The 61184-nt window shown below is 45.3% G+C and overlaps 1 protein-coding gene across 1 annotated transcript; it reads right to left on the reverse strand.

The window, feature by feature from the left end:
• Positions 1–4280: 4280 nt before the first annotated feature.
• On the reverse strand, positions 4281–56720 carry LOC144111896 (nose resistant to fluoxetine protein 6-like). Its single transcript, XM_077644924.1, has 15 exons — positions 56284–56720; positions 48239–48450; positions 46085–46196; positions 45786–45870; positions 45605–45696; positions 44566–44745; positions 43261–43354; positions 36546–36632; positions 27127–27298; positions 26481–26563; positions 24915–25037; positions 22316–22436; positions 20951–21140; positions 7014–7156; positions 4281–4910 (listed from the first exon to the last, which is right to left on the reverse strand). Exons 1-15 carry the CDS (start codon positions 56570–56572, stop codon positions 4614–4616), a joined length of 2280 nt encoding a protein of 759 aa, XP_077501050.1. The 5' UTR covers positions 56573–56720; the 3' UTR covers positions 4281–4613.
• Positions 56721–61184: the final 4464 nt, after the last annotated feature.

Genomic DNA, 61184 nt, shown 5'->3' on the forward strand with positions numbered 1-61184 from the left:
TATTCTGTAAACTGTCTTGCGAGTATCTTTACGCATGCGGTGTCTCACAAAATTCAGTGTTATTTAATCATTTCTCTTTTTGCCCTGTGACGGCCATATTTAGGCTCATCATGACATCATGCATCTCTTTGCAGGTTTGACGTATAGGGAGGTCATTGTACAAGAACTGGAGGAGGAATTTGTTTGAATGCAGTGCAACGGTCCTCCTGCAAGAGGAAAGCAATGATTAGTCCCGATATCACTAATCAGTTCACTGAAGTACAGATTCATTAGCATGAATGCCTTAGCCGTGCCACAACAGCTTGCCAAGCTTCGTACGTTGTCGAACCTGAATTTTCAAAAGCTGGATACCAGTGCTTGAAAGCTGGAAAGCCGGTCTGAAAGCTTTATTGACCCATGTGGCGCGATGAACGTCAAGACAGCGTTGGGCGCTCCATCACCCGAACGCTAACGTCATGTCAGCTGGAAAGGCGGGCCAACTTTAGAAAAGAAAGCGCTTTCCCGAAATGCCAATGTGGGACCGATCCTGATGCCAGTTCTTGCCATCGTTATGCCGTCTGCGATCCAACGTGGGTGTTGAGCTTGGGCGTGCGTGCACGGGAAGCGTCCGGTAATCTGGTTTATTCCTATACGGTAGTACGTCTCCGCTATGCTAAAAATGTTTAGCTCACGGCGACGGCTACGCTAAAATAGAACTTAACCTGGGGCAGCTAGTGCTGGAAAAAAAGGACGGCGCCCTTTTTGCACGTAGAAATAATATTAGGTCCAGCTATGCAAATTAGGATGCAGTTTCGTTCCACGCCGATTTGTTCCGAACGAACATCAAATAGACTGCTGAGAAGATTACAGTTTCATCCTGGACAATCCTACGAGCACTCATACACGTAAAAAGGGGCCGCGTTTATGTTCCAGAATATTCCATGCCTCAGCTATCGGGTGCCAGTTTTGGATGCTTCTGGTGCTGCTAAGTTTTCACTTTACCTGATGCGTATCACATGAGTCAGCTTGTTATTGACTTCCGAGTAGTTGCACATTATCCACATGCTATCTTTATGGCGGGGATTCCTGGGCTCCAGCATACGCTCTGATCACCAGATAGCCAGTGCGCCAAGGCTTGTTTTAACGTGATAGCATTACGGCACGTTCACCAGAAAATTCGGTGCCGGCGTTCTCGACGTCGCTGTTGTGAGCGAAAAAAATCACGGACATGGCCCTGGCAAATGGGGCACATAGGTCACATGACCTTGCGGCATCATCACAATCAGCCCAGCGTGGCAGGGGGCAGTTAAATTATTGGTCGCACGGGAAGAGCGACCGGGGCCGAACGAGGCCCACCGCTGGGAGCACCTACCATCGCAGGGCAGTGGGGCATTCCTTAACCATTGCACCACTGCGCCAGGAGTGGTATGAGGACTCCCATATATCTAAAAATGTAAAGTATAGAACGACCTTCCACATTTGTGGAAATGATTCCATTACGCTGTCGCATCATACCCTTCAGGCGATGCTTAGGTGTCCGTTCCAATTTTTCTTTTTTCTTACAGCTTTAGCATCCATTCTGTGCGGACTGTACTACACTTCTGCGCTACACCGGCACACGTGTAACAAGATTCAGAAAACTTAACTTCTTTCAGAACGTATCGCGATGTACTAGCATGTTTCTGATAGGGTAGTGCCCATGCATAGCGAAATGAAGTCGCAGTCTTGTGTGGGATACAGTTTGTCAGTACGACCCCTCGGTCATTCGAGGGAGGTTTGCTCGATTTTCAAGTGCAAGTACTTCTCTTGGGCACACTTTCGAAGATCTAGTGTAACTTGTGAAATGGACGTTCATATTTTACACAACGCGATTCATCTCCGGCAAGTTAATTCAATAGCACCCGGGCATTCATGTGTGACTTTTTGGCACTAGTGCCACCATAATCGCTTACTGGCTTGCGATTTTGAGATTGGTGCGTGGAATGGTTGATGGAAATCAATAAAGTTTTTCTTTCTTGGTGACCCCGTGCGGGTCACCAACAAGAAAAAACCATGACAGTTCACCTAAACGCTGAACCGCGAGAAATTTCCTCCAGGTCGGTAATTATAAGTACATATACGTAACCTTAAATTAGCATCTCAGCCCGGCCAGTCATATTGAAACAATTCGCTCTGCCGCTTCCAAGAAACTTGGCTTTATCCACCACACAATAAAGCCTGTCCCACAGCCCATAGGGCTAATAGCTTATAACAGATATATAAGACCTAAACTTGAATACGCGAGTGTATCATGGGATTCATTTTTTTTTAAACGATGACCATTTCCTGGCGGTGGCACAAAAAAAAAGTCATCCGCTTCATTTTCAACAGTTATCAGAGGCATGCTTCAAAGTCCGATCTCATGACTGCAAACAATATTCCACCCTTGAAAAAGACAAGACCACTCGCCAGGCTGAAATTTCTTCTCTCACTTTATCCTCAACGGTTTAATTTCAGCCACCGGCGACAACCTGCGCCCACGTTTAACCCGACATACAAGGCACATTCATGATGACCACAGCCTTACGCCATACTTCGCGCGCACGAACTTCTTTAAAAACTCGCTCTTTGGTCGCATTATTGCTCAGTGGAACAGATTGCCAGCTCATATCTTTGCCGCGCGTGTTGTTGCCGATTTTGATGCGCGACTGTTTCCTCCCAACTGAGTTAGTGTCCTCTTGTTCTGTGCATTTTTTTGTTAATTGCATTTCTATTTTTTCTTGAAGATTCATTTTAAATGTTTGGTTATTGTAGCACTCGGCTGCTTTACAAAAACGTTTTTCGTGCCACTTGACTGTCGGCGCCTTGATTTTTTTATTCTGGGAAAGTGCGGTTTTTCGAGCGATTCCTGTTACCCCCTTTTGCCGGTATGCTCCTCGTCCGCATGTCAGATCCTTTGTGAAGATCGTTATTCGTTGTATTTTGACGTACTGGCAATTGTTATCTCCTTGGCTGTTCTTGTAACATTGTCCACTCTGCTTGTCCTCGGTCTTCAGTTATATTGCACAAAGAACAACAAAAAACGCTGACACTGCTGCAAGCATTCAAAAATATGTTTTTCTGCAGGTAGCTAACTGACGTTTATTTGCAAAATACAAGTGATGTTGAATAACCTTTGCCTCCTGAGGAATAACGTCGCTGATCAGAAATCGCTGATCACGCGTGGAAAACGGGAATTTATCAAGCGCGAAGCGTTTTCTTAATATCTGTATCTGTAATTGCCCGCATTATAACGCCGTGCGCGCTTAGGGATATGCTATTGGTTATCCACAGAAAGAGATACGGGATGAAATATGATAGATAATATATAATGAAGTATCTTTTCATTCGAATTTCACCTGGCTCTAATTCTTTTAGTACTTCTTTATTGCCCCGTGTCCGCGCGTTCTTCAAGCAGTAGGGGAAATGTTAAGAACTACATAGTATCAGACAGAAAGAACTCTATCATAGCAGTCTTATACTCATTACATGCCTTCCAAGTTCCTGCACTGCTTACGAATAAACTTAGGGCACAAGGTGCGCTTACCTGTCCTTAGAAAAGGGTGTGCGGAAAAAGGCGACCTAATTGTTATCACTTTCCACCGGTAACCATGATTAGAAAACTGCATTAAAATTTAAAGCAGTACATGGTAATAAAATTCTTGAGTGCAAATAAAAGCAAAAGGGTGCACCTTTAAAAGCTGGAGCTCCAGCAGCGGTGACTGTTCATTTCTTGTTTACTTCTTTATTGTGCAAGCAGCATTAAAATCACTGAATCTTGCCTGCCCGTAGGGCTAAATACAATAAAATTCTCTTTTAGATTGGTCATTCAGCTCTTCATCATCAATATCACTGACTTTAAATTCTCGATAAAGTGCACGCCGACCTCATCACGCTCCTCTTGCCCACCGGCTGTTTTGGAACACCAGACAGCAATTTTTTCCTTGTCGTTCGTTTATTTTTACACTGGAGAGCAACTGGCTCATGGGAGTTCGCCATCATCGGCAAACAACCGTGAGTTTTCTGTGCAGTTTGAAAGCAAGCGCGATTGTATCTAGGATGCTCACTGAAGGAGCCCTATACATAACGCTGCCTTATTAGATAGCGTTGCTTTATGTGCTCAATATAGGATTTCTTTAACCGCCACCTCCAGGTCATGAATGTCGCCAATAGTCTTGGCAGATTCAGGGTGTCCGGGCTTGTCGGTAGTTCAGGGTCGCTGAAAGAGCCCAGAAAAGGCAAAGGCGAAGAAGTAGCACAGGAAAACGCAAGTGGTTACTTCCAACAAGATTTATTTGAAAGCACGTCAGGTTCCTACACACGGGAAGCGCCCATAACAACAAAAAAACCCTTCTCGTGGCCTCTAGGAAAGTGTGAATGTGACCACAAAAAAACAAAGACTACTCCAGCGTGGCTGCTTCATTGTCTCGATAAAAAGCTTCCTCTAATGCAGTCCCCAGAAGCAATTATATCCTTAAGCCACAAAAGGGCGGGATTTGTGATCCCATCTTTTATAACGGACTTTCAACGGCACTAAGGACATAGCACTTGCATTACTTTTCTCGAGAAGCATAGCGGTCCTGAGTTTGTTCATTACGATCTGTGCAACTAGAGATTCAGAGATGACACGTTGTCAGGTTCCCCTTTTCGTAATGCCACCCATTAGACGTCTTCTTGTCGTCGCTGTTTTCTAGCGAGGCTACCTTTTCAGCTCGCCGAGTCGGGGCTACCCTCGGTAATTTGTGTTCAGCACCATCAGCATGTGGCAGCACACCAATAGCCTCCTTGCTCATCCTTCTACGTAGTGGCTCGAAGATGAGTTTCTCCAGCTTTCCCGTCGGTGCCTCGCAGATGATGAACAGCAGGTAGCTGAGCAGGAAGCTCCAGACAAGTATAGTGAAGAAGAAGGACATCTGTCAATAAACGGAAGCAAGGCACAAAATGAATCAGTGCTTGAAATAACGGGAATTATAATTTGTTTCGTAAACACCTTAAGCATGCAGATGAGCGAGCCAAACATTGAGTTTGAAAGGTGCATGTGAATATCTCTCTAAAGGTTTCAGGCGCAACACTAGTGAACTGGTATCACCAAATATGCTATGGAACAAAAAAGTTTAGTTTAGCTGTTCCCAGTGTGTGCCACTTGAATGCAAGCAAGAGATTGTTCAGATAGCTTTTTTATTGCTTTTTTGAACTTTTTCGTTTGCGTTGAGCTTTTCGCAAGCTTGCCTAGCTCTGCTGTGTTTTTGCAGTAGCCGACGCAGGGCGGCAAGCTCACACTTCGGGTTTTTCGCGTCATTCGCGATTTCGCAAAACATCCCGAGCTCGCGCTTCAAACTTTTGGCGTCTACTGCTTTCCCGCCGCAACCCGAGCCCCCACTTTGGGGTCTTGACGCACCGCGCAGTTGTATACTCGACATTCCCCTTTTGTTGCATTCGCTTGCGACGTTGTACAGACTACCCCAGCTCCCCTTTGGCTTGCCGACGTTCCCAAGCGTTGCTTTGCTTCATACATTGCACTACTCAGCTGCCACAGCGACAATCCGGCACCGTTTGTGACATCAGTGCCGCTCCGTCGCTTCTGGCGAGGCGCCCTCTACCCATCTACGCAACTGCGTCGCTCTCTGCTCTGGTGCTCCAAATCTCCGCCGCTGCATCGTTGACCGCTCCGGCGACTGACTGAGCCGCATACGCAGTCCTTTCCCTTTCCCCTTCTGTTCCTCCTTTCTTGCTACGATTGCGCTCTGCCCTTCACGGTCGTGTTATGGTGGCGACACTAGACGCGAATGCGCAAGATCGTTCTTGTAACAGCTAGCGCTGTAAAAAAGCTAGTGCGCGCTGCCAGAGTCACACTCGCGCAGCACTGACGCTGGTGGCTCGAAGGGAGCAGGAACGCTCTATGAGTTATACCCATTTATTAGACTTATACTAGAGAAGATACACTAACGGTTTCATGAACCTAACAAAAGCGGGCAGGTGAAATTGTGGTATATAAATTCCCCCATCGCGCTGAAGGAAGCGCTAGAGCGCCGAGTTCTGGGAGCTCGCCAAACTGGGTCGGGTTTACTAACCAGTCACACTTGAGCATGTCGGAGAGCTAGGTGGTATTTTACTGTGTCCAGTCGGGAAATCGGAATTATAGAGTGCAGTTAAGAGCAAGTTTATGAACGGAATACAGGATTATGAATGCAACATATTGCAATTTTTTTTATCTGCGTACAGTATTTGCATTCAGCGTATAACTGACGCGCACAGCCCATTGTGCCCATTGAAAAGTGCACCGTTAGATCTTAGACAACGCGCCCGGGGTGAAAGTGAATTAAATATATCCGCGAACATCACATTGCATGAACCCTTGAAGGTCGGTATGCGCCTGTTCAGCCTATATTTCAAGACATTCAAGACATCTACTGAGTACCACCTTCTAGTGCCCTTTAGATGCTGCTGTGCGCCACATATTACGCGCTTACAATTTACGATGAATAATAGAAATATCGTTTCAATTGGAATATTTTAAATGTTTATTGGTTAATAGATGCATCTCGTATGCAGCGTACAACGTCGGCAGTCTGAAAGCTTCCAGGCAGCTTTCCTTTCTCTTTTGCCTTCCTCTCACCTCATTTTGCTCTGCTCACGGCAGTGCTAGTGGTGGACATATCACCAGTCACAAGCCAGTGCACGTTCTCTCTGTTTAAACTAATACACTCTCTCATGTACAACATAATTCATTACTTCCTGCGGTCATACGAAATATTTATTAACGCGGCATAGTAGGTGAGTGCAGTAAATTTTTCTCGCCTCGTTAGTGTCAGTATTCTAATAGATCAATAAACCTGATTTAAAAGAACACAATATACAGTAGCATTATAAACGAAACTTGGTTCTCAAAAGTCATGCGCGCGTACTGGTGAAGAAATTCAAAAAAAACGAATTCACGTCTCGACCTAAAATGGGCTCAATTTTTCACATGTGCATATCTGTTAACAAAAATAAAATATTTAGGTCAGGTTACTTACCACAAAAAAGTGCGAGAAGAACAACCTCTCCCTGGAGATGTGCAACCAAAGCTGTACAAAGGGCACGTGGATGATGTACACGCCGAAGGCTAGCCTGCTCAGGGGCGTGAAGAAGCTCCACGACAGGAACGTGTTTAAGAAGCCTGCGTTCGCGGAAAGACAGGTGGAAATACAAAAATGATTTCGTTTAATATAGTAAATAAAACAGAATACACATATGTATGAGCAGAGATGGTAAGAGAAAAGAGCACAGTCGTGTTAATGCATTTTCGAAGCACTCGCTGCAGTTGAAAGGGATACACTAGCGTCGTAAATTACTGTCCTTTCTAGATATACGAGAAGATACAGGGGTTATGAAAACACACATGGTGCACTGTGGAAATTAGGCCTGTAGTAATGTTTTCGAAGGACCTAAAAAAGCCTTCCTTCCACTTTACAGTCGTGAACAGCCGCGCTTCTGAAAATACCTATTCTTTTCAGTCGTATTTAAGAAAAAAGAAAGCCACTCGTAGACTGCCATCAAACCCTGTTTGATTTCCAATAGACGTGTGTTATTCAATGTGAATGGGATTTCGGTTCCTCCGTTGTGGGGCCGGTTGGATAAAATATAAAGAAGTGGCCATTTTATTGCAACGAGTGCTGGCGTCATCCCTCGGTGCGAAGGTGAGACGGCCATCAAGATGTCCTCCGTGCTGCTCGCATGGTCTTCGCCCGCGTTTACGTTCTCAGCAATAGATGGTGACATTGCGCCTACCATTTAGAATTGACTAAACGAACAAGAAATGAGCACAACTACGATAATAAACAAAGACCAGCTCCTAATTCCATCGCTGTGCAAAATCAGAGCGAGAGGCTCAGTCGACAGACACGTTTACAGCTGTCTTCCAGAGTGAGAGTACGCACATTCTGTAAGTAGACGTGATTTTGCCTTGCCATTGATTACTTAAAAAAGATGTTAAGAATTATATGGCACAACTGGAGCGCTAAAGCGGTTTGTAATTGACCTCTAAGGCGCCCTAATTTTTCTCAGACTGCGACACCTGAAGCCCTTGTTAAAATCCACTTAATGACACCGCACATGTAACATCGACTACATTACCTATATAGATTTGCGCTCTCGGGCATGTTGTAACAAAGCACAGTTATTAGAAAGATGAGGATTTCGCCTCAGGATGTGAGTACCTTTTTAGAGTGTACTGCACGTTCATGTGGGCAAAAAAGGAAAAAGCAACTAGGCACCATTTCTGGTGACTACGCTGGGTAATTGTAGCTCATTCTCCTGGGGCCATATTCTGTACGCTGTCCATTCTTCATTGCCCATTTCACGTCCATTTGGTCCTCTGTGAATGGTCATTCAGATATACCCTCCGCTTTCAAGCGTCCATGGGGTGCGACCCGACCATTGAGCTGTTGGCGACTGGACACCACCATCGGCTGCGATTGGCTGCTGTATACAGCTATAGTGGTGAGGTGCATCGCAGCGCTCTGTCAACAGCAGGTGATTGGTCCTGACCTCCGGTTGCCATTGGCTGCGATAGGCGGCCAATGGTGACGTCCGGTCGCCCACATCCAATGGCTGTGTCGCATCCCACAGACGCTTAAAAAACGCGGGCATATCTGAATAACCAATGACCGAGGACCAAATGGACACGAAATTGACAACTGGAAATGCACAGCTTTAGAATACTGACTCTGCTCCTCAAAGAAGAAGGCAATTGGTGGCATTCACACCGTCTTAGTGTCGTGATGAATCGCATGAGGAGTTTGCTGTGAATTATGGTTATTTCCGAACATTTTATTATTTTCGCCGGTCTTGTCAATTTTTCATTCCATGCGGCGTGTCTAGTTTCTTGTCCATCTTGCCACTGAATGTATTGGCGCTGCGAACTAATTAAGGCTTCGACTGCTTCGGGCATCGACATGACGGGCAGCAGCGAGTATAAAAAGCTTTCTTCCTGATGCAAGGTTTCTCTCTTTAAAAGTGTCATAACGGCTGTGCATATCGTCCTTCCACCTTTCGGAAAAAAGTTAAAGAAGCATTTTACAGGCGTATGTAGCTTCCTGAACAGCAGGAGGGCAACGAAATCCGGTCCGGGCATGGCGACTTTTGTGCAGCATTGCTCAGCTTTGTGCAGGTTGTTGGGGACGAGGGGTCCTTGAGTGAGCTGACTCAGCGCCGCAGGTCCCTTTTCCGAATGACGTTGTCGGACTTGGTTATGAAGGAAACTGTACAGAGGGTTTATTTTACATATTTTACAAGATTTTGGAACCCATTAGAGGGTGATGGGAGAAGGTCGGAGGATCTGAGAAGATCTGAGGATGATCGAGGATTCGTTCCTCACTGCACTCGTCGTCCGGTTTAAAAAGGGTCCGGTCCCTAGGATTCCCCAGGTTCGAGGAGGTCTTCGCCAGGTTGGGCGTGGCCTAACTTGCGTTGTCGTACACACATACACCACTTCACATAGGGACACGCCTCCGTCACATGCCTCGCCGGAGAGAGAGGGTGCCGCTGGACAATCGGCCCCAGCAGAGAGAGCGTTGTCTTCGCGTCCGAACGACAGTTCTCACGCTGTCAAGTCGGACACGTCTTCCGGGAAGTCCGAATGGGCGAGACGCCGGCGAGCAGGCACAGTTGAAGGGGTGAGTCACCCCTGCTCGGTTCTGGCGGTCGCTAACTGCCTCCGTGCCGCACGGTCGATCTTCCGGGAACAATGTTGTTTACAAACGGCAGTGGAATCCTCCGTCTCGAATCCAATAAACCACGCGAGGACCGGCCGTGGGAACCAAGTTGCCTATCGCCGTGCAGTGACCCCGGTTGCAGGTGTCCGGACCGAATACGCAGCTGAATCAGACCACCGGCTGTCGCCAGAAACCTTACAGCTCCTCCGCGGCCCGAAAAATCTCGAATGTCCAGCGTTGACGACCGCTGGGCAGGAAGAGATGAGATGGCGTCCGTGTTGGTCCCCTGGATTGCAATATCATCGCCCCCAAGGCAGAACCCAAAGCACCACCAACAAAGGAAAGCGCAGGTGGGACGTTCCAAACGGCAAAGCACTGCCCCACCCGCAAGCGCTCGGACTTCGCCAAAGAATCACCAGGCTTCTTCCATTGACAACAACACACGTTTAAAAAATTGTGTTCACATTTGGGTTAATTTTGTGCCGATTGAGCGTGAAACATCCCCTTTTGAAACTGCCACAGCCGGATTACTCGGAACAAAGTAAAAAAAAAACTCACACAGGAGGAGATTCCTCTTAGTTCTCCCGCTTACATCAGTCTGCTCAAGCAATCAGCCTTTCCGTGCAGTTTCCCCTTCTTATAACGCACCGAGAAATTGTACTGTTGGAGAGCCAGACACCATCTGAGCAAGCAACCATTTTTGGGGGACATCTGTCGCAGCCACGTTAAAGGACAATGGTCAATCTCAAATACAAAGTTTGCTCCGTACAGGTAACACGACAACTTCTGTGCTTCCCAAACTAAACACGCGCACTCTTTTTCGGAAGTGCTGTACGCTTCCTCTCTACTGGTCAGTTTGCGGCTGATGTACAGAACAGGGTGTTCTTCATGGTCGTAGCCAACTTGGCTTAAGACAGCACCCAGCCCTCTATCACTGGAATCACACTGGACTATGAACTCTTTCCCATAGTCAGGGGTCTAATGAAGGGTCGGGACACGAGTGCTTCCTTCAGGCTTTTGAAGGCGTTTTCTTTTTGGTTATCCCAACTTTCGTTAGTAGGTGCTCCCTTTCGCAAGGCGTCAGTTAAGGGACTAGCCCGCTGTGAGTAGCTAGGAATATATCGCTGGTAGTGCCCAACTAATCCAAAAATGAGCGAATGTCCGTTTTCGTCCGTGGTTCCGGAAATGCTGCGATCGGGGCAATCTTTAATTCGGATGGGCTCCTAGTTCCCTGGCCTACAACGTGGCCCAAGTACGTCACCTGTGCGCAACCAAATCTACACTTTTCTGCCTTCAGTGTCAGTCCAGCCTGTCATAAACTGGAAAACAAGGTCCTTAGGTGTTCTACATGCTCTTGCCAGGTTTCCGAAAAAATTGCCACATCGTCTAAATAAGGGAGTGCAAAGCACTGCATGTCCTTCAGTACGATGTGCATGAGTTTCGAGAAGCTGTAGGGGGCATTCTTAAACCGAAAACTAAGCATTAAGGGTCGAAAGGTGCCCGCTGGGGAGATGAAAGTGGCATACCTGCTCGTCCTTTCTGAGAGTGGAACTTGCCAATATCCTCGTACGAGATCGAGGGTGGAAATGAATTTCGCGCCGCTCAACCTTTATATCCTTTCCTCTATGTTGGGAATCGGGTATAGCTGATCCCTGGTAATTGTATTCAGCTTTCTATAATCCACGCAGGGACGAGGATCTTTCCCTGGGGCCTCAACAAGAATTAGCGGTGAGGTATAGTCACTTTCTGCTGGCTCTACAACCACTAACTCCAACATGCACTGAATTTCCGCGTCCATTATTTCTTTTTGCCGCGGTGATACCCTGTAGGGTTTCGACCGTACCGGCTCATCAGAGGTGAGCTCGATTTCGTGTCTCAGGAGGTGTGTCTTTCCCGGGCGACTGCTAAACAGGTAAGCGAATTCGCTCAACAACTGCTTTAGCGTGTCGACCTGTGTCCCGCTTAGGAAATCTGCATTCACGGAGTGAGCCAGAATGTTCTCCACGTTGTCACTAGCGTCAGCACCTCCCTTCCAACCCTGACTCTCGCTGTCCAGCTCTTCTGGTTCATTTAGAGTCAGATTGACGATCCCGCTGCGTTCCACGAACGGCTTCATCAGATTACAATGATAGATTCTCACCTGCTTTCCCCTGCCTGGAAGCCTTAGCGCGTAATTCGTCTCCGAAAGTTTTTGGAACACTCCTACTGGACCATCCCAGTGAACTTCCAGCTTGTTTTTTTTTCGATGGCCGGAGGATCATCACGCGATCGCCCGCGGTGAAACCTCGAAGGCGCGCGTTTTTGTCATAATAGACCTTGGCGGCCTCCTGGGCAGGTTTCATATTTCGATTTACTAATTCCTTCGTGTTGTTAAGGCGGTCCAGTAGGTGAAGCACGTACTCAACCACTGTCTGGTTCTCTCCTGTCCTTTCCCACATTTCGCTCAGCATTCGGAGGGGAGAGCGGAGGGCTCTTCCATACACGAGTTCAGCTGGGGTAAACCCCGTAGCTTCATGGGGGACTGTTCGTAAAGCGAAAAGTGTGGCCGGTAGACAATCCTCCCAGTCTGCTTTATGCTCATAACAAAGAGCACGTAGCACCCGCTTCAGCACCGAATGCCATTTCTCTACACTGTTGGACTGCGGATGGTACACCGAGCTGTGTAACAATCTTATTCCTCATCTTTCTAGGAATGTGGTCGTCAAGGCGCTTGTAAAGACCGTCGCCTGATCGGCTTGGATTTCGGCCGGAAATCCTATTCTCGCGAACACTGACAAAAGGGCGTCGACTATTTCTGTGGAGCTCAAGTCCTTCAACGGAATTGCTTCGGGAAATTTTGTGGCGGGACATAGCATAGTAAGCAAGTACTTATAGCCTGATTTCGTTGTAGGCAAAGTGCCTACTGTGTCTATTACAAGCCGGCGAAAGGGTTCCGAGATCAATGGAACAATTTTCAGTGGAGCCTTCCATGTCTCTCCCGGCTTGCCCACGCGCTGGCACGCATCGCATGATTTTACGTAGCGTTCTTCATCTTTGAAACAACCCGGCCAATAATATTCCATTAATAGCCGCTTCTTTGTTTTATTGATTCCCAGATGTCCTGCCCAGCCATTTTCGTGGCAGAGACTCAGAATGTCCGATCTGTATTTTTCGGGCACGACCAGCTGATCAAATGCTTTGCCTTTTCTGTCCTGGTAGTGTCGGTATAGTAAGCCTCCCTTCTCATGCATCGTTATGTTGCGTCTCGCGATGCCCTCTTTAGCTGTAAGGTGCAGTCTTTCCAAAGTGGGATCCTGCTTCCGTTCTTTTATTAGGGACTCCCTGTTCACCTGCAGAAGGCGATCAAAACTGCGCGATGTTGGAGATAAAACGGATCCTTCAGCGTTTTCTGATTCCTCTACCGACTTAGTGGTTGAAGTCCCTCGTCGCTCATTTGCTCGGTCAGCTGTCTGGATTTCATTCCTCGTTGGTTTCCTTCCCTCCTCATTTGATTGCAACGATATGCTGGCTGGTGCGTCTCTGGCTACCTGAGGTTCGGGAATCTGACTTAGCTGAGATGCGAGCTGACGAGTTTTCGATCTTGTGAAAGCTTGTATCACCCCGCTTCCGAGTTTCTGGCCTCTCTCGCGTAGCAATTGGTCTGATCGATTTGAGAAGAGGTAAGGATATTGAAGTGGCACGGCCTTCGAAACTGCGGCCTCAGTGATTAGCTCTCCAAACGGTCCACAAATTCTCACTCTAGCTATGGGAAGGCATACACTGTGTTCTTCTACTGCCTGTTTTATCCACAAGACTTCTCCCGCAAAATCGTCCACTGACACGTAAGACGGGTGGACAACGTCCATCGTCGCGGCGCTATCTCGAAGCACCCTGCACGGTTTCGCGTTAACGTGCAGCTCGTGCAGGTATGGCTTAAGGAGCTCTATATTCTCGGCGTTATCCTCGACGCACGAGAACACCAAACGTTGCTTTGTACACTTGGCTGCAAAGTGCCCGACACCATTGCAGTTGTAGCAACGAAATGGCCTACTAGCCTCAAACTCTTTTTTCGCGGCTTTGTCAGCTCCCTGTCTCTTCGCCTGTTCTTCAAGCTTTTCTGGCGCTACCTTCGTTGCCTCCGATATCTCCGAACTTCTAGCACTTCGAGTCTTTCTGCAAGGCCCTTTTTTCGCATCGCGTTTCGAGCGTGTGACGCACCCTCTTCAGTGCTCAAGCTTCTGCGCGAAACGTACTCCTCTGCTAGCTCAGCTGCCCTTTCAACTGTGTCGACTTTTTTCCCTGTCTTGAACCCACAGTTTCACCACTTGGGGAATGCTTCGGTAAAATTGCTCAAGGCAAAAACACTCGATGATTTTGTCTCGGCTTTCACAAACCTCGGCTCCTTTTAGCCACTCTAGCAGATTCGTCTTTAGGCCATACGCGAAATCCGGATAGCCCTCGCTATCGTTTTTCATTGCGTTCCTGAATCGCTGTCGGAAAGCTTCGGCTGACAGCCGGTACCTTTTTAGCAGGCTGGCTTTGACGTTTTCGTAGTCAGCTGCGTCTTGTGTGCTAAGTCTCGCTATGACTTCAGCTACTTCACATGGCAAGAGTGCCAGAAGCCGTTGCGGCCATGTACTGCGAGCAAAGTTCTCCCTTTCGCAAGTTCTCTCAATGTTTCCCAGGTAAAATCCTATGTCCCTTCCACTTTCATAGGGCTGCATGAATCTGTTCATTCTATATGATTGTACATAGCTTACTCTTTCAGGAGACCCGGCTCTCGTACTGTCGCCTTTTTTCGATTTTCGCTTTCAAGCTGCAATCGCTTTATATTTCTTTCTTTTTCAGCTTCCCACTTTTGCCGTTCTTTCTCTTTTTCCCATTCCGCTTCCCTTTTTCTTTTTTCTTCCTGTACCAAATTCCACGTATCTACCAGCTGATCGTCATCTACGTGTTTTTTAATTGTCTTGCATATTTAAAGTTTTGTAATTTTTTCCTGTACTTCTATTGACAGTTCCTCGCATAACAACAGCAAGTCCGACTTTGACAATTTCATAAGGTCCATGACAACGCTTTCTCCGCTTTGGCAATGCTATCTTCAAAATGTCGTGAGATTACCCTTTCTCAATTGACATACACTTCCCAGTGATTCTAGATTATTCTCTCAACATCTGAAGCCTGGCGAATCCTATATCAAAATGCCGAAACGCTTACCGGTTGAGAAAGCACAATGTCGCACGGTCCATCCCAGCTGCTGCCAACCAGTTGTTGGGGACGAGGGGTCCTTGAGTGAGCTGACTCTTTCAGCGCCGCAGGTCCCTTCTCCGAATGACGTTGTCGGACTTGGTTATGAAGGAAACTGTACAGGTGGTTTATTTTACATATTTTACGAGATTTTGGAACCCATTGGAGGGTGATGGGGGAAGGTCTGAGGATCTGAGAAGATCTGAGGATGATCGAGGATTCCTTCCTCACGGCACTCGTCGTCCGGTTTAAAAAGGGTCTGGTCCCTAGGATTCCCCAGGTTCGAGGAGGTCTTCGCCAGGTTGGGCGTGGCCTAACTTGCGGTGTCGTACACACGCACACACCACTTCACATAGGGACACGCCCCCGTCACATGCCTCGCCGGAGAGAGAGGGTGCCGCTGGACAATCGCCCCCACCAGAGAGAGCGTTGTCTTCGCGTCCGAACGACAGTTCTCCCGCTGTCAAGTCGGACACGTCTTCCGGGAAGTCCGAATGGGCGAGGCGCCGGCCAGCAGGCACAGTTGAAGGGGTGAGTCACCCCTGCTCAGTTCTGGCGGTCGCTAACTGCCTCCGTGCCGCACGGTCGATCTACCGGGAACAATGTTGTTTACAAACGGCAGTGGAATCTTCCGTCTCGAATCCAATAAACCACGCGAGGACCGGCCGTGCGAACCAAGATGCCTATCGCCGTGCAGTGACCCTGGTTGCAGGTGTCCGGGCCGAATACGCAGCTGAATCAGACCACCGGCTGTCGCCAGAAATCTTACAAGGTTCGCATCCTTTCAACACATGCTCTAAGGCCCCACTGTGAGTTCAATTGTGCTCTTAATTTCTGTTAGTGTTCTGCACTGTGTGACGCTGTTCCAAGCCGCGAATTTATGAAAGGCACATTCGACTTCGGCACTTGTGTAATACAAGCTGAAGCGTACATAACCTCCTAAAAACATTGATGGCCTGCAAACTAACAAGCAATAGACCTTTTGGGTGCAAATTTCACAAAACTCTTTTATTGCATCGAAATTCTTATCTTGAGTACTTTAAGCCAACGTGAATTTCTCATATTTCGTTTTATCGAATGCGCAAGTTTTGAAATAACGATTATTAGAGGGGTTATTGGACGATTTTGTGAACACCGTAAAAAGCTTGCGGCGTGTTAAGGTGGTGTCATCGTGAAGATTACACGCAGCAAGAAATGCAGAAAGGCTCAAAAGTTGGCTCTACCCTTCCATAAATTTGTGTCCCTTCAGTTCTTATTGTTTAGTAATATAATAATAAAAGTATTATTAATTTTTATTGCCCTTCGAATTTTCATGTACACATTTTTTACCACACGTATGTATAGAGTGCTTGTGGGTGGGTAGGCAGGTCAGCGGGTATGTACCAGGCAAGCATGTATCATTTAAAGAAATCATCAGAACAAGAGTCAACTCGGGTATGAAGCAAGATTTTATTACATTTGTAACAAAAGCAAACAATCAACAGGAAACAAAGAAAAGGAGCAGGCAGTTTCCCAATAAAAAAGTCCAACAAGCATTCAGAAGAATCTAATTGGAGTAGATCCATGAAGCGGTGTCGGTCCACATCGAATGCATACTTTTAAAGATTGGTCCATTGTTAATGTCGCTTTCTTTTCATTCGTAGTCCCTTCTGCAGACTCCAGTCCTACTAAACCCTATTAACTCTGCCAGCTAAGTTCATACATACTTTTATTCCAGGCAGCCACTATCGGAGATTCTCAAGCAAGGAAATAAACATGACGTTTTAAGCAGTGGTCTTTTATATCTTGCCGGTTTGTAATCTTTAAGGAAAAAAGGAAGAAAAAACGGACCGTGGTGAATTGACAAGCAAATATTCGACGTATCTCGACACACGCAGCAGATGTCAAGCACGGATTTGCGGCGTTCGAAGGTCGCCATAGCCGCTCAGGTTTTTACTGCAGGCGCCATAAAACTACAGCCTGCGGAGTTGTTCCAACCGCGTCGGGGCGGGTCACAACCCAACCACGGGTGCACGGCCCCAAGCCCGCGCGGCGACCACGCACGAAACCTGGTCTCGCGCATCCATCGCGTCAGACTTTTTATTGGCAATTATTTTCGACTAGCACTCGATCATGCTAGAAAACTGTTTCTGTTTTCAGTTCGCTCATTTTGACGGATCGGACCTGCAGCCGCAAGCAATTTGTTACACTTCAAAGATGAAGTACGTGAGATCCAAGTAAAGATCCAATTTGTCTGATGAATACTTGAAGCCTCTGCTAATTATGCGCACAATAGGTTTGTAGCCACGGTTCACATCAGCTGCACTGTTCGCATTACACCTCTCCTTTGTGCTTCTCTGTCTCCCTTGAAGGGAATATCTTTGTACTGACATTCCTACGGAGCTAGCAACCACAAGACGCCGCGCATATTTGGACATTTCATTTCTGCTCATATGGCCGCGTATTTATATTGTGTGCGTTTTGCATTTCTAAAAATATTAATTTCTGTTTGTGTTACTAGCTATTTGTACATTTGTGTCCATAGGTTGTGTACTGCCCAGAGAAGTTGAATTGAAATATTAAATATAAATAAAAGGTTGCCATTTATGCCGTAGGTCTGTGTTTTATATTATTGTACTTTTTCAACTTTATCTGCTTGATAAATCTAAAATTTCTAAAACCTAAAGCATTGATAAGTCTGAATTGCATAAGTCTTGCCGAAAAGTTGGGAGAACCCTGGTCTATATAGTGCTGCTGAGCACCACTCAAGTCCGACAGAACTGTAATCGGTAGTACGCGGGGCATCTAATGCCACGGGCAGTCTAACCGCGGTTAAGCTTAACAGTGGTTAGAGAACTGAAATTATCGCGAATCGCAGCTCGCCGATGTCACACGGCTGTCCTCGGTTCTTGGTTAGCGCAGCCAATGGCCGCTTGGGTGGAACAAACTAAGTGAGAAGATCATCGGCAGAGCGAGGCTACATTTTCAGATATCTTTGTTATTTACAACGCAGTATCTAGAGTGCCGTTCGACAGTGCCACCCGTTGATAGCACTGCCTCAATCATCATACGCCACCGCGCCTCCCACAAGCCGTCCGCGCCAAGCAAACACGTTGCTGGCGGTTTAGCATTGCTAAGCACGAAGTACTTTGCGAAAGCACAGTTTTTCGCAGGTGGACACCACCGCAGCTTACCTGAAAGCACGATTGAGGTGTCCGCTGACACAGGGTGCCAGTTATGCGCGTGTTCAACTTTTGCATCGTCAATGAAAATTCACCTAGTGCACACCGGCGGCCTATGCTCCAGTACCAGGTTTGTGCATCAATGTTGCCAACGTCAACGCGTATTCCTCAAGTGCTGTGTATCTGCCGCAACGTGTTCCACACCAACGCATGCAACGCACATCTCTCCGCCACCAGATAGCTCAAAGCGCGAATAAGTTTGACAGTAGTATTTGCGATGAACAACACCACGTGCAATGCACTGCGCAAGAGGGTGTTGCAGTTCAACACGAGGTGTGTGCGGTCGAATCACCGCGATCGTCGAAATCTTTGTTTCGTGGGCAGTGCGCTTTCTTGTGGGGAGTATATGCTGCCCTATAGAAGAGCAGCCTAGCTGTCTCCCCTGACAAGATGCATGTGTGTGCCTCCCAGAGTATTGATGTAAGGGAAGGTGGGGACGTGCAGGGGTATGGTGGGACCGTATTACACAGCCTGGTATTTTGAGGCATACGCACTCAGATTTTTCTTTTCCGCACTATATCCATGCAATAAAGAAAAAACGCTGCGGCGATAGCCTATAGGGCTCTCGCGCTGCGGCCTGCGAAGCTTACCTGTCCGCTCAACCGTGGGTTTGACTCTCAGTCAGGGATATTTATTTGATTTATTTTATTTGTTACTTTCCCTTGGCACAAACCCGCAAACACCGCAAACGTGCAAACATACCAAGATCTTGCTCAGGGTTGACCCATCGAAATAGTACCTTCGCACTCAAAGGGTTGTCCCAATAAATAATAAGCCCTGGGATAAAAGAATGTCAAAAAGGAATTCTTCTTAAGGACGGCTGACCCGTATCGAGAAGCTGGTTGCAGTGAGAACTGCGATACTAGCAAGTTTCTCCTCACAGCTGCATAGTATGGCGGCCAAAGGCGCGCCGCGGCTCGCCAGGTCTGCTTGTGCGCTAGCGCCCCTGCTACGGCGTCGCTGGAATAGACCACATCTTTATTTTAGTACGAGACAGTGGGGCTGACAGCAGACGTTTTTAGCATACCGGAGACGTGCTACCGGAGACATATACCGGTTTACCAGACCCCTCTTGCGCACGCGCAGTGGCCCCCCTCATCCCAACAATGTCCCTGCGCATGCGCAAGAGGGGTCCGGTAAACCGGTATACATCTCCGATAGTACGTCTCTGGTACGCTAAAAACGTCTACTAAAACTATGCCATGAGTAGAACGTTTGCTATCGCGCTAACGAATTGCAAAGCGCTGTCCGCTGTAGCTTCCATATGAAACCAATTATGCCTAGCGACGACTAGAGAGTAGCGCACTGCCAGAGCGTCGTCGTCCGCCACGCTCGCGGGTTGCACCACTGAGGTAAGCTCGCGGCATCCGGCACTGCGAATGTTGGGAACTTGTCGTCTGCTCTCATGATGCGGTAAGGAGCGGTCATTTTTCGACGTTAGGGCGATAGAATGCGCAGCCTGAGCACCGTGGTACGGTGCTGCAGTGCTCTTTTGCGGCCCCGTCGGTCGGTCTCGAAGGATGTGTAAAAGCGCCATATATGACGGCACTATAGACACTGCCTATTTTAATGTGTCGCTCTTAAAAGGTGATTTGGTGTGAAGAATGTACGTTGTTGATACGGGCCAGCTGTTACTAGGACGCCGACGAGCACTTTCCTTCCGAAGAGGCCGCCATTCGGTTAGAGACGCAAACCAACGTCGTCAAGCTCAGTTCTCGATAACCGTGGTTAGCGGTGTACTCGCAGTTTGGTCCGCAGTGTGAACAGCAGTAACCACGGGTAGCGAAAACCACGGTCATCGTAATCGCAGTTAAGCGTGCTATTTTCAGAAGGGTATAAGAGAGGTTAGGTCATTTGAAACGCCTCTTTAAAAGTTCCCCTCGGAGGCGACGGCTCAGCGAAGAGAGATACCATGGTCTGCAACGATTTTCTTTTCGCCAAATAATGTAGCATAACCCGCTCGAATGACCATCCGCTATTCTTGTTTAAAAGACTCTGATAAACTATCACTGGCACAAAATTTCTCTCTCCGTTTTCTGTTGAACTTTCAGCGAACGTCTCTGTTGTCTGCTTTGATTGTTTTACCGTGTACAGCTGCACCATCCGCGTTCTTTCTTGGCTGGCACTTAAATATGTGCGCTGAAACTGCTGCGTTTGTATCGCCTTTTGTCAAAGGTAACCAGGCAACGGCGTTTGCTTCTGAGACGTATTGTGGAGCATGCAGTTACGGCACCCCTAAATACCAAACGATCTCCAGAGGTGAAGACAAGGGTTTTTCGTTCGTAACGTAGATTTGTAACTGAAGTTTGTCATAAGCGCTCATATACACGCATCAGAAAAAAACCGCGTTGCCTAATTGTACTTTCGGCAAAGGTGTTACATAAAACTGTGGAAATGCACTCTCCGGACTGAAGGGCTAGCCATTTCTGTTAGAGCCTTTTCAATTGATCTCCTCCAGTGTTTCCAGCCTTTCTGTCTCAAGTTGGGTTTTATGCCTTTATTCCACTTCTAAATATATTTGAGTTTCTTTGACGATGTGTGGAACTCGCCACATCACGTTGGATTGAAATTAGCTTGAAATCATTAGCTCATTAGCTCTTGCTTTACTCATTAGCTAATGAGAAACCGTCTACCTAATGAGGAAACCCTAATTAGCTTGAAATCAACTTTCTGTCGGGCGTATTAGATTCGCCTGACTTAATTTTATTCCATTAAGACGGAATTTTTCTCTTTGTTCTCAACTGACTTCATCGTTTGTGGAACATTTGGTAAGAATGGAGACAAATGATGGCAGCATATAGGGCTTAGACATACCTCCTCGTCCAGTGGCGCAGGCGATAGTGACCCAGGACATAAGAATGGACCACAGGATCCGGTCGAAGAACGCCAGAGATAACTTCCCAAACTCAGTAGTCGGGTCTTTGACTTGGTACCAGGGTACCTTAATGAAGATGCAGAAGAGCCCACAGGCTATTGCGAACAACCAGGCCGCGAACTGGCATGCCTGAAAACAGAGAGTTTTAGATCAAAATGAAATGCAAACGATCATTGTAAAACGTGTGGTCGCAGAAAATTTGTGTATAAATGTTTACAGAAGGTGGCACAAGAGACGTCGGAAGTACACAGTTTCAGCGACCGCAAGCAAAGGGGCCGATTCAGCAGGAATGCCCTTTAAATTTACATAAGGAGTGGTCTCTACTCATTTTAAGGAGAGAATTTCATTGCGGCCACATTTTGAGTATGAAACTGAAGATGTTGTTTGCGTAAAGAAGGAAAAACCTTAATTCTTCAAGAGAATCTTACCAAACATTTCTGTACAAAATAATTTTTGAACGGAAAGAAGAGTTTATCAGCGCAATTTTTTCATAGATTGTAAGATTTCACTATAGCAATCAATATATCCGCAGTTCTCCCTTCGGCAGTATTGACTTTTTTTGCTATCGTCAAAAGTGTTAGCCTCTGGCTTTCTATGGCAGTCTTAACTGCTTGATGCGAGCGATGGAAAAACTATAAAAGAAAGATTTTGTTATATATTAGAAGAGTGGACCATTACCTTGAATATTTCGCTAGCAATACATTACAGTTTTCGAATATTCAAAATTTTGTCCATGAATGTTGGACATGAAACCCATGCTGGAGCTGAAGTCCCTTAGCTGCTCTTCCAGCTACAGAAAGAATCGGTTTCCTCTGCTTTAAATGAATGTCACACTGAACTCTCTGACGCGCTACCAGAGCAAGCTAACTCACGGACGGTCCCTTGGCCGGAGACTTGGAAGGCTGTACAGGCAAAGCTGGAGCTCCTTCGTTTCTTGCTCAACACGTTCGTGAGCTGGTGGTCGTGATTAGGCTCCCTACTTACGTGCTTATTGCCAGGTGTGTCAGAGAAGCCCACCATTAGTCCTTAAAATTTTGCTTTTTGCTTTAAAGAGCAGCTGTGTGTGTCATAGTGAGGCCTGCATGTATGTGAAAGGACTCCGAGTTAGCATTATAGATTACGGTTATATGCGGTACCATACTGAAAACCACCAACCAACTTGCTGAATGTTAATGAGGAGGCGGGCTTCAACTAAAAAACAGAATGTTGAGGAGTGGGCCAAATGAGGCGAACAATTCGCTCGGGAATCTTGGATGCCGACAAAGCAACTTTTCCCCGAAAATAAACAATGGGCGAGCTTTCACCTTTGAAATCTTTTTCTCCTTAAATATTCCGACGACGAAATATGTCATACAGCCGACGAAGTAGCACACGGCGTGGTAGAATGGGTAGAAGTAGTAGTGGAAACCAGTCCTGAGGAATGTCCTGCGGAAAAGAAAAACGAAACATAAAGAAGTATTGGTGTCTCTCTTAACTGTTCATTAAATGGGCGGATCTGTATCTCCTTCAGTCACTGTTAATAAACAATGTTAGTAATTTTTCAAGTTTTCAGATTCTACAATATGCATGCATAGACGGCATACATGCTCCTTGATGGGTTATATTAAATTTCTGCCGAGTCCTGGTACCTCCATATTTCAACCCTACACAGTGGAAGTCAGTATATAGCATGTGTATTATGGCAGGTACGGAGCTGTCATGTATAGAATTTTCGATAAGGCCGCTATGGACGAGGGTGGCTATGATGAGCACTCAGCAGACTAGGCAACAAGGAGCATATATAATGCCAAAATATATACCACCAAAATGCCACCATAAACATAAAAGTAGAAGGTTGGACGGCCGCCGCCATAGTTCAATTCCTAGAGCACCGTAAGAGACATACGGCGGTCGTCGGTACGTATCGCATTGGCGGCATATTTTTTTCCTCGGCTTACTAATCATTTTACTCCGCAGCATAAAATGAATACACTACTAATTTGTCATTGACCAAAACGAGAAATTAAAGAACACAATTCTTTCACGCTTTCTTCAATTTCAGTGACTTATGGCTTCCTTCATATCCTAACGAGTCCCTCATTCCCCTAGCCTTCTCGACTGAATAGGGTCAGTAAGGCCTTGGTTCTGCCAGTATTGATGCCCTAGATAGCATATGATGGTTCTCGCGCGGATACCGCCTTCGCCGTTTGATCACCTTCAATGTGGCACTTGCGTTAGTTCAATACGTGCTGTTTCCACCGCTCTGAATCAGGGTGGCCCTGGTTAAATCCCTCATTATTAAGTTATACGCAACAGAAATATCGCATTCCCAGCCTCCTACGTTTTCTGTGCTTCGTCATCAGCGCCGACATCAAATGATGCCGACCGTCACGCCTAGGCAGTCTTGAAACCCCTCAAAAATCTAAAAGCAGCGCCCTCTCTTCTCAGCGCCCCCTGCTCAACAGTCACCCTCTCCCCTTGAAACCGCGGCTCCCCCTACACGGTTCTGAACAAAAAAAGCACTTTTTAGAGCACGGCTACCGTTACACGGCTGCCGTTGAGCCCACAACCTGTGTTTGGCTTCAGCTAAGCTTTTACAGCCTTCGCTATAAAAACAGTTTTCCTGTGACTGTTCGCTACCTTGGTTAGCATTTCTTATGCAAAGGCTGCTTATCAGCCGATTTCTACTAGATTACTCGATACACTGTCGCTCTGTACGCAGTGCTACGCGTATGCTATAGTGCGATAGCATTGGGATATTAATTTGGTTTTGGGTGCATAATGAACTTGTTTATACTTTCCACGCAAGAGAGCTTCAAAACAGAAGAAATTTTCGCCCACGACTTCTGAAAATGTTAAGATAACAGAAAGGTATTAGCCTGAAGTGAAAGTACGCCAAGTGGCAGTGCGAATTTCTTTAACTACAAGTGTCTCTGTTTATGTAGCGCAGCATAGATTCTAGCATTTCGTTCGGGCTAAACCGTCATTTTTTGCCTGTTTCATTCGTACTAGATTTCACTAATCGGCGGTTATTATTGTTACCGTGTGTCCATCTTGCATGCATGCGGAATCTCCGCGACTATTTCGTTATTTTCCAGACAGAATTCGCTATTGTACACTTTCATCTAGAAACCCTCAGTGAAATTAGTAGTCGCCACCGCCGTCCTGTGTTCATTTACTAGTGCGAAACAATTACTTCAGCGGTACCAATCCCGAGCAAGAATCTTGTCTGGTGTTGTCCCGTGCTCCGAGTGACGTTGCGAAAGCTGCAGCCAATGGGTAGAAGCTCGGGTGAGTTCGGAGGAGCGTCGCGCCAGCTGTCGCCCATGGGAGACAGGTGGCAGTTAAATTATTGATTGGTCGCGAGAGGTTGCTCGGGAAGAGAAACGTCGGTCGTACAATCCCTACCGGTGGCTGTCAGAGAAACAGCCACCTGCCAGAGCAGTGGCTCATCGCTTAACCGCTGCGCCACTGAGATGGTAGTGGTACGAGGACTCACCGCGATCTATGAATGTTAAGTAAAGAATAACCTGTTTAGCATATATGGATATTAACCCAATAAAGCTATCGCGTCACACCCTTAAGGCGGAGCTTAAGTGTCTTCTCTAATTCAATAATGAACACCTGCTTTCGCAGGTCTACTCGGTTTAACTACGCTAAACCCTCATCACGTTAAACCCGTACCACTTTTTTTTCTGTTTCCTGAAATGAAGAAATGCGCGCATGATCGCTCGTCTTGAATAAACGCGAGCATGTACCCTGAAAGTGGAAGTAAACGCCAGGGATTATTAAAATTTTTGATGCTTGTGCTTGCCGTCGGCTGGATATTGTTGCATGTGTATGGTAGAAGGCAACGAATTGACTGCTTTTGTTCCGAGCAGGTCATGTTAGGTAATGAAATTCCCAACATTTTTTTTTACTCACGTTATTGACTCGGTCAATGGAACGATAAATGGTGTCATCTCGTTGCCGGCCACTTGCCATGTTGCCACGGAACAGCCTACGAAGGACAACAGCACGAAGGCAGCCGCGGCTATCCTTGGACGACTGCAGCGGGGAAAAGAAAAATGAAACAAGATATTTCTCAGCAGCCCGACCTGTGCATCACTCAGGCTGGTAAACTTGGCACTAATATAAAAGAAATTGTGGGTGACTACTGTGCTCTTTACTTGCCAGTGATTTTTATATTGCATTAAAGGTGGGCTGTCCTGCCCTGTGAAACTTGAAGTATCTGCATGTAAGGATCACTATAATAAATTTTTATGCCTATTCTGCTGCTTCTTTCTTCATTTGTTCAGTATGCTTAGTGTTTTACGTGGCGCGCTTTAAAAAAATGACGCAGCTGCTGTTCATGTTAATAAGAAGACAACGCAATTCATTAAGAAAGAGCGGTGAAAAGAGCAAGTTGCCACCGAGACTACGTTTGCCAATGCAGATGGCAGTAAGGCTCCTTCAGAGCCTCTTTAAGCAACCTTGTAGGCTTCTATCGGCTTCCTGTTAACTACGTGATCAATGGTAAAACAAACTTGTTTCTTTTCTTTGAATACAAGTAAAGAAGACGCGAGTCAACTGCTTAGATGAGCAGTTTTGGGGCCTGTTGCCCGCATAATTAACAGCATTTGGTAGTATTTGGCGAGTTATTGAAAACAAAGCTCATATAACTAGAAAAACAGAAAGGTGTGATAGCACTTGAGCTCAAAAAGTACAACATTCGTTCTCCCGGAGAAAAGTATCAAATTAAAGACGGAGACATAAATCGCACGCAAAACTGCTAGTCTGAAGGACTCTAAGGAGGAGGTGAGTAGTATGAAAAACAAAAAGAGAACCGTTCGTTGCCGCTATACTAGTTGAAATGCTCAGACGGTAACTCTGATCAAATCACGTACTAATAATTAACCGGCTGTTTACTAATCTACATTCACGATATTTAAAAAGTAATGGTCCAACAATGTCAGCGTGCCTGCAAGAACATAAACACACAATAGAAAAATGGACGTTATTTCAGAGAAATCACTGGCGCAGTGATTAAAAAAAGCATCAAATCAAATGTTTTATGTGCAGATAAAGCCAAAGCCATTTCTGCGAATCCGAAAGATCTTTTGGCAGGTTACAAGTAGTCGGAGCCAAAAATAGCTGCAGAGTGTTTGAAGAGTTTCGCACGCTTCATTGTTCCAAAGAAACTATCAGCGGAAGCAGCACGCTGTCGTCTCAAGGCGACACCATAGGACCTGATTTGGACCACCACCGCGTGTTTCCTGTTTTTCTCTTTGATATTGAGACCAAAGTGAAAGCAGCCCCCCCCCCCTTCCTTGCAATCACCATTCTCTCTCGTCACTTCAAAGAGAAACAGGAAAACGGCACGCTTTCAGTCCCTTCATTCGCAACGTTAACAAGTAGATTTTTTGCTAATACTGCACCACGGGCTACGCGTCTTCTGTAATGACTGAATTGGGGTATGACTGAAAATAAGCATATAGAAGCTTGTCTTACCTCTTCAGCAGCAACAGAATCGGCAAACTGACAAGGAAGAACTGGAAATCCAGAGACAGGTACCACAAGTGTCCAAAAATTGGCTGTAATCAAAGCATAACGGGGATATGCTGACATCCACTGTGTTCTGGCATTTTCGGGGCGCTTAACTGATTGCTGTTTGGAGAGACGGTCTTACTTTCAACATATATTGAATATATCAGATGCCTAGCATTTCTAACGCGGAGTGCCAAGCAGCAAAGATTGAGGCGCGCTTTTGTAAATCTAAGACGCAACCTTGAAAACCTGTCATACTAATTCAGTGCAAGCTTATTGAGAATGCCACGTGCTGCTTATTCTGGTATTGCCTGTTATTTTGCGGTGCGTGAATGTAATCCAGGAGTGAGAGGTCAAACTTCATAGCGTAGAACGTCACCGGCACTGTATTGATGCTTTTCTGCACTCTACAACAAATCAGTGAAGCCACCGACGCACTCACAGAGGTATTGAGACTGGCTCGAGGAGCTGTGAGGTAAAACATAGGACAAAGCTCAAACTTTGATCTATCTAGCGAATTTATGGAGTTATCTTCCATGCATGCAGCGCTTTCTGATTTCTGCAGCGGCCGGTATAGATTATACGTCCCCGTACATAGAGGCAAACGTACAGTATCTACAGTGACTTCGAAGTCATAGTTTTGGACTTGAAGAAGCAGATACAGCCACTGCCTCTGAAATTCGTCATTGAGCTTGCGGAAGTACGCCTTAGCGTCTGGTCCGGAGGTGATAAGAGGCAGCAAAAACAGGCACATGAGGCAGAAGAACACCGGAACCATGGTTCTGAAAAAAAAATAAATGCACAGTGTAATCAATCGCTGAAGCAGATTCGCGGTTCAAGGTGCTTAAAATCAGAAGTTACAGTCGGCTAATTAAGGCTCGAAGTGTGAAGGGAAAATGAACGCTGCTGTCTCAGTGTCCAGTTTCCGCTTTGTGCTATGTGCCTAACAGGTCTGCCTTGTCAGTTCGGGCCCTGAAACTCATTTTGCTAAACCACATCAACGGCGGAAATATTTTTTAATTGATTAAATCTTCGTATCAATACTACTGGTTGTTTGATAGAAAATAAAACAAAGATCAGTAATCGCGGTCACACTAATCGCCTGAGTGCACGATGGGAATCTCAAATATCCCACTACCGAAAAAGCGTCTTGGAGAGCTAAAGGCGCAGCGGCGCATATTACATGCAAGGGAAGAACTATGAAGTGGATGAGGAGCAGATGAGCAGGGACACATGGGTGGTAACGGTAGAAAAATTGCGATGGGATTCTCCAAGACTCGTTGCAGGCAATGCGTTTAGACGAAAGAATAGCCAGTCCTTAATGCTGACTTTATGAAATGCTGCGTCGAGACGGGGACCCTCTGGAGAGCGCACATGCCTGTCAAACTTCTACAACCGCTGTTGGAGCCACCTATAGCTGCTCAGCAAGGGGCAGGTCCATCTGGCGCCCTCGCAGGCACTGGAGATAGACGTGAAACACAGCAAGGAAGAGCCACGCGATGTAGGGTACGGCTGTACCACTGCCTCAATTTTACCGAGAATCAGGGTCCGTATTCCGAGTATGGGTCATAATAAAAGCGTCATAATCTGCCGCAGTGGCTACACCTCATTTTTCAAAACGCCGGAAGCGGATGTGGTGGTCCGGATGCAGCAAAAAGGGTTGAAGAAATCGGACGGTGAAGTCAGACACATAGCGTACGCTCCTCTACAGCAGATGCTCAAGGACAGCCAACATGGCGGCACACTCTGAAGCCGAGCGTCTCGCTTCGAAGTGAACTCGTCGGTATTACTGTGTTTTTCGGCGCGTGAACAGGCTATAAACAGGTTACGGGACTCTCGCTTCGTCTTATCTTGCCTATAGCAAATTGGATGGACGATAAATTTGGCCTGCTTTTTATTTGGTTGGATAATTCTGTAGCTCCTAGGCCTACCGAGCAGCGGTTTGTTGCAGAAATTGTTCTCTTCATTCAAACCGAATGGTGCCACTATCACCGGAGTTATCGCGTCTGCGTAGGTTATATGATGTAACATAAAGCATAATGACCCTCGAAATAGTTGCGTTTACTTCGCGCAAACGTGCATTACCCATTCTAGAACTCTGTATTAGCTGTTTAAGCATCTTGCATCATGATCGTGTGTAATGCCTGCCAGCGTGAAACCGCTCATGTGCACGGATGGTCACTCGACAGTGACGCGCTGCTACACCGACGCGTTTGACATGCCAGAGGTGGTTTTTCGGCGTCCCTTACTGTTCTCGGTAGCCGCGGTGGTGTGGCTCTGTATTTTTCTCAGGAGTTAGGTTGCAAGTTGGTTTTCATGCGCCAGTGTAGGCATGCCGGCGCCTTGCATCATGGCGAACTTATGAAAATTTGGTCTGCGAAGTCTCCCAGCGCATTTATGAAGAGAAATACAGCAAATTCTTTTTTTAGCTGACCCCTTTTATTTGTTGACGGCAGAAAATTAAAAACCTATATGCGGCATTTCGCGGCTCTTGCAGTACATGCATAAAAGGAATGAAAAACGGAAATTACCCTCTGCACAACTGTCCGATAACAGCGACCACTTACGTTCAGCTATGTTGCAGACGGCAATTCGTCACGGCATCTTGGTTCAGCACAACACGGAGCGCGCATTGCGCAGTGAGTGAGTGCATGCTACAAATTTTCTTCTCCGTTCCCTTTTACCCTCAAGGTAAATCTAAAACGCCATGTTATGCGAGCAAGATAGCTGTCTTTTATTTACCGTAGGCTATCGACGGCTGTAGCGGCTGCCTTCTGTTACTGAAAAGGTATGCGTATTGCGTACAATATTTTCTTCTTTAAGCACACCTCCGACTTTTACGGTGCAGAAAAGAGTATCTGAACTATTGTTTCTGTTCGCCGAAGTCTACTGGGCAAATAAAGCTGCTTTCATATTACCCCTTTACGGTGGAATCCGATGGGCAGCTAAACTTGTGGCTGAATGTTTCTGCTCTCGCATTGGTCTCGTTCCATATGTCGGCAAAGAGCAAAAGCGCCGCTGGACGTTTCCCTGTGGCAACCGCAACGCAGTGATATCCTGCCGCCACTCACAGTCGCAACTGAACCGATATCCGCTTCCGGCGTTTTGACCAATCAGGTGCGGCCGCTGTGGCAGATTATGACCCTTTTTATTATTACACAAACTCCGAATGCGGCCCCAGGTTATGAACTTATCTGTTGGAGAGGTGGCGGGTAAGGGAGTGGCCAAGTAGACATTCGTATTGTGTGGTCTGTGGAGTTTAACCACTCAAAGATGCATATGGACTATGTTTCGGGTACATTTGGACTCCTTTTGGGTACAACGTTCTATATATTAAGAGCGCAAGGCTTTAAAGGGGCGCTGATGACAACTCGAGGCAATTTTTGTTCTATGAAAAAATAGATGCTATGGGTCTTTCTGGCGATGTAGATGCTTGTCCGTCAGTCAAAGAAAGACGCATTAATCGCTAAGAAAAGTGGTAAAAAATTTATCCGCCACTTGATTTAAACTTGAGATTCCAAGACCGGGAAAAGACATCGTCTGCGCTGATCGGAACCAAATATTGCTTTCATTCAACCATAGGGATTTGCGTGCAAAAAAAAAAAGAAAAACTCTCTTTACGTAGCGCAATCTGCTTCCAAAAAGAGACAGTGGTGGTGGTACCTGTATTTATTTCTTTTTGTCTTTGCTAGCTTATAAAAGCTTTGTTTTCAATTAATGCAGCGCATTTGTCATTGAAAAGCTGGAATCTATCGATACAAGCCAACTCCAGATTAGTCTTCATTTTCCTTTTATCAAAAACGAGGGCCACTGGGCGACGCGAATGGCTTCCAGCAAGCGCGCGAAGCTCCGGTGCATCCGCTTCTGTGCGCGGCCCTTTCCTGTGAAGGGCAGGGAGTCGTTGCCATCCGGGCTGAGCCCCGTAAACGTCGGAGCGCCTTCAACAAAGGCGCGCGTAGTGGCGCCGGTGGCCTCCAGCGCAGGAGGAAATGTCAGATGGTCTTCGGGCACCACACGCGCCATTATCTCGAATCTCAGTAGTTCATTTTCCTTAAGTGAAGGATGCGGTCAGCGCAAAGATATCGAAGAAACCGTGTTTAAAGGGTCACTAAGGGCAAAGAGGGCTTGTTTAGCATAAAAACAAAGAATCAGAGATTTTTTTTCTGGAAAGAAGAATTGGATGGAGCTGTCATCAGTGCCCTTTTATAGCATGCGCGTCGTGCTTCGCACACTGTCTATGCACTCTATACTCTTAAAAAGTAATCAGTTAGAGAGTGCCGCTTTTTACCAACTACGCGTTACTACTTTTTTATCAACTCTGACTGCTTTCTACTACCTGGTTGCTAAATCTGTTGTGCCGTCTTAAAAGTAGAGTTAGTAAAAGTCGGCACTTACGTTTTACTAACTTCGATTGCTTGTTACTGCTGTAACGGTTAGCAACCATTCTTAAACAGAAGGTCGTATTATATAAATGGCACATATAGTAGTGCGAATGGCATGTTTTTTCAATAGAATATTTTTTCTGCGTCATACGTTTGTGCACATTTGCCATTTCTGCAATAGCAGGTTGCAAAGTTAAGGATGTTATCTTAGCTGACAGAGGTAAGAGGCTAGAGAGGGCCAGACGTACGAGGAATCCATGGCGAGCAAAGAATTAACCTGCGCATGCGCAGTGAACGTGCCTAGTTTGTGTCACCTTTGTGATTTTAGGCTTTCCGCGCATCGCATGAGTATGCTCGTTTGATTATATTGCTTCGAAAACGTAGTAGGCTCTGATGCCACCGTGTCAATGTCAAAGTACAGTCGTCAGCACGCTTAACACGAATGAGAGAAAGCGTGTCCTAGAGCGGCTTGGACTAACGCCAGCACCGCGATGTGTTGCGCGCTCTTGCCGAGATAACATCTTGGTATTTTTGCGGTGGCTGACGATAGCTGGAGCGCAGCTGGATTTGACTACTCACCTTGTTATTTCGCTTGTATCTAGCCGGCAGGGTGAGTCGCTCACTTGACTGTTTCGCGACTTTTCTCTACTGGCCGCGGCTCACGCGGGCGCAGAACACACGTTGCGGTTTGCTCATCTCCAAAAAGCGCTAAAGTGGCGTGTCTTCACACCGCTCGAGCGCTTTTCCAGGTCGGCCTTAAAGCCTGTGATCTAAAGAAATGAACATTCGGAAGAGCAGAGCAAACGTGGGTTTTTGGCGGTTGTAAAGATTGGACAATAAATTTTCAAATACGGTGGCCTCCTTGCGCTGGTCCTTCATTTCTCACATTCTAGGACAGCGTGTGTCGCTGTGCTCTCGCAGGCTAGTGTCTGGCTTCCTGTTTCGCCCACGCTGCACTGGAGATCCAGCGCAGGTGCGCAAGAGCTGCTCGTGTCATGAGCAAGAGACGTCGATGCAATTCAAAGTAAAATTTTAATGTCTGATTATTAGCGAGAGGCGCTATATAAGCATCCGTTGGGATAAAAATCTGACTCTTTTGGAAAACTTCGTTTGGTTTTATAATATTTAATGCCCAAAGCGACTCAGGCTATGGATGCCGCACGAAAGCCACTCAGGTTGTGGACACCGCAGTGGAAGGGCAGCGGATAATTTCTCACATCTGTAGTTCTTTGACGTGCACTGGCGTCGCACAGAACACGTCCGTACAGCATTTCGCATCCACCAAAATACGACCGCCGCGGCCGGGATTGAACCCGGGTCTCCTGAGCCAGCAGCTGAGGACAACAGATATTGGATGCCGTGGTGGCATTATTATGCAAACTAGGAAGCCTCTGGCCAGAGATGCAACGAGTCCAATGGTATAAGCCGTTGGAGGATACCGATTGCCTTATAATTGATTGCTCTTTGGAATATTCTGCGAACTAAGTGAACTGTTGCCACGTGCTCATATCCGGGCACTCTTGATGCGGTCTTTACCAAGTTACTCTGAAATGGCATGCATGGCACTTGATTTTCCGCGAAGATTGGCATCAAGAAGAAATAATACTGTAAAATGGCGTTGCTCGTGTAAGAATATCATCAAGGGCACAGACCACTTGTTACGGTTCGGGGAATTTTATGCCTAGAAGTCTAGAAATTTATAATACGACAGCATGAAGCGATATGGCAGCTCGAAGTGGATAGTTTTCAGGCAGCTAGCCGGTTGAGACAGCATGAACGCGCTAACGCCGATATAGGCGCGGCAACACCCAATGAAATTTACGATAGTTTGGGATGACGCTAGACCAGTGTTATATAAAGTCATGCATCTAACAAGTGTGTGCTAAAGATTCCGCGCAGAGTGCCGAAGGAAGGGCGCCTCGCTATAGTTTACATGGCCCGTACAATGTCGCAGCGAGAAATAACTGCTACAGTTGGGCGGCCAGTTTCCACGGTTAATCCGAATTGTCCGGGCATTCAGAGACGAAGAACGGATAGAGGATGCTGCACGCACAATTCTGGAGCGGGCAATAACCCCTGAAAAAGATATTCTCTTTGTAGCCTCTTCAGTGGACAACCCCTTCCTGACAGCGCGTAAATACGCGATGAGTTTGGGCTACAAGCTAGCACGGACACCATGCGCAGAAGACTACGTAAAGCGGCCATCCAAAACCGGGTCGCCGCTAGGACGCCAGTGTTGGAAGCGCCGCATCGCCACCAGCAACTCCAGTTCGCTCAAGAACGCGAATAGTGGACGCCGGACGACTGGGAATACGTCGTTTTTACAGACGAAGCGACGTTTTCTACGCGGTGAGACCAACCCCAAAGACTTGGCGTCCTGAACAGCACCGGTAAGTCCTTAGTGCATTTTATAGCCATGCGATGCTGACAAGTCGTTTTTTTTCTTCAGCATGACCGAGCCACCATCCACGCCGCGCGAGTTGCGCAAGATTTTCTGGATCGCCAAGCGATCATGCAGCTTGAGGGGCCCAGCCGCAGCTCCGATCTAAACTTAACTGAAAATGTTTGGGGCATGAAGAAATTTAATCTTTCGAGGCGCTTGGGCTCGAGTTGCACAACGGCGGACTACCTCTGGATTGCCCTACCAGAACAATGGGAGATCGTGCGGGCTGGCAGAGAGGTTGTTAACGCGCTCGACAATTCCCTGCCTGAGCGAATGGACGCAGTGAAGAGCGCGGGAGCACGCGCTACTGCATTGTCAATTAGGCAGAATGTTCTTTTTACTGTCAACAAGTGCTCTAGCCTTTATTTCTCGTTGGAACCAGGGCTGGTTTGTTCCTAATTTGTGCTTGTGCTCAAAATCGGCTCGTTTCGGTTTAGTTGGCGCCTCTCGCTAATAATCAGACATTAAAATTTTACTTTGAATTGCATCGACGTCTCTTGCTCATGACACGAGCAGCTCTTGCGCACCTGCACTGGATCTCCAGTGCAGCGTGGGCGAAACAGGAAGCCAGACACTAACCTGCGAGAGCACAGCGACACACGCTGTCCTAGAATGTGAGAAATGAAGGACCAGCGCAAGGAGGCCACCGTATTTGAAAATTTATTGTCCAATCTTTACAACCGCCAAAAACCCACGTTTGCTCTGCTCTTCCGAATCTTCATTTCTTTAGATCACAGGCTTTGAGGCCGACCTGGAAAAGCGCTCGAGCGGTGTGAAGACACGCCACTTTAGCGCTTTTTGGAGATAAGCAAACCGCAACGTGTGTTCTGTGCCCGCGTGAGCCGCGGCCAGTAGAGAAAAGTCGCGAAACAGTCAAGTGAGCGACTCACCCTGCCGGCTAGATACAAGCGAAATAACAAGGTGAGTAGTCAAATCCGGCTGCGCTCCAGCTTTCGTCAGCCACCGCAAAAATACCGTGATGTTATCTCGGCAAGAGCGCGCAACACATCGCGGCGATGGCGTTAATCCAAGCCGCTCCCGGCCACGCTTTCCGTCATTCGTGTTAAGCGTGCTGACGACTGTACGTTTGTTGTGTCCAGCACACAGGCGGTCGCTCTTATTGGTGTCAGGTGTTCTTCATACTTAATGTATAGCTCTTGCGGATTTTTTTCCAGAGTGCAAAATAACACATAACACCAACACATCATACTGGAAACCTAGCACCATGGGATGCAAGTAGTTTTTAGGCGTTTGGTGGTAGCTGCTTCAACCTGCATTTAAAAGAGTGCTATGCACCTTCACCTGCGCAAAGAAGCAGTGACTAAGAGGGTATAGTAGTGCATTCTTCAGTTAAGTGGCTCTGAAACACCTTCCGAGGAGAGCCCATGAACTCGCGCAATCACTCAACTGTGTTGTCTAGGACAATTGAGCCGAACAATACAGTTCTACAAGCAGCATTGGACCCACAATCACGCGCGAAATTTGGCCACTACTTTCTGGTGACTTTTTCCTGCTCGCGCCCTTTTCCGTCGCTCGCACCTGCGTACAACAGTTGGGAGATGGCTATTGGTTATATTCTTTCAGATGGAAGGCAGATGCCGTGGCCAGTAAGCCGCATAGCTCCGGCGGGTCAGGAAGTTCCGCCTTCGGAGGGAAAGGCGCGAAGCCATTGAAATTCAAATTTTGACTTCAGATAACTTAGCTTCTACAAAGGACATTAACAAAAATTCTTGCTGCACAATGTTCGGGAATCTACGTGCTTTAACATCTCATGCCTACTGCAACTTTAATACAGCCCATTTCAGAGCCCCTTTAAAGGTTGTACTTTAAACCAGGTTTTTGCAGAGTAGTTTTGTTTATGAGGGTTTAACATCCCAAAGCGGCTCGGGCTATAAGGGAAGCCGTTGTGAAGGGCTCCGGAAAATTCGACCACCTGGGATTCTTTCACGTGCACTGGCATTGCACAGTACACAGGCCTCTAGAACTCTGCCTCCTTCGAAATTCGACCTCGGCGGCCCGGATAGAACCCGCCTCTTTCGGGTCAGCAGCTGACCGCCATAACCACTGAGCCACCACGGCGTCTGCAGACAAGATGGCATCGCTTACTAGTCATTTGGTAGGGCTTGATAGTTTGATTTGACGTAAATGTTAGTTATTGCTACAACTTTGAAGGGTTAGTAAATTTTGCCGCCATGCAATTAACTACCTCCAGTTACTAACAGCGTGGCTACATATTGGTTACTATTTCGCTAGATAAAGAGTAAGGCGGCCGCTTTTTTTTTTTAAGTGAGTATGCGTCTGTTTCGCGAATGCATACACTCGGCAGAAATAATATTTTAAGAATCCTTCGAAGACTTGCAATACCTAGACACAGTTTTCGCTCGCACTTTATCGCTTGCTTGCGCCTCTGCTTCGTGAATGGCTAACGTTTTATGTTGATCCAGCTGTATGTTGGACTCTTAGCTTTAGTGCCAAAGTATAGAAAACGCTGCTGTGCGTATGTAGTTTCATAAATTGTTTTATTCAGAGCGCCAGTTTGCGGGTCAAGGATGGTTTTCGTTTTGTAATAACGCTACGTCTACAATTGCATCACCACATTTTCTTGCCCTGTGGCCCTGCGAAACGGCCTACTTTTTCACGTAGCGCTTCTTTCACATCTTGTTCAGAAGTCGCAGCTTGAAGTCAAAAGTTCTTTTGGTCGTTTATGAAATAAAATAAAATAATTATTTCATATCATAAGTACTGTCTAAGAGCCACGAAAAAAATATTAGTGTAAAATGAATAATTTACAACAGTCAGACTGCATTCACAGAACCAACGCGAGGTTATGGTATTCTGAAAGATATATCAGACAGAAATCGTCATGGGCTGCATATGACAGACAACCGACTGCTTATATGGGTGACACATTGTACACAGCGGGTAGACAAACGTACTCCATAACGCCAGACAATGCGATGGTGCGGCTGGGCTAGTAAATTCGCAACCATGGAATGGCCCTGGATGGCGGTTCTGCCTAACCTTCCGTGCATATATGTCTGCTGATCTTTAAGAGGGGTGACCCCTCTGACGACTGCTTGATGCAGACATGCGTAGATAAGAAGTATGGACTCTTATCTATGCATATCTGCGAAGGTAATCCGTATATCTATGCATATCTACATCCACCCACTTGTCTACGGATGGACGGAAGATCACGCTTACCTTATGAACCTTCTGACTACGGCAATCACGAAGACGATCACTCCATTCCTCTTTTGCCTGTGCACGACGAAAGCTAAGAGAAATCCGCTGCAAGAAAGCATTTATAATATAGGTACAGTGGTGGCTAATAAAAGCACATTAATGTATTTAAGCGCTGTTTGGACAAAGTACGACAAGGGACGTTTTTTGTACTATCTACGTAGATTACTAATGTGTCATGGCGTGCAGCACAAGGTATATTGGTTGCTTTTACGTGCACATTATGTTACTGAACCCACGCTTTCTTCTCACTGCGTGCTTTTGCGTGAAACCAAGCTGCTTGCTGAAGCATTCAATAGGACGCGGTGGCTTTCATGATTCCGGTTTTCGACGTGGTCTGTCTCGCCTGAACCTGGTTGCGTTGTTAAAGCCGCCTCTGCGCAGTGTCGGTAAACCAGGTTGAGGTCGGCAGCTGACAAAGTTAACCTTCTAAAGCATTCGCGCTTCGGTGATTGAAGCAGCGCGTTTAGAAGAAATCTCTCTCAAAGCTGGGCTTGAATGGCAGATGTAAAAGCGCTATCTGGTCAGTCTTGAGGGTCTTAAAACCGAGAACTTTAAAACAAAATAAAGGAAGGATTCTAGCAAGCATGGCCCGCACTAAACCCTCACATAAGTTTTGCGACATAAATTTAAGAATAAACATGGTTGTTCAGGTGTGTGCACGTACAAGAACGGTTAGTTACTGGGCACCGCCGACCTTTCGGTCGTCAAAGTCGAACTCACGGGCCTTCACAATAACCGCCTCAGCAACGATCCCTCTGGCTAACGTGATTGGCCAGCGGATGGTCGCCGGCCAGTCCCATACCAACATTTGGCAGTCACGTCGAGCGAGTCGCAAGCGTCTTAATCTTCATCGGCCTTCACTGCAGGGCACACCCACGCAGCCGCACTAGGCGCCGGCACTGATTCATCCCGTAGCCTGCCGCTGTGAAAACACGGATTACGCTCTACACCTCCTGGTTCAAGAGGGCGTCATCGTCGACTACTCCGTAACCTGCTACGTTGACTCCCACGTGACCCCATCCACTACAAAAGGAGCACCTTCATCGACATTCGCAGCATTTGGCAGTAACGTCGAGCGAGTCGCGAGCATCTAATCTACTGCGGCCTTCATTGCAGGTTAGTGAAAAGAGCACGTTGATCATACGCATTATTATTAGACGCTCGTCTCTGCTGCCAAGTGTCTTGTGAACTTCTGCTGCTATCGTTTCTGTTTGCTGAACCTTATCGAGTGTGCTGTGTGACTGTAAGGAGACACACGTTTAGGATTGGCTGGAAAGGAGGCAGAAAAAATGAAAGAGGACTTTAAAGCTGATAAGCAAAGTTACGGGAAGAAACTAAAGCTGAAATGAAGCTACTTCGCGAGTCGTTGGAACGGGAAATGCGCAACGAAATTCGAGAACTGAAGAGCGAAAAGCAAGGCTTAGTTAAAAGCATCGAGTTTGCACATGACTCTATCAAAGAGCTTGAAGAAAAGGTAAATGCCGAAATCGCTGAAAACAAGAACCTTGCTTCAAAACATGCAAACAAATCTGGAAAGCAAAGCGCTTGATTTGGACAAGCGACTGATTCTGTCTGAGCCATACTCAAGAAGGGCTGACTTAGAAATTCAAGGTGTCATCAAAAATGACAGCGAGTCTGTGATTTATATAGTCTCAAAGATAGGAAATGCAATTAAAGAACCAATTCAAGAAAGCGAGATTGAAGCCTGTCATCGAGTACCGACAGGAAAGGCAGATACGTCGAATATTGTCGTTCAGTTCCGGTCTCAAGCCAAACGTGATACAGTCCTCCCGAAAGCCAAAACAACGAGGGTGACAAAAACTGACGTTGGCCTGGAAAATTCTGATCCTCTGTACGTCAATGAGCACCTTTGCCCGGCACAAAAGAAACTTCTTGCGTTTGCTGTAAAAAAAAAAAAGCATGAGCATCGGTGGAAGTCTGTTTGGTCACAGAATAGAAAGATATTGTTGAAGCAAAGTGGCGGCTCGGCTCTTGTACCGATAACCAGCGAGAAGGACCTCATCAAGCACTTCTCGCAATAAAACATTCGTGCTGAGTCAGCAGCAGGCGACAATCATACCTCACTTGGCAACTAAAATCTCGTCCTTCTGCTCTGTAATCAAAAAGAACTAAACAAAAATGACCTATCACGAATTTGTCCTACCACAACAGGTGAAGCTAGGGCACCGTAACTGTGAAACTGCTTTGTACCTCAGTGCGCCCTCAGTGGGCAACAAACAAGATGAAATCATTCTGTTATTAAAACAGTTCTCTTTCGAATTTACGGTTTTGATACTCTCTGAAACATGGTATCAACCTGGCTGCAGGATGCTAGAGCTGCTCGGTTATGAAGTCTTTTTCCTTAACAGACCTAACAAACGCGGCGGCGATGCTGCTACCTATACTCTCGCGTGCAAAAGGTGCCACATCCTGCCTAATCTTAGTGAAGTTACTGAAGATTATGAAGTGTTAACATTGGAAAAACGAAACCAGCTGGTTTCTGTAGTATACCGCCCCCCAAATGGCAACATGAAAAACTTTAGAGATTATTTTGACCAGATTCTAGAATATGCATCATTTAATAAATGTTTCCTTTTGTGCAGTGATGAATTTAATATTAATATTCTCGACCACAACGTTATTGTACGTGATTTTAAAATGAAGCTTCTTTCCTGTGGGTTTGTGAACTTAATAGAAACAGCAACACGTGTCACGTGCACGACTGTGTCGGCACTTGATTTAATAGTTGCGAATATTCAAACCAATGTGCTCTCTTGCGGTACAATTGCTTCTGATGTTAGCGATCACTGTCCGGTGTTTGTTGTCTTTCAAAATAAGCATGCTAAGCGAAACAACGTGAACGAGACCATTAGTGTACAGCGCATCACAGATGCCTCATTGGCAGCATTTAAGCGCTATATTACGAACTTCGACTGGTCTTGTGTGCTGCAAAAAACGGACGTCAATGATGCGTACGACTTATTTTTCATCATTTCCTATATCTTTATTTGAAGCACTTTCCGCTAGTAAAATACACTCCTTCCAATAAGATAAGGAAACCATGGATCGCACGAGAACTGTTCCAAATGATAAAGGACAAAAATCGTTTGTATCAAATGTTCCTTGAAAAAAATAAAAAGATATTGCTTGGAAAGCTTTAAACGATGTCGTAGGTCGCCGTGCGAATAACTATGTTGCAAAAACTATGCTATTAAGTGGCAAGGAAATAAAATGAAGAGCACTCGCAGAATATTTTAACACACACATTTTCTCAATCACATTTCTTCATCTCAAGATCCTACGGACAATAATATCGCCGGTTACTCTAGTCAGGTTAGCGAGACTATATTTTTCGAGCCTACTGATGAAAATGAGGTTTATAATGTGTATATGGGAATGAGTAACAGCAAAGCCTTAGATATCAATACAATGCAGATGAAACCACGTAAATATGTCTTACCCACAATTTGTCCCTTGCTTTCTCACATCTATAATTTTGCACTGGAATGCGGGGTTTTCCCCAACAGAATGAAAACGGCAAAAGTGTCCGCAATTTATAAAGGGGGCGACCGAAATGTATTAGCAAATTACAGGCCCGTTTCAGTACTCCCTGTGTTTTTGAAGGGGCTGGAAAAGGTTATTTCGTCAAGAATAACAAAGTTTTTTGACAAACATAGGGTAAAAACTGAATCACAATTTGGTTTCAGAATGGGTAAATTTACAAAAACAGCCTTTCTAACAATGAAAGAAATTATTTTGAACAATATTAGTGAGAACTTGTCTACGATGTGCTTTTTTCTCGATTTCAGTAAGGCGTATCATTTCTTAATTCATACGGTTCTTGCTAACAAAGTTCAAATGTATGGTATTCGTGGTAAACCACTCAGTTTGCTTAAAAGCTACCTTCAAAACAGAAGTCTGCCGGTGTCTGTAGATAAGGAACTTTCTTCCCTTTTGCCTATCAGTTATGGTGTCCCACAAGGGAGCATACTAGGACCCCTTTTGTTTAATGCATACATAAATGATATTGTTAGCATAGATCCTCCCATTGATTTTGTAATATACGCCGATGATAGCACAATACTTATTTCCGGCCCTAACCTTTACGATTTAATTGCGTAATGTAATGTAATAAATTATCTAGGAGGTCAATGATGATTCGATTAAACATATATCCTACAAAGTCCAAGGATATAATAAGTCGCGCAAGAAACAAACCGGCAACACCCAATTGTATGCTCAACTTTGAAAATCAACAAATAGAAATTGTTGAAGAGCACGAAATCCTTGGAGTATATTTTTCGTGTCATTTAAACTGGGATGCCCACGTCCAACACCTCTGCAAAAAACTCTCTTCGATCTGCGGAGCCCTTTCACGATGCCGTGAAACTTTACCTCTGAAATGTAAATGACAAATTTATTATGCATTATTTTTTCACAACTTGAATACTGTAGCTTAGTATGGGCCGCAGTGAAAAAAAATAAGATAAATAGCTAATATTGATAACATGACTACCACCAAATACGCCTTCCAAGAACGTAACATTGTCCGCGTTGATCTTTTGTATAATTTTATATCATTGCAAAAAATATATTTTTCCACAGCATCAGTTGTCAATTTTTACTCTACCCTAGCATCTTTGGACACGCGTCGTGCTAACATACATACCAGAAGTACTAACTCATAGAATATACCTCGTTTTCGCACCGATTATAAATTACAAATGTTGTCTTATAATCTGGCCCATTTTTAAACACATATCAACATACAACGGGGTATACAAAAGCTGAGCTGCGGAAATATTTTGTTCAAATGCCATTCAATGTCTCCACTTGTTGATTGTTGAACGTTTGCTTGAGTGTTAACGTATTTTTCTTTCAACATATGTATGACCATTTCAATGTTCTCATTTTTAAACATTATTCGAGTCAGTGTATATATGTGTCGAGTGTTTTCTTTATTCAATCTACTATTGTATGCGTGACTGGTATTGCAAAATGTCCTGTACAGCTGGTGTGCTACTGCTTGTAGGGGTTTCCGGCACCCTGTCAAGCTGCCCAGGCCGCTTTTAGCCAGGAAACCCTCCGGTTGAGCCTGGAAAATAAACTTATTTACTTATTATTTACGAGGTTGCGAAAACGTTTTCATAATGCTCCCCGGCCCCACAACCTCATAACGCGAGGTTGCTCTTACGTGAAAAGAGATCTTGATTTTTCAGCGCTTGTGCGCCTTAGAATCCTGACAGTCGTCATAGGTATGGTGTAGGCGTCAGGAATCAGTTACATTTATTTGAATACGGCAGCGTGAATTTCATCCCTCATTGCATGATAGCCGCCGCTTCCGTATCGCTACGCTGGTTTTAACGGCGTCCGTGGAGGGAATGCGAGGTCGCTCTTCTAAATCTGGCATAACTGCAGACAACGTAAGTGTTGACTTAGACGACCGACTGGAGCGGGTCGTTGTAGGGTCTGACATGCATGGTCGGCTGCCAGGACAACGAATGGGCTAGGGGGATAAACGAAATAATTCCTTGAGGTCCCCTCTCCCCAACGTTCAATCGAAGTCCACATAAACACAGCTCACAGTCCATAGACCGTCTTCTTATCCCCGTAACCTCCCTCTTATAAAACAGATTTGACCACGCCACTCCTCATGGGCTGTGTTCATTGTTTTTGATAACCACAGGGGGCCACGACTCCGTTTTATTCATTTCTCTTTCGTACAGTAATTGAGCACGAGCTTTCACGCATTCATGGGTTTCTGTTCCATGTTTTCTGGAGCGGTACAAATGCGCGGTGTTTTCTTAGGGTTTAGGTTCCTTCTCTCCTAACGGCATTTTGTTGTCATGTATTGCAATTTTCACCTTGCGCCAGCTCACACGACCGTCTTGCAGCCCTAATGGGGCAGCGTTCCTCCTGGAACATGCCTGTTATCACGACTATCAAGGTGTTGCGAATCCATCTTCTAACAATATGACACTGTGAAATGGCATCGTGTTTAAACTTTAGTGCAGGATGTATCTCAATCACTCGCATGCTTGGCTTTGCTTATGGACGTGACTGGACTTGCAACTGCCTGAAAAATGACAACTAGCGCTAAAATACACAACGGACAACGAAAAGACACCGACGGGACACACGCTAGAGTTACTGGAAAAGAACAGGGCCCAATAGGAGCGTGATTAAAGATCTGTGGGCTAGTTGGTTCTTTTCATTAACTGACTGAAACACAGTAAGTAGTGCTGAAATAAATAAGGAATAATAAAAAGACGCCGTCGGGATACACACTAGATTTTAGCGCTAGTTACCATGTTTCAGCCAGTTAATCAAAAACGCTGACTTGCACAACTTTCATCACGCTCCTGACTTGCAACCTTGCCTTTGACCTGCGACGCCGAGGGAGTGCGGTCATGCGAATATCCTACGTCTGGCTCAAGCTTATCCGCACCTCCTAGTGTCGTTGAGAACCCGTGGGAGAGTTGACGAGAAATTCGGCTAACCAAGGAACGGAGAAATTGGACTAGCCAGATTCTTAGTTATTGCAGTTGGCTGCAGTGTTAAAGGGTTGGGAGAAGAAGCAGTAGATGATGCAGGAAGACAAGAGGAGGATGTGATGCGACCACCGCCCGCATCTGCCGCTGAGGGCTTTCCTGAAGCGCCGTGCAATACGCACTTCAAGAAGAAAAAACAGTCGACGCTCATATATCCCACAGTTGTGAATATGTTCGCCCAGTTGTCGGCATATACTATGGCGTTCACCATGTTGGCTGGAGAGGAAAACAGCAAGTATGAGTAAAGCTGAAGGTTTTCTCATTGCTCTGCGCGCGCAGTATGCAAGCTGTGCGGAGCTGTGGGGCAAATAAAAATACAGTGAAATGCGCGACCGCGGCAAATGTGCGACTGCGGCATTCTTTAACGCACGCTGCCATTGCACATCACGCGGGTGTTTTTGGGTTGCGGCTGCATCGAAAGGCGGCAGCCGCGGCTCGTGTTGAACGTCGCCCCCGTACAATCCGAGCCTCACAGCCAAATTCACTACCACCGCGGCATATGCCTGAAAAAAGAATTTTTTGCGTTCTTTATTACACACGGTTGTACCGAAAGATAGTTGCCGATTGCAAAACCAATTCGCTCGAGGCATATTTCATTTATACCTTGTTAGGGCGGTGCAAATGTCGTCACTTTTCATGGGGCATATTAGCTGTATATTGACAGACAAAATTTTTTAAACTTCTCACTTCGAGGAAGCTTCGTCATAAACAGCGCTCGCACCACAGCTTTTATGCATGAGGATAGCGCAATTTCATGTCATAATCAAAATTTCATGTATGTTCACGTGGCTGAGGTTCCTGCGGCATCAAGGCAAATGAATAGCTTTTGACATTTTATGTTCCAATGAGCACAAGGCTAGAAACACCGTACTTTATTATTCCTGTGGCCACATTTCGATGGAGAAGGAAAGAAAAAAAAATGACCACTTGCTGATATTTCGGTTCACGTTCATTATAACAGACTAGTCGAAACTAATTCTCACGCTTATTATGCAGCGTTCCCGCGGTATTTTTGTGGCACATAATTGGCCAATAACCGCTGAACATGCTTGTCTTTCTGCAATGAAGCGTAGTAGGAAAAGTGCGTTGCTAACCGGCGCGCTTCGCTTACACTACGCTCTGGTAACTGGACTGCTATATTCAGAAACACTTGAAACGTTAGCTTCTTAAGCTACCCCAACACGATTAAGGACAGTGGCCGTCATAAACAGCTTACAAAATACAAAAATACATCCCGTCAGATGAAATAATGATACGAATGAGCCCTGGACATAAGCCCCTTTTATGCTGTCGAGGGTGCCTTTTCGTTGGCAACTACATTACAAATGACAAACCGACACCTGTTGCGACAATGATAGAGTATATATGTGCTGTTATTTTATCAAGAACTTGCAATGGTTTCTTTTAGAGGCCAAAGGCTTACGTACCCCAAATGTCCGAAGGGGCACCGTAGCTGTGTCCAACAAGGATATAGACAATGCTGAAGAACCGGATGCCATGCAGGAACCTCATGCTGTAGGCGTCAGAGCTCTTGTTGGTCGTGATTTGAAGCATCATGCGCGTATTTGACACCACAGAGAATGATGTCAGAACCGATAAAAGAACACCTGAAATGAAAATGAGCGAGAAGTAAAGGAGACCGAATACAAAGAAGTTCATATTTCGTGTAAAGATCATTACTGAACTGCCTTGGAAAAAAGTTTGGCTTCGTGAACTGGTTTTTAAGGAATTAAGCTCCACGGCAACGCGAAAAGGGATAGTCGTATAAGGGAGTATATACGGCAGGTCTTCCTTTCCTATTTGCACGTCCATGAATGCGTGGACGTGTGCTTTCGCACTATGATTAATTCGCATCTGCTTTAATGCAACTTTTTCGCCCGTAAGCGAGTTCCGTGGGCATGCACGTGGTTCTCAATGGCACAAAATCCGAGGCTTGTCTCACAACTTGATGCTTTCTGTATTTTTTTTGGGGGGGGGGGGGAATATAACAATTATGCGATACTTTAGTCGTCATTTCGCTATTAAGCCTTGGAGAAATTTTCTAAATTGACCTGTGAAATGTGAAATCCGGTTTTAGTTAAAACAAAAATATTTCGGAACGTTGTGAAAAACAATTCTTGAGTAATCTTCAATACTGAAATATCAAGACATGAATAAAGGGAGACAATTTTGAAGAGGCCGCAATATCTGTTTAACGATTAGCAATCGAGCCCTGATAGACTAGGCAATTAAAGGGGACTCGAGGAAAGGTGCATTGCAGAAATTGTCTCAAACGCGAAGATCAGCTCGAAACGGCGAGCGTATGCAGGTTGAAGAATTCGGCGCTCATGTTCTCAGTCCTCTGGAGTTATTTCTTTTGTCAATCGTAACACTTGCTCTACTATTAGTAATGTCATAGTGGCATTTGTCATTCGGTTTTATCTAAGTTGGAATCGGTGACGTGCGTAAATATTCAAACGTTTTTACCTTTGTTTTCACCTTTCTGCTTTCTTCGTGAGCAGTACACATCAACGGCAGTTCCAAGCACGATGAGCAGGACTAGAGTGCCTAGAAATGCTCTGAAAAGAAAGGAGCAGTAAATATCTTTCTCCTCTTCGCAGAACACCTCGGATAAAGTGCGGTGCTACACATAACTGCACATACTTACAAAATAATAACCTGAGTTCTTGTCATATCTGGAGCCAATGCTGTCACGCAGTCAGTGATGGTAACGTCAAGAACCTTTGGAAGCACTGAAAGAACAAATGCAATACGCCTAACAAATGCAGAACTTGAGCAGAAAGCTGGGCGCTTGAGTGTTCTTTACGTTCGCGAATCGTGGTGTCCTTAGCCACAGCAACTAAATGAGATGTTTTCGCCGGAAGGAATGGTAACGGCTGATTGTCCCACGGGAGCGGGGAATTTTTTCTGCGAGCCTCGCATGGGTTCAGTGCTGCAGATACATACCTGCTTTCGCCATCAGCTGCAGTTCATCTTGATTGCAGACGTCGAGCACGCAAATTCCTAATCGCATGATTGGGATCCTCTGCTCATAGATATGCCCTCGAAATTTGGCTACCTGCACAGAGAAAAATACCTGTCGTAGGCACCCCGAGCTTTCGCTTGCCAAATCTTTCTGTCTATAGTTTCTCGCTACGGCGCCCGTTGAGACTAAAACTGCAGGCTGCCAGATGGTTCTACCTAAAACCACTTGGCTGTGCGGCATGCAATGTCGATGCCGATGAATTGTCGACATTGACCGTTCTCGACGACAACAATATTAGGAGCGCCGTGCTGTATCTGCCTAGTGCGCTGCAAAACGGCTTTCTTGAATAAGCGCAGCCTTTTCTTAGTAATCATGCAAAAAGAAACAAAATAGCTCTCTAAATCTCTAATGGTGGTTCGATTATTATATTTGATAAATCGAACGCCTTGAGCTCGCCGTGTTGCCTGAGTAGTCTGTACTGTCCGGTAGAATATTACTAGCAAGCATCAGGCTTCCTATATTTCGTTTGACTCGGAAGAAAAATGTAGCTCATATGAGTATGAGAACAGTTTATTGTTTTCTTGACTTGTGTTATTTCCTATCTTCAAACGACTGATTTTAATCAGTTGTGCCGACGAAAGCGCGCTTTGAGCGTTTAATTGTTCGCTTCAATTATTTTGCGAAAGTTTGTTTCAACTGAACTTCTTTACGCAGCACAATATTTACACACGTCAAAACTAATCGCTTGCCTGGCGGCAATATATGTACTGAGAGCACGTTGGTAATCAGGACTCCAATATATTTTATATCACAACCTAATTATTACGTAGCGGTTAATAAGACCATGCCTTCTTCCTCAGGAGATGTTAGTGGGAAGTCGAAGTTAGTCCCGAGCTCAAGGTCCCTCTGTTTTTTTTTTTCGATTGAAAGTTATTTGAGGGCGTGATTTAACTGAGGTTCGTTCTCATGCCACCCTTATAGTGCAAAGCACGTTTTCGCAGCCCTGCAGGCCTAAGACAGCCAGTCCACATCAGAATCAGCACGTTGTTGACTCTAGGGGGAAGGACAGGGTAGGCACCTCGCACGCAGCACTTTGACGACACGGAGAGTGGGGAAGACGCATGGTAAATAGATGCGGACAAAAACGCATGGGCTAGCAGGCAGGCAAGCGTTATGGTGCGGCGTGTACAGAATTTACCGCGCTGTTGTCTATTCTGCAGACTGCATTGTACGGAAGAATTCGTGGACGTGTGTGTGCTTACTCTTAGGGCCCTGCACGACCAAATTATGCCAGAATTCGTAAACAAGAAGGAAATATTTGTTAACGATGTTTTACGGTATTAGCACTACCATGCCGACAACTGGTCGCAGCAAACTGCAGCTTATAACGGGAAGGTTTTACAGCCGTCCTGTTTTTCTCGTTCCTAGAACAGCATTTATGGGTATAGGTCTTGATGCAATAGATGAGTGCTTTCGGCGAAATAAATAAATGTGATGCAGAATATTATACGAAATAATTGTTCCTGTTTGTTTACATGTAAACAGCGTTCGATTTCGTTAGAACTATACTGAATGGCCAGCATTATCTAACAGCATTGTCGCCACATTCTGATTTTTAATGCGTCAGGTTTTTGTTACGACGAGGCGCAGCTGGGGGAACATGCGGGCTGTCGAAATGTACCAGTAGAATTCTATCTATAGGAGGTGCTATCAGACGCATAGATTCAAAACGTCGCATAAATCCAGCGTGCTTCTAAGGTGTTACGCTGTAAGATTGTTGCAGCATTATACTAATTGTTGTCCAGAGAACGTTTTGCCTCCACAATACAGCTAGAAAGTAAGGAACTGTTGGTACCCCTCGCTGAGGTGATCTTCAAGGGCATATTTCAGACGTATGTAGTTATTCTAGTTTACTGCTCGAGACTCATTTTTCTCTGTGAAACAATAAAAAATGAATGCAGTGCCAAACACATCGTGTCTGTGCAGTTCTGAGGATTTTGCCTCAGACTTCTCTTATGCCTTCTCTAATGTATTAAATATTTAACTTTTTTGTGTCCGGTAATTATGAGCATTAGGTACAGTAACCTAAGAAACCTCTAAGCAATACTCAACAAGCGAGCAGGCGTGATTCTCACCCGTGGATGTGTAATAGACATAGCTGCGGCGATGAGGTCATCCAGGTCGGTTTTGTTTCCGCCATATGCAACCACGTTGCAGTACTGGGCCCGGGCTGTCTCGTGACCGTATTCATTGCGCACAACGGTCTGCACGCATTCATCGAAGGCACCTAGGTCCACCCGCGTGGTCGCCAAAGCTCCGCTAGGGTACTTTGCGGTGGCGTCTATCACTGCGTGAAAAAGAAGCATTTCTCAGACCGGGTGCAAAATCGTTTTCTTTGGTCCCGCTGCCGAATACATGGAAGAGATATAAACAAGACGCCTTTGGTGTAAACTATGGCTTTACTGCTTTACCTGACAATAGCAAAGTTGTAATTTTCTCTAGTTTTGCTGACACCAAGGAATGAAGCTACCGCAGAGCATAATAAATACTGTTTTTTGAGTGGTGCCAAATGATTCCTTTACCAAATTTTACTGGCCTGAGACAGGAACTGTAATATCTCATACGCCATTATGCCTTTAGAAGGGGTGATCGCCAAATGACGATTAGTTTTATCAGTGCCGTTTCACTGTATTGTTTGTTAAAATTGCGTTTTTTGCCCAAGAAAGGCACGCAATCCGCGAAAGCCTTCAAATTCCGAAAGAGAGAGAGGGTAAACGTTTATCCTTTGTCGAAAGTGTGGTGGGAGCCTGTGAGGATGCAGCCTCGTCAGGAGGCCTTGACCCTTGGATTTAGGTCATCTATGTAGCTTTAAAATATTTCGCTGTTGGGATAATTTGTTGTCAGAAATTATGAAAGGATTTTAGCACCAAGATACTAAACCTAAAAAAGAAGGCAACACGGGGGCTTTGTTCTCTTCATTCATGTGTGTAGTACGTCCTGGCGCTAAAATTTTGTATAATCACCTCTATGGTTCTGCTCAAGACGTGGAGTTGGACATCCATGTCGGAGCCACGCAACGTGGCTTGCCACTGATCAGAGTTCGACAGCTGGAGGCTCTCCGGCGGAATGTCCTGAGGGCACTTATGCAGGATGTGGCCAAGGTTAGCCTTGGGGTGACAACGCAGTTTGATAAACGGTATACTCATTCGTACTCCGACTGTAAAGATTTTATACATTTGCCGCCTTCAAAAGCGGAATTAGTTTCTACCATTGCACCATTATGTACTTCCAGACAATTCCGAGAGTCCACTTGCGCTAGATAAATGTAATGCAACCGAGAGTTTCAAGAACTTTCCACAACAAAGCAGCGTGCGTCGTTGGTCTTGAATTACCGCCCCAAGTAACCGACCACGTAGTGCTATTGTGACGAAGGGGAATGGGTTTTCCCTCTTGCCTGCAAAAATGATGGAAATATGACGTCTGATGTTAGTTTGTTAGCATATTATATGTATTTATCAAATTATGAGGCGCTGAAGGTGTTCTTCTATGCTCTATGTTTCTGGGTTTTCATCTCTAAATTTCTTGTAGTTGACGCTACTTGTCACGTGGAAATGCAGGAGGAAGTCGCTCTGAACCTGCCCAACCCGTAGCTATATGAACGCGAACAATTTCAAAGAAAGACGGATACTTCTCCAGTGATGTGGACGCTGAGAACACGCAGCCATGTTGAATCACCCCCGATTACTTCTCTGGCGGCGCCTACGTGACTGCCTTAGGGCATTTGGCCGTTATGAGGCAACTCAACGTGTCATCGTTTTCAAGCAAGCCTACAAAACATAGTGTGCATAAACGCTGTCTTTCTGCACAGTGCACAGTTTCTGGCCGAGGATGTCATGGCCTCCGTGCAACTGTTAAGAGACACGTTTTTTCCTTATAAAAGGAGACACTGAACCCGACGAGTTCAAACATGAGCCGCGCGTGTTTCATGAAGTCTCGCTGCCATTTCTGCCTAATTTCGCGGAGCTGGGAAAAGCCATGGTCTCCAGAGTGACAGCATCGGAAAGGGATCGCACAGAGAGCATCATTTACGAGGTGTATGCAGCCACGCCCAACACAGACTTGAGGATACCTTTGACAGCAGTGGCAGCTGTGCGTTCATTGCGAAATGTCTCGTTTGAAGACAACTCGTCGCATGACGCCTTTGTACGTAAAATCTGCGTGCCTTTATTCTTCAAGGCCGGCTATTCCCCTTCGACCTGTGCGGCCACTTATTGGTAAACTGCTTTCTGTCATGTCTACGGCAAAAATTCATGACGCCGACTATATCTGATCACACTGTCGTGGCACGGTTCTTACAGCACCTCGGCGACGGTTCCTCCACGGCGCTGGAAATAATTTTCTTGTACCATTCCTTTCAAGACTGCGCAAACTTCACAAAAATGGCGAGGAATCACTTAGCATAACGAAGCCGCCGCCATTCTTCGGCGCCATCGATACTACCACTAAAGACATTGGAGAAGAAAGCGCTACTGCGGCATTAACACGCTTTCTTGTTCTACAACGCTTTTAAGGCGACAGCGTTTAATGGCTATTGCTCACGACCGTGTACGTCGGTGAGTCCTTTCGTTACGCTCTTCAGCAACTCGATATGAAAAAAAAACTTTGTGCAGGATGGGATTCGAACCACCATCCTTCCGTTCAGCAGCCGACCGTGCGAACGACTACGCTACTTCCTGACAATTTATATGTACTTCTTGTCTAGGACGCTGGGGAGAGTTTGCTGAAAGGCGTCGAATCAGACGGATGCCTCCCAAACGCCCTGCAGTGTCTCCAGAATTTAAGACTCAAACACAATTGTGTACTTAATCAACATCTTAACCACACATCAGTGACACAAGCAGCAATACCACGCTAAAGGCTTTCGCCTCAACGAACTTTAGGTCAACAAAGTGGCCCCTGAATTTTTGCATATCGCCGTGTGGCGCCGGCCCACATGATTCCCCTTTTTTTAAGGACAGCACCCCAGGACTTATAATACATCCCGTCCGCTTTGTACGAAGGCTATATGAATTGTCAACTGGAGAGATTTTACTACCGTGCTAATTTTCTTCTAATTCACTGTTCCAATTCTGTCTCAAGTAGATGTAGGCGTATAATAAATAAATAAAAAGAAAGAACTGAAGAAACATTTAAATACAAAAATTAATAAATGCCAATATTCTCTTTGGCTTCTTTTCGGATAGTTAAAGATGCAGAGTGGACATAAATATAAAAAAAAATTCTTTAAAATGTTGTCTCTAATTCTTCCGATTAATTATATAGTTTTATAGCCCTAGAATTCCTAATAAAATATTCCCAATCGTCTATAAAGCCGAATGTCAATTTTGTAACGAAAAGACAAAAGGGAAACCTTCAACACGTGGTGTGAATCTCCAAAAACAATTCAAGAATAGACGCAATCAGGAACCCGAAGCAAGAGCAGCGGGAGGTCGTGCTGACCAACCCTGACCTTGCGCACCGTTGAGGCTTGGTGGCGACAGCAATGGCGGGAGCGAAAGTCCAATGGCTTCTTGGAATAGGGGAGCCATTCACCATCATTGGCTGTGCTTAATGGAAGTTTTATTCGTTTATGCGTTCCTGTTTATTGCCAGATGCAAATATATTCCTGGAACTAGGACTCCCAAGCTTCAAATTTTCGTTGATGAAAAGGTCACCACTTGGGAGCTTTGAAAACAATTTTCTTAGATTGTTATTCGTTGGGCTTATGTTCTGGATATTTTTAACAGATTGCTTGATGGGAACTTATCTGCGATTTCTAAAGGCAATCTGACGAATTGAATTATTGAAGATTTAATGGTAAAGTTTCCGTCAAGGTTTAGAGTAATTTACTGCATTGTTAGGTTTAGTTTTAGTTCTTTTTTATCAAGTTATGAAGTTTATCTCTATTACCTTTAATTTTTTTCCTTGTTCATATGAATGCGGATCGCTCTGTATTTCAGGTACGATCTTGCAAACTAACTATAGCCGTTAAGTGGCCTACTTGCGTTGCATTGCACATGACAGGGAGAATAAAAATATTATTGCTTCTATTAAAACATCGCTGTGAAATCGTTTGAATCATATCAACAATGCACAGAACAGCAACCACAGGAACAGTGAAGGTACGCAACATCTAAATATGAAAAATATCAACCAAGACTAGTTTGTATAAGCCGGATTTAACAAATGGAAATCATGTTCAAAACAAAACAAGCAATAAGGAAACAAATGAAAACTTGGTTTGTGTGAGGGGACAGAAACGAAGATAAAAAATTAGCAGAATGAACCTACAAGCCTGGATAAGCAACGCAAAAGCATACACTAACAGCATTACTACCGCCATTTCATGTATCGCCAATAACAACAACAATGTGAGAACAAGGGGAAAATTTTACGTACGCAAAACGGTAAAAAGGTTCCTAAGATAATAATCTAGAAAAGGTAGACTGACGAGTGAGGCTTTTTACTGGAGGGGGCCAACCAAAAAGGTATATTCTTTAGAAGAAACGGAGATAGAAGCGGTTCTAAAGCACTCGTGATTGCTTCTAAGAATAAAAAAGGCCCATACTTCCCCGTTTTGCTCATTACTCAGGTTTAGCTAGAAATCTTGCTTTTTCATGCCAGGAACTACAAGCTCTACGGTGAAACTGTACTTCCTGGTTTCCACCCTAATTGCTCCGTAAAGATGGTTTTTACTCATGCGTGTTTTTTTTCCCCGCTTTTGCATTCATTTTCACTTCTTTTACAGCCTTCATACCTCTTCGCGGCACATGAAACACTCCTGTAGCGATTTTTCAGAGTAAGCTTCCATTAGTGACGTTTTCTGTCTTATTCAATGAATTTGGCGTCATCTCGATCATTTCCTATGTAACCCCAGCCGGCTTCCTGCTTGTTTCTGGGTTTTTCCAGGCACGCCCGTTTACTTTTTACCTGCTCGAAGCTGCATACACCCTGTGTTTGCTCACTCCGCAGGGTACTGTTAAGCGGCGCTAAGCCGAAAAACGGTACGCCATGAGGGGATGACATTTCATAAATTGTGGTCCTACGCGAGAGGTCGGTCCGGTGCCACTGCACCCCTCGCAGCCTCAGCTAGACTAAGTTTATTCATTAAATTTAGACGAGGTGCCTCCGTTCTGTTGCTTCTCTTTTGTCCTTTGTCGCTGAAGCGCAGATATATATTTAGAGTTCCTGCTGAAGTCCATGTGGTCTTTCTCGGCTAGCGACAAGCTTATACCGCAAAGGAAGGAAATAAATGAAGATAAAGTTAACGAGTCAAAACATGTCAGATATGTTGAGATTCAAAGCAATGGACACCCTTTTTATAATTCACCAGTTGTAAACATCACTTTCCACCGTAAAACAAAAAAGAAGCAAAGAAAGCACTACTTAGGTAGGTACAGAAAAAAACACCGATAAATCCAAATCATTTCCTCCTGGACTGTCCAGAAGGCAGCTAGCAACGAGAACACATCCGATTAAATTGATAACGAAACAGCTTGCGGAACATTGGGCTTGCCAAATCTGCGCATCTTGGCTTCCTAACGCTGTTCAATAATCTCGCTGCATCCGTGTTTACAAACGCAGCCAAAGAGGAACTTGGGAAGCGTTCAGAAGCCTTTTTGCTGTTTAGATTGCTTGCTGCTAGCCCACGTCGAAGCGCTACACTAATGGATAGCAATTGAAGGGACAGGAAAGCAGGAAAGTATGTGGCTAATTACGGACCAAGCACATACAGAAAAGCGCGGCCAACCAGAGGTCGTATTCAGAGCGTTGTTGATGCGGATCACTTATTTATGCTCGGTCGCCTGCTCAGCTGTTTTCTATACCGGGTGTTTTTTTTTTTATAAGTTTCTGTTTTAAAAATTAGGGTTTTTGTGGAAAATGAAGGCTTTTTGCGGCATAGTAATACCAGTGTTGGCGGACGTCAGAAAACAGCTGAATCATGCCAACTAGTGAATGATTACCTAAATTTTAGGAGTAAACATTTAAACTATTAGCGATGGGCACCTGGTTGCATTTAGAGAGTTGTAGCCGTCCGTTAGTAATAGCGATATCAATTTTTAGAATTTCGAAAACGTGAGCACCCTCGCCTTTGTCACTGAAGAAATTTTGGCTAGATTTTACCAAATTGCCTGCGCTCTCGGAGAGTATGCAGGCAACGCAACCCCTCCAGAGAACGTAACTAGTCGAAATAGCGAAATTAAAATTGATTGAGCCACGGCGGTGAGGGCAATTGCGGTTACGAAATTTAAAAAACTGATTTGGCTATTACTAACGACCATATACAAATCTCTAATCGTCACGAGGTGCCTATCGGTAATAGTTAAATATTTAAGTATTAGAATTTAGTTAATCACTTTAGTAGTTAACAAGATTCACCCGTTATTTGACGTCCGCCTACACTTTTATTACTATGACACAAAAAGCTTCTCTTAACCTAAAAAAACTGTGTTTATAAAAATTTTGCGTCTTCTAAAAAAAATTTCCCGGTATAGCTTTCTACCATATCTACCCAGAACAGAGGCGTTGGTAGATATAGCACCGATGTTTCTCATTTTTGTCGATTAAGTGCTCAGGCTACATTTAAAAGCATGAGGTTCACGTTCTTAAATATTTGGTTTATACAGGAAGGCGTGTTTTATTAAGCCGCTTGCATATACAGCCGTCTGGATTACCTGACGAGACTTTCGTTCCAGTCTTTTGTGTCCTGTTACATTGCGCTGTTCCAAACAGGCGAAATTTTGCACTTTTTTACTCATGAGGCGAGAAAGAAAACAGTCACCGAAACCAAGTAGAGTAGACGAATGTATCTTTCTGTCTTTATATATTTTTTTCATTTGAAATGAATAATATAAGTACTTGATGACTGAAACATAATTGATGACAAAGCAGAAAAGAACTACCACATGCCGCCTAGCCCACGACATTTGAATTTCGAGTCCAGTGGACTAGCAACTGAGCCATGGCGCTGGCTGTCGCGTCTTTTGCTTTCGGAGTATTAATGTTCGGTGTAACGTTACCTTGAGAGTGTTCATTAGCACCACCCTCCTGTATAGCGGCGGACGTAGTACTTGCTAATACATTACCGCGAGTGTCATGTGGAATGTCATCAAACGGTGAGAGCAGAAGCTGATCGTGATCATTCGTATGCTGCCTATGGTATCAAGCTCTCAGAGCTGTGGCCCTCTTTAAGCTATTGAGCAGACAGAAAAAAAATGAGAGGCTTGTAATGTTAAAACACGCGTATAGAGGTAGGCAATAGTCACCTAAACCTAGTAGCATAGGGGAATGTTTCTGTATTTATAGTTTTTAATGAAAAATTAATAGTACAATTACTTTATAACTAAAAAATAATTAGTCAGAACCGATGACCTACGAAAGCGTCCGTGTCCTTCAGGAACCAAAACGGACACATAAATATTGGCGCAAAATGTTCAGCATGCGCTTTTCAATGCCGGGCATTGCGAACACTCACTAAAAAAGCGTATGCAAGTAAATATTTTCAGTAAGCACGAACGTGAACAGAACGCGTCGTTTAATAGCGTGTTTGTTTGCTGCCATTTCTTTTCTGCCCAGGCGGCGAGAGAGCAAGAGAGAGGGAGAGAAAAATATTTACGTTCCGACCCTGGTCCGAAGTTTAGCTACTCTGCATAGTATTTTCACGCAGGTACTTTGCCTCCTTGCAAGATGTACCCGTTTTTTATTTAGGGCTGTGAAAGTATTTCTCGACTACTATTTGCGTTCTGCCCTTCCAGCCTCTAATTCAACCTAGATGTTATCATTATGAACTGGAACTTTTCCAAGTCTCTTCCCCTAAAACTACGAAATATCGCTTTATGTAGGTTAGACTGGTACTGGTGCTGAACAATTGCTAATATTCAGGAAGGGATTAGTTATTTCAAAACGAGTTTCGCAAGCCATATAACGTTTGATTCCTAATGAAATCACTGAGCAGAGTGCGTATGCCCAATGCTAATTGTGGCTTTGGGCATGCGCACTTCAGGTTCGCATTTGCACTCCGCGAGGGAAAGAATGAGCACTGTATTACAGGTGAGGTTAATCGCTGAGTGAACATCGCACTTCACGCGACCGCATGCGACAAGGCACTTGAACTTCATGATCTGCTCCGAGCGTAACTCACATCGCAGCGCCCACGGCTCCAAGTTCCGGACTCCGCGCACCAGCGTGAGAAGACCGACGCTGCAGTCGGCCGACACTTCGGCTTCCAGGAGCTTCCTCGTCAATGACGGGGACGCCCGATTCATGGCACTGGCGATCCATTCTTTGAGCTTGCTTACATAGCTCACGTTTTGCTGCTCCGTCATTGATGCCGAGGAATCCCCGTCAGACCCACTGCCACCGAGGCAACACGGGAGGCACCCGCAAAGAAGCACCGTCACCACGATTAGAACCACTTTTTGCACACTCATGATGTTGCGAAAACCTCCTAAAACATTTGAAGGGGTGCAAGTTAGCAAAATGACACGAAGGCTGCTTGCAGATACTTAATTAGGCTGATGCATGTCTTACAAAGTTGTCCTCCGCTAAACTAAAATTCAGAAAACTGCCAGCTCGATCGCTAACGCCTGAAGCCCTTCCTAAATGGGAGCACGAGAGAAGGGAATTTCCAAAGAGCGCATCTGCATGGGAGTCCCAGTAGTAGTGTGTGAAGAGATCAGGCGCACGCGTGCGAAAGGCAGCCACTCGCCATTCACCCCTTTTATAAAGCGCGCACTCATGACGCGCGTACGGCACGCCGTTCCAAAAAGGGCCTCTCCCGTAGAAAGACGGAAAGAGCGCAAGTGTGATCGGCTCTTCGCCCTCGCCTTCTTTCTTGGCAGGGACCTTCCGATGGCGTGTGGCGTTGGCATGTTTGGAGCATTCAAAGCGTTGTGTTTCTTTTTTATGTTTCTTTGTTTTGGCCGCTGCCAAGTCGTTTTGGCTGAGTAGTCGTATCTCGACATCCTACAGGCATTGTTTCAACGCGTATGCGTGAAACATACTGCCTGCAGGCTGTCTGACTGCTGCGGGGATTTTTCTCATGGCTGTTTTGCGGAAAGCTTACATTATGACGGCTCGCGCAGTCTTGGCATTTTAAATAATTTGCTCATCCTGTCATCCTAACGGCTTCTTTGTTTTTGTCTTTCCTCGTATGACACACCTTCAGTGCAGTGGCGACTACGCAACATCCTGCTAACCTAGTATGTAACCTTTCGGCGTTAAATTTTTGCCTCTTGTGCAATTACGATAAGCATAGAGTTTCTAAATACTATCTAGAGGGAATGCTAGCCGTTCTGCACTTAATCCGCCAAGGACGCCCAAGGTATGCTGGGAAGACGTGATTTCAGAGTGACATCTGGTGGCTTGATGTCTGTTCAATTGATTGGGTTTCGTGGTTGTTCAGTTTCGTTTTCATTGATGTTTTATGCACCCAGCTACCCACGCAGTTCATTCGAGATCCGAAGCATCCGAAGTCACTTTACTCGAAGTTTGCGGAGAAAAGTGACTGGTGCCTACTGAGCCTGAAGGACGTTTGCCCCATGGTTTGGAGCCATTTACGCAGTAAGCTGGGTTTGTTCAGCGCAAACCTGTGCATTGAAATGCGAAGGAAGGGTACAAAGTCCTTTGTGAATTTAAAACAGAACAGTCTGCTACTGTGACCGCTATATATCACTGTAAAAAAATTGCTCATTTAAGGGTTGTGTTTTGTGTCTATAATTCGCACCCTTGCACCCTCCCAAAAGGATAAAACTTAGGCTTATCACACCCATAGTAAGGTGGGATCGTTACAGTTGCACCCTTTTTTTCGACTGCTTTAGTTTCATAGATTTTCATTGCTTCAAAAGACTGACATTTTATTTTTCGGTGCACTCTTCGAAGAAAGCTAGCCAATCCTTATGCGAAAAGCTGCTGACGGCGTGTCTAACTTTGCACTACAGTCACGGCATCCCCAACTATAAACATAATTTCGAGATGTGTGTTTCACGGTGTTTCTAAGCTTGTTTGCTGTGGAGTAACATTTGTGAAGTGTGCATCATGGTCACGGCATTTTTTTTCTGAATATATTCGAAAAAATAACAATAGAGCTTGCCAAAAGATGCTCGCCTTCAGCAAACCCGTTCGCACAGTTACACGATAGTATGATGTGCCACGTATTTTAGCCGAAGGAATATAAACAGGTGTAAGCATAACTGGATTGATTTATACGAAGCTGCACTGAGGTGACAGAGCTTAACACAAAAGGCTCAATACTTTCGTGCCATGACGCGCATCCTTTCTCCAAGTTTAATATGCCATTTCAGCAAGCAACTATTTGGAATCAATAATGCTTAGATCTTCAGCTGAAATAATTTCGTTAAATATCATATTACGGGGGTAAAAATCGCAGTTATAGCTGCTCGCATAAAGGCTGCAGCCGTCACTTAAGGGAAAGCTCAAATAGCTCAGATAATTTAGAAGCACGCTTGATTCAACTACTGCAACTTTGTTCAACAAGTCAAAGAACACCCTTACGCACCCTTGCACTCGAAGGAGCTGCAACACCCTTCTGCCCGTGCACTTTTGAAGGGTTTATGGGTGTATTAAAGGTGCTGACGTGCTCAGCGCACCCTTTATAAAAAGACAAGTAAAAATAACGGTGTGGAAAGAGTGCTTGCATTAGCGTTACACCTTTAGGGGTGCGAATTTTTTTACTGTTTTTGCAGATTGGTTGTAGGAATCTCGGAGGCACTGTCTAAAGCGCAAAATATTTCGACAAGTGCCACTTAAGTTAACCGTACCGGTTGTGGATTGCATATGGTTCATTTAAATCTTATTTTTTGCAAAACTTCACAAGTATGCATTCGTAGTCAGTATGTTTGGGGATAACATTAGTCAAGCCAAGCAAAAAACCTCCTATTCCTGGCATTCCCACAGTGGATAGAATTTTAAGGAATTCGCATAAAAAATGCCACCAGCTTTCCGCCTTAGTAATATTTAGAAACAATATAACGATATATTCGTATTTCTGCCCTCCAACTGCCACTGAAAAGTCGAGATCGTGCAGGTAATTCTAGTCTACTACGATTCTTTTTACTCCAAAAACCCGGTTTGTACAGAACTGAAGACTTGGTCACGTCAACATCAACTGCATTAAAGAGGCTCCTTCTAACTCGAACTACGCGTAATGCTAAAGAATTCTAGTTCGAGTTACAGATATTCGACTAATTTTTTCCATAGCCTAATGCTTCTGGGGCGTCTTTAGCATTGCTAAAAAATGCGCACAACTTGTCGGTAAACTGAAAAGTTTGCAGTTATTTTCTCATCCTCACATACTACTTTATGTGGCCATTTATTTTTTATTGTCTACAGAAATACGAAAGCACTTTCGAGCTCTTGTGTACGATATACAGCACCGTAGGTTACCAGTCACCGTTTTATTTTTATTCAACGTTCGCCTCACGATGGTTTCGCAATTAATGTCTAGTTGTAGTAGCTGATCTTTATTCGCTGCACGTCAAACGTATGTGATTAATCATTTTTTCTCTGAGGGGTTTCGTTTCACCAAGCGTATTCTTTACGCACATTTTTGCGCTCCATTTTTGTCTCTGTTTGCTCTCTTTTGCACGGTATATTGTTATTTTCAAAGGTTTTCTTGCATGCATGAATGGTTTGTCTGCGTTTTGTATGTTTATTATGCGTTTGAGTTCGGCCTATGTGAACACCTCTTTAATGCGAAATCATTAATGACTCATCGGCAATGAAACCCAACGTCGGCGTTGACCAGCAGCAGTGGTCCCAAAAATCCCACATGACGTAACCGTGGTATAAAAGAAAAATAAAATTTCCTCCAAAGCTGCTGGGAACGGAACCCAGCACTTTTATGTTGCGAAGCAAGCACGCAATCCATAGGCCACAAAAGCTTGTTGGTTCTCTACGAAAAATTTGAAAAATTAAGGTTGTTTTCCCGAGTTCCTTTTTTATGCTTATTCTGAGTTTTGCCCTATAATTTATAGCAGAATGCTGACTGAAAAGCGATCGGCTTGCTTTGGCTACAAAATTCTCCTAATCCCAGCAAATGAAGCAGCACTGAATTGAATTTGTTTTGCTGTGTTTTTCTCAACTTCGTGAACAACGAAAGAAAATGACGTTCACGAGATAATCATTTTTTTCTTTTGTTCCTTATACCCACTAAAGGTGCCACTGATGTACTAATGTCCCTTCATTTGATCGTCGTAGGGCGCCGATTGCCCGCTTTCAGGTTCCTGTAATTTTTGGTTTTCTGCAAGTAGCACAAGGTCAGGGATTTTTTAGTTAAAGAAACGCGCTGGCTTTGTAGAGTTAGTTGATTGCTGTTTTCCTGCCACCCTTGAAGAACATGAGTAAAAGTGATAAGCGATCAGCTCATACTGAAGGTTTTCTCATTCCAGGGTTTTACGAACCATAGGATTTTTGAAGAGATTCACAATTCGTTTCTTTTGCCAAATTCGCCTGCCTTAAAAACACGCTGGAAATTCAAAAAAAAACTCAGGATGCATAATGCTACTACCCACATCAGACAAATTCAGTTTCACTCGCCTTCTGTCTTTTCGGTTGGGGTCTGTTGAAAGAAAATGAACGGAGTAAAATCTGCGGAAATTTGTAAGGCATTATGTGGCAGTGCACGCTGCGATCAGTGAGTGCCCTGTGAAACCTCAGACATCATCATCAGTCACCTCGGGTGGTAGGCAGCGGTGAAACGCATTTTGCGCTCCTCCAGCTCTGTACACCTCAAAGCCTTTTCAGCGACCCTCATTACTGTTCAGACCATACGATCTCTCTCGACTGCGCTCTGCATTTAATGAGGACGCAGTACTTTGAGGACAACTGACTTAAGTTGTCGCGTGAAAAAATGCCTTATTCTGACTCGGATACACTGGAAAGCCTCACAAAAATAATATTTTCTCATTACAGTTTGCCTTTAATAAGAACTTTTTTCGCGGAATCTTTCCTGGACAGTGATCTACGGACTTGCGTAGTGCACATGAGGCGCGTAATACAGACTTCGTTGGCATGAGTCCCATG

Source organism: Amblyomma americanum, unplaced genomic scaffold (genome assembly GCF_052857255.1).
Source record: "Amblyomma americanum isolate KBUSLIRL-KWMA unplaced genomic scaffold, ASM5285725v1 scaffold_12, whole genome shotgun sequence".
In the NCBI taxonomy this organism is placed as follows: domain Eukaryota; kingdom Metazoa; phylum Arthropoda; class Arachnida; order Ixodida; family Ixodidae; genus Amblyomma; species Amblyomma americanum.

Bases quoted from the DNA above. Each gene is read 5' to 3' on its own strand.
- LOC144111896 (XM_077644924.1), bottom strand. From the start codon at position 56,572: ATGAGTGTGCAAAAAGTGGTTCTAATCGTGGTGACGGTGCTTCTTTGC. The intron at 43,355-44,565 runs GTACGTAAGCCT...TTTCCTCTCCAG, and splicing joins TGCCCCTTCGGACATTTGGG to CCAACATGGTGAACGCCATA. The intron at 26,564-27,126 runs GTACGTTTGCCT...CTTTGATTACAG, and splicing joins TCGAAGTCACTGTAGATACT to CCAATTTTTGGACACTTGTG.